Source organism: Oryx dammah, unplaced genomic scaffold (genome assembly GCF_014754425.2).
Source record: "Oryx dammah isolate SB20612 unplaced genomic scaffold, SCBI_Odam_1.1 HiC_scaffold_2, whole genome shotgun sequence".
NCBI classification, from domain to species: Eukaryota; Metazoa; Chordata; class Mammalia; order Artiodactyla; family Bovidae; genus Oryx; species Oryx dammah.
In genome coordinates this window covers 39,811,093-39,883,181 of record NW_024070186.1, presented here as the reverse complement: position 1 = coordinate 39,883,181, position 72,089 = coordinate 39,811,093, and the positions used below count along the sequence as shown (strand labels likewise).

Sequence of the window (72,089 nt, the reverse complement as noted above, 5' to 3'; positions counted from 1 at the left end):
TATTTCTTTTTATTGCTACATAATATTTCATTGCTTAGATACGCCACATTTTAATCATCCATTTAGTTTATGAACACAGGTTGTTTCCACTCTTTGACTGTTATGAATAACGCTGATATGAATATTCATGTACAAGTTGTTATGTGAACATACGTTTTCATTTCTCGAGCGTACACCTAGGAGCGGAATTTCTGGGTTATATGGTGACTCCACTTCTATCATACGACAACTGCCAGACTGTTTTCCAGCGCAACTGCACCATTCTGCACTCCTGTAAGTGCATATGAGAGTTCAATTTCTCCATATTCTTCCCAGCAAGTCTTTTTTTCTACCTCCATCTTAGTGAATGTAAAGAAGTGTCTCGTTGTGGTTTTGTTTTGCGTTGCCTCGGAAGGCTAGTGTTTCACTTTTCTGATACTCGTAATACAGAAGCCACATAGGCCCAATTAATATAATCTGGTTTTACTTTTATTAACAGTCTAAATGCCTCAGATAAAATACGAGCAAAAAATAATCAGAGGGGATGGAGCTGAAAATTCTGAAAATGGCAAGTCATTCATTTATTCTTTTATTTGAGCCCCTGTTAGGAGAAGGCAATGGCACCCCACTCCAGCGCTCTTGCCTGGAAAATCCCACGGATGGAGGAGCCTGGTGGGCTGCAGGCCATGGGGTCGCTAAGAGTCAGACACGACTGAGAGACTTCACTTTCACTTTTCACTTTCATGCATTGGAGAAGGAAATGGCAACCCACTCCAGTGTTCTTGCCTGGAGAATCCCAGGGATGGGGGAGCCTGGTGGGCTGCCGTCCATGGGGTCGCACAGAGTCGAACACGACTGAAGCGACTTAGCAGCAGCAGCAGCAGCAGTAGAGGGATGAGGCTATGTGAGGTGCTGGGAATGGGGTGGACAGCCATATGGGGGCAGTTTCTATCAGAGGAGACAACTAAGCAACTCTTTACACAATGAAATCATTACAGTCACAAAAGCTCTATGAAAGAGAGGTAACAGAGGCTATGAGACACGTATCAGAGGGTCCTGACTTAGTCTGACGGCTCAGGGACGACGTCTCAGAGGAAGGGAAGTTTGAGTGGAGATCTGCAGGGCGGGTTCACTGTTGTAGGAGGCAGGGGCTGTGTCATAGGAAGGGTGGAAAGGGAGGGGCTGAGCGGGAATGACAACTGAAAGTTCCAAGGTGAGTGGAGGCTGGGGAAGCAAACCATTACAATGTTCAGTCATGCAAGGCGTTACAACTAGTGTTCAGAGTTCTGACCTTATCCCCAAGAACAATAAGAAGTCACTGTTTAAAGGGTCTTAAGTGGGGGAGCAGGTATTAGGACTATATATAGGATTTCCAATGATCACTCTCACTGCAAGGACCACAAAGAAGGAATAAAAGCAGACCTTTCAGGAAGTGAATTAAACTATTCCAAGCCAGAGAGAAAGGTAACTTGAGTCTAGGGCTGGAAATGCTAGAGAGACTTGAAAATTGGGAGATATTTTAAAGAACTTGGTGAATGATTAAATTCAGGGGCTAGGAAGTGGAAGACGTCAAGGTTGACTCTGCAGTTGGACAGCCTCTGGGGCCGTGGACTAGATCAGAGAAACTCCAGGGAAGAAGCAGGTTGGGGGTGGGAAGATCATGAGTTTATTCCCAAGAAGCTACAAGCGCCCAGGAAACACCAGGTGGAAAGGTGGAGTAGGCAGTCTGATATGACAGTTTAGAACTCACAGGAAAGATCAAGCTAAAGGTACACACGTGGGATGCTCAGCATGTTCGTGGTAAATGTAGCCTTGGGTATGAGAACAGATTATTAAGGAAAAAAAGTATGGAGTTAGAAGGGAACCCAGATGAGGCAGGTGTCACTGCAATATTTAAAGGACATACAGATGAGGACTGGTTTGCAGAAGAGGCAGGCTGAGGAGACAGCCAACTGGTAGGATGAGAGATGGGAACATTATTGAAGTCAAGAGATGAGAGACCTTCGCAGGGAGAGTGACAACACTGGAAACCACCGGCAGGTACTGTGTGACACACACTGGGCTTAGCTGCAAAGATCACTGGAGACCTTAGCAAGATCTAACATGGCTGGCTGGGTGGTAGGAGCTGAAGCCAGGCTGGGATGAAGTGAGGGGGGGTGTGGGAGGTGAGGAAACAGACAATGCAAGTAGCCAACTCCTTCAAGAACTATGGAAATAAAGGGCAGAAGACGGAGGCAGCTGAAAAGAGCAGTGAGTCAAGGAAGAGTTGACTTTAAGGTGACACGAGGAGGCATATTTACATGTGAATGAGAAGAATCCACCCTACTAGTAGAGATGGGAGGATGAAGGTACAGAAAAGCAAGAAAGTCTGGCATCTAGAGCTTGGGTTCAATTCTGGTTTTTCCACCTGCTGCCCATGTGGCTTGGGGCAGGATATTTGGCCTTTATGCCTCCGTTTCCTTATCTGTAAAATGAAGAGAAAATGGAACTTCCATTGGGAGGATTAAATAAAACAATATATGGGAAGGGCTGAGGTTTAGATAGAGTCCCTTTGCCAATGCAGGATTCCAAAGTCGCATTAACTGTCTTTACTCCTCACCCGAGCTTTGCCATTAGACACACCGAATTGCTCCCTTTTAATTCTTCACAGCATCTACCATACAATTCCTGACTCAAAGAAGATGTTGGCAATGGTAAACTATTTTTAAATAAACTGGGAGACTGGGGTTGACATATACAGGCTACTATATATAAAATCAATAACTAAGAAATCTACTATATAGCACAGAGAACTCAATACTCTGCAATGACCTATTTGGGAACAAAATCTAAAAAAGAGTAGATATAGTAACATGTCTATGTATAACTGGTTAACTTTACAACAGAAACTGTAATACCATAACACTGTAAATCAACTATACTCCAATAAAAATTAAATAAAAAGAGAAGTACCAAAAGAATGTGAACATGTGCTCACCAGAAGTCATAAACTAGAAAATTCACAGCAGCATGACTCATAATGGCCCTAAATTGGAAAGTTATCCCAAAATCCATCAACAGAATAATCAATAAATAGACTGGTACATTCAGGCAATGAATACTATACAGCAATGAGAATATATAATCCACAACTATACAACAGTGATAAAAACGAAAAAAGCCAGATACAAAAGAGTATATGTTCCACTTATATAAAGGGTAAAAACTGATAAAACTACTCAATACTGTTAGATACCAAGTCAGGGATTTCCCTTGGGGTGAGTCACTCACCACTCAAGAAGCAGAAGAAGGCTGGACAAAAGGGAAGTTTCCTGCAGAGGTCAGAATGTCTACTTTAATAATAATTTTAAAAGAACATTCAATAAAAGATATATTTCCTTTAGGACTGACTGACTTGATCTCAGTGCAGTCCAAGGGACTCTCAAGAGTATTCTCCAACACCACAGTTAAAAAGCTTCAATTCTTTGGTGCTCAGCTTTCTTTATAGTCCAACTCTCACATCCATACATGACTACTGGAAAAACCATAGGTTTGACTAGACGGATTTTTGTCAGCAAAGTAATGTCTCTATTTTTTTTTCAGCATCAGCCATACTTCAGGATTAAAAGTCACCCCTCTCTCTTTTCCCTACCTGTCGGCTAAATACTGAAATGCAAAGCAACAACAGGTTTTTGCATTCATCCTATTGGAACCATAACCCCAGACTCAGAAAGGTGTTTAAGAGACACCACTTCTCAGAGGAGAAGACTCTTGAGTCTTAGGATTTGAGATCTTCCATTTATTTAAGACATTTTGAACAAGTAGCTTTAAAGAAAGCACCTTCCAGATTCAGCTGTGGTATCCAAAAACCTCAGCCCCAGGTAGAATCACTTGGTCTGCTCAGGCCGTGTCTGAAACAGCATCTAACTGTCACGAAACTGCTCTGACACTCTCTACATGCTTGCCCAGAAAACTAGTGGAGCTTGGACTGACAGTTACTTCTCCACATAAAATCTAAATACCTGAATGTTTCAGAGAGGCCGTTGGGTGATGGCCATAGTCCTGCCTGACATTGTTCTACATGGGTAACCCAGGTCTGAACCTGATATAAGGATCTTTACCAAATTTTCTTTCAAACTGTACCTCCAACTTGTTTCTGCCATATTAGGTTTCCATCATATTAGATTTGAGAAAGTGAGAACTGCCCTGGATGAGCCACATGCTACTTGGGAGTTAACCTGAATAGCAGCTCTTTCCTCAGCATTACTTCCCACATTTCTTATTTTCTTCATACCTGGGCTCCTTCTCATTTTTCCAGTTGTGTCCCCTAACGTCCTGCTCAGGGTCAACTGCCATACTGTAGGGTTAAAGGTCATTCCTCTCTCTTTTCCCCACCTACCTGCTGAATGCCACTTGGAATTTGAAATAAAACAACCCAAAGTTTAGCTAAGTGGTGGATATCCATAATCAAAAATGAAGCCTATAAATGAATTTCATCCATTCCATCCCTTTGGTAATTTCCTCGGGAAACGTAATTATTTTCAAATTGATCTGTCCTTGTTTTTAGTTCCTTTCCCCGCACCACCCCCCCCCCCCAACAACACAAGGTTTGTGGACTGAACCTGGGTCTGGCAATGAAAGCACTGAGTCCTAACATCTGGACTGCCAGGGAATTCCCTTAATTCTATTCTATAAATAGTAAATGGAAATCTAGGTCCCTCGCTTAGTAAATACAACCTTTCCTAATTTTTTTAAAAGGGGAGACAGCAACTAAATAAATTGTATTTCATTTTATCCTGAAGAACCAAGACCTGTAATACATAAAATTTTCACTAAAAAATAAAAGCTTTAAAATTTTTATTTAAATTAAATAATTAAATTAAAATATGCTGCACATATCTTAGTGAACACAGTGAAATCTGATTATCATAGAATCTCCAAGTGAAGAGCTTTAAGGGACTTTCCAGGATATTCTATCAAAAGGGAGAGAGAAAGTATCAGGAAATCAAGAGTAAAGCAGTTCTGCTCACCTATGTTAAGAAGTTTACCTAGTCTAGACTGAATAATCCCCTCAGGAATACCATGGTGAAGAATTTCAGAACTTTAAAACTAAAAATATATTGCTCAATTATATTATTTTTGTTATAGGCACTCTATTTTATCAACTTTCAGAAACAAAGCGGATCCCAGCTAGTTCAGCACAAAATATAATGTTCTCAAAGTTTGTTCTATGGACCAGTAACATCAGCATCATCCAGATAATTGTTAGAAATGAAAATTCTCAGATCGACCCTAGACCCACACAACCAAAATTCTCAAAAATGAAGCATATAAATGAAATACAGGCAACCTGTATTTTAACAAGCCTTTTAGACAATTCTGATGCCTTCTCGAATCTAACAACCACCACTCAAACTCATCTCCCCTTAAAACAGAAACATCAGGTACCCCTATTTTTGTGTGAGGTCATACTTGTGTCTCTGTTTGTCCCATCAGCCCATCCTGAGTGTGAGATGTTATTCTCTACCTCTCTTAACTAGGGCCCATGACGGAGACTATTAACTGTTCAGGATCCATTCCACCCTTCTCTCGTCTTCTAATACAAGTGGGAAACTACATAGTCAATCTTCTCTTGCTTCTAGATATGGTTCTGCAGATAATTCGTTTAGACCAAGAGTATATGAATGCAAGTGATGTATGCAACCTCCAGATTATGGCTTTAAAAAACAAACGAATCTGGTTGTCTTCCTCTTCCTTTTCCCCTCCTCTCCAACTGGAATGCTAATATCCAGTTAGCATGGATATTACCAGGAATGCTAATATCTGGCTACCAGGATGAGGACCACATTGCTCTGTGGTGGGGCAACAGGACATTCCTTGATCAGAGCTGCCTCAAGAACCTAACCTACCTTCTTCTGGACTATTATGTGACAGAGAAATAGACACACTGTGACTTTGTTTGAACTATACTTCTTTTTGTCATAACCAAGGCAATGGCACCCCCCTCCAGCACTCTTGCCTGGAAAATCCCATGGGTGGAGGAGCCTGGTGGGCTGCAGGCCATGGGGTCGCTAAGAGTCAGACACGACTGAGCAACTTCACTTTCACTTTCATGCATTGGAGAAGGAAATGGCAACCCACTCCAGTATTCTTGTCTGGAGAATCCCAGGGACGGGGGAACCTGGTGGGCTGCCATCTATGGGGTTGCACAGAGTCAGACACGACTGAAGTGACTTAGCAGCAGCAGCAGCAGCCTGTATCTTCTTTAGAGGGCAGAGCTTCCTTTCTAAAGCTATAATCCTTTTTCCTTTCCTAAGGCTGAGATTTCATGCCTTTGTTTCCATACATCCACCTTTTATATATATTCCCATTCAAAACAGTTACCACTTTACATAAGGACTTCTACTTTAACTAATGATAGGCTAATGAAACTTGGACCAACTTTCCCACTGAGGATCTCTATGAAAGCCAGATGCAATTAATTTCTAAAAATCTACTTAAAGGCACTGAAGAGATAAGGCAGTTAAAATAACTAAGCTAAGAAAGTGGAGAATGGGTAAATCCAAAGAGATGAATTTGGATTTGCTATTTTCCTGGGCACTTGCCAACTTTAGAAGAGGCAACTGAGAGGCAGAGAAAGATTTCTGAGCCTTGAATTGGCTAAGGAAAAAAAAAAGAGTCCAAGCCAACCAAGTCTGGGAGAGAGGTGCTGGGAATGCCCACACTTGAGGCTGAGACCCTGAAGGCTGCATTCAAACCACAAGGTGAAGTGGAAATAGAATAATCCTTGTAGAGATGCAATCTAGATTAAAACACAGTGTGTGCTTAGTCGCTCAGTCGTGTCTGACTCTTTGTGTCCCATGAACTGTAGCCCACCAGGCTTCTCTGTCCATGGAGATTCTCCAGGCAAGGATACTGGACTGGGTCGCCATGCCCTCCTCCAGGGGATTTTCCCAACCCAGGGATTGAACCCAGGTCTCCCACACTGCAGGAGAATTCTTTACCATCTGAGCCACCAGGGAAGCATTAAATCACAGTAATCACTGAAACTGGATTAACGTGATCCTGGATTACGAGCTTTCCTAGGTTCCTTCCTACAGCAAATGGAATTCCTCTCCAGAAACAGATGACATAATCCTAAACCTCCAAATTAACTCCTACAGTACTTTCAAATAAATGCATGCGTGCTAAGTCTCTTCAGTCAAGTCCAACTCTTTGCAACCCTATGGACTATAGCCCGCCCGCCAGGTTCCTCCGTCCATGGGAGTCTCCAGGCAAGAATACTGGAGTGGACAGCCATTCCCTTCTCCAAGGGATCTTCCTGACCCAGGGATCAAACCAGCTTCTCCCACATTATAGGAAGATTCTTTACCAACTGAGCCACCAGGGAAGTCTGGTACTCAAAAAAAAAAAAAAAAAACCAAGTGACAAGATTATAGGAATAGCAACAAATGGGCAGAAAAAGAGATGACAGAAGCAGACCTAAGGGATTCTAGATATTGGAGCTATCAGACATAGGCTTAAAAATAACTATGCTTACATGTTAAAGGAGACAAAAGACTGAAAGTTTCCATTCAAAAATATTAAAATATTAAGGACAGAGAAGATTTTGTAATATAATATTCTATATTCCATATAATTTCCCAATCAAAATTCTAGAATTAGGAAACCATGTGCTGTGCCAAACCCTGATTATGGCAAGAAGCTGTGAAAGATCATCCCCGAGAAACTCGCATGAAATGGGTGCTTCACAAGGAAGCAGAACAAAGACATCTCAATGATCACTAGCCACCATTACTCATGAAATTAAACCTGGGGAAATGTGACCTTTCATCAAGTTTCCATATCAAACTCATCCGTAGTACAGAAACTCAGCTATCACATTTTCCTCTCTGCTCAGCCATGTTCATTTCCTAAACAAACCCCTTTTTCTTTTGTCTTGGGAAGCCCAGACCCCATCTGTTTGCAAATTTTCTGGTCTGTATTCAAAATCTAAGCTCCCACAACTTTTCCACTGAGCCATCCAGTGAAGTTTGGAAGGAGTTTCTGGGTCAGCAGATGGGATGCTGGGACAGACCAGAAGGCCCTCAGCACTGCCCCCAAAGACCTGAGGTTACTTCCTTGCATCTGGAAATAGCAGAACACATTTCTACTTCCTCCTCCTCCATGCCTTTCCCCCTGCCTTTTCTCTGCCACCCATACCTGCCTCTCACCCTACTCCTACCAGTGGAAATGGGGGTGGGGATGGTGAAAGGGGAGTAGGCAGCTTTCCAGCTGCTCTGAGGCCTCCCATACTGAGCCATGTTTAGGCACACTTCCCCTCACCTCCTGAGGGAAGGGATATTCCACAGGAGTATGGCTGGGAGGGAAGGGGAATTAGTCCTCCAGGCCACAACTCAGGGACATCATGAAAGTTCCTCAGCATTATATGGGTATTTATTCACTTTTCAAAATAACTCAGGTAATATTGTCAATACATATTTGTTGCAAACTATCTACATACAGCTATACACACAGCTAAAGTCAAAGGACTTCTTCACTCCTTCCATCCCTCCTTCATTCCCGCTCCCTAGAAGAATTTGTTTTTAACGTTAAGAAACAAAAAGTCTTTTCCTGCCTGTATGTGTGCGTGCCTGATAAGTCGCTTCAGTCCTGTCCGACTCTGCATGATCCTATAGACTGTAACCTGCCAGGCTCCTCCTTCCATGTGATTCTCCAGGCAAGAATACTGGAGTGGACTGGCATTTCCTGCTCCAGGAGGACTTTCCTGACCCAAGGATTGACCTGGCGTCTCTTGAGTCTCTTGCACTGGCAGGTGGGTTCTTTACCACTAGCGCCACCCAGGAAGCCCCATGTATGTGTGTACGTGTCTTTATCTCCATCTGTATCTGGAGAGCTGCCTGCCATACCTAAGAGGTGTCAAATGCGTGTCTGTTCATTTCCTTAGATAAGTCTCAGCTACTGCATTCTGTAGGCTAGAACAAAAAATTGCTTTAAACTCAGTCACCTGTGCCAAATAACAAACCACTCACAAGGTAGTGACTTTAAAAACAAAACAGAACACCATTTTACTTCACTTGCAGTTCTGGAGTCCAGCTGTGAGGTTCTGACCTGGGCCCGCTGGTTCATCCGTTCGGTCAGCCGGTGGGTGGGCTGGGGTGTTCATTCACAGTAGCTGGCTGGCTGACTAGTGGGTGCAGGACCCTCTGCTGCAACTGCTCCGCCTGCCTCGAAGGGGGCTAGCATCCGCCAGCAGCTTAACCCAGGCTTCAGCACCTGAGGGCTTCCACGTTCCCAGCAGCAAAAACAGGTAAGCCCCCAAAGCGGAAGTGCATACGTATTTCTGCTTATGTCATGTTTGCAAACACTCCATTGGCCACAGCCGATCACATGACCAGAAACAACCTCAAGGGGTGGGAAAATGGACTCAAACCTCTTGAAAGGAAAAGCTGCAAAGTTGCCGTAACAGTGAAGGCAAGGAGGGGAGGAATTTGCAGCCATTTTAGTGTTCAATGGACCAGATTCCCTAAAGACCTGTGTAAGACACGTGGGAATTCCTAGGAGTGTCTGACCTGGCCAGAAGAACAAGCTAGAATGTCTATCGGAAAGGCACATCCTGATTTCAGATTCTTCGTGCTCAGCATGTTTAAGAGGAAAACTCCTCTCTCAAAGGCAGAGCCTAAGAGGGAAGGCAGTCAGTGGTTCCGGTCTAAGAGGTGGTGGGTAGTGGAGTCCAGTCCGGAGCAGCTATGATAGGAACAGAATGGGATAAGAGCTGTAAGTTTGTGAACCCAAGCAAGGGGCACTTAGCAAGCAGGATGTGAATTATCCTGTTTGGAAAACTCAGGGCAGCGGCCTTTGTGGTTGAGATTGTGCCAGCCAGGCAGGTAAGGGCTTAAGTGATTAACTTGGGAAAGGCAATGAGTGTGACCACTTTCACACCATTTATGGAGAAGTTTATATTAATTATACATATTTTAGTTAATGTTTGGTCATTAAAACTTGTCCTAATGTGTTTACTTCATTAAATTTGCTTCTGCTTCTTGGTCACCACCCCGCTACAATGGCTCACTGGAAACCTTGGCTCTTTTGTTTTCCGCAAGGTGGGTATTATGGACTGAATGTTTTCATCCGCTCAAAATTCATATGTTGAAGCCGTGACGCCAAGGGTGACTTTATAAGGAGATGGGTCCAGCTAAGAACTTAGGGTTAAATGAGGTCTTGGGGGGAGGGGTTCTGATCTGATAGGATTACTGTTCTTCCAAGAAGAGACACCAGAGAACTCACTCCACACACCCCCACCCCCAGCCCCACCCCCAAGTGATCATGCACCAAAGCAAGGACTAAGAGGACACAGCAAGAAGGCAGCCAGAAAGAAAATTTGCTGGTCCCTTGGTCATGAATTTCTAGCCTCTAAAACTGCGAGAAAATAAATTGATGTTGTTTAAGCCGCCCTTAAACAGGCTGTGGTGTTAGCAGCCATAGCCAATTAAGACAGTGAATTTAACCTGGTCCTCCAACTGCTTCTCCTCCTTTGCCAGTTCTTCAGTATTCTCTCATGGTCAGAAGTCTGAAATGAGTCTTATGGGACTGAAGTCACCGTGTTAGCAGGCCTTTGTTATTGTTTATTCACTAAGTCACGTCCCACACTTTTGGAACCCCATGGACTGTAGCATGCCAGGCTCCTGTGTTTGTGGGATTTCCCTGGCAAGAATACTACAGTGAGTTGCCATTTCCTTCTCCAGAGAATCTTCCTGACCCAGAAATCCAACCAGAGTCTCCTGCTTGGCAGGCAGATTCTTTACCACTGAGCCACCAGGGAAGCCCATTGGCAGGGCTAGTTCCTTTCAAAAAAATAAAAGAGGAGAATGTAATGGAGGCCTGAGTGGTAGTTCTCTGTGAGGAGGTAACATGTGCCTTAAGACCTCAATGAGAATTCCCTGGCGGTCCAGTGATTAGGAGTCCGCACTTTCACTGCAGGGGGCGTGGGTTTGATCCCTGGTCAGGGAACTAAGATCCTGCATGTTGCAGAGTGCAGGAGTGTGGCCAAAAAGAGAACTGAGTGAGGAGGAACCAGCCTTGCAAAGGACTGAAGGAAGATCCAGAGCTAGAGCCCTAAGGTGGACCTTAGTGTCTTGGTACCTATTACTGCTATAACAAATTACTACAAAGTTGGTAACTTAAAACAACATAAATGTATTATCTTACAGATATCACTCTTTTGTTAGTTTCCTTCTCTAACTCCTTCCAGAATACTAACTTTATGAAGGCAAGGCCAGGCTTCCCAAGGCAGCTCCAACCAGAGTCTCCTGCTTGGCAGGCAGATTCTTTACTACTGAGCCACCAGGGAAGCCCATTGGCAGGGCTAGTTCCTTTCAAAAAAATAAAAGAGGAGAATGTAATGGAGGCCTGAGTGGTAGTTCTCTGTGAGGAAGTAACCAATGGTCTTACCCCCATGTGTATCCTCAGAGCCTAAAGCACTAAAATAAAGTATTTAATGGATAATTCTCTAACTGAATATAAAAATAATTGAATAAACTGGGGTATATTTACTTGATGTGATGCAAAAATTAACAAAACAATTGTGACATCATGTCAGATGAAGAAAGCAAGGTATAAAATTGTATGTAATCACAAGATGTAAAACAAATGAATATACAGAGAAAGATGAGTAAAGGAAATGCCTCAAATGTTAATAGTGTTTTCTTCAGGCTGTTGGAAATGGGAGTAGGTTTTTCCCCTTCCTTTCTTTTATTTTTATTTTTTGAATTTTCAGATTTGTTACAATGAGCATGTGTCACTATCCCCTCACCCCAGCTTTACTGAAGTACAATTGGAATACATATTATTAATACTTTTTTCAGTGTCTAGGGCTCTGAGTTAGAAATGATCTGCCAGGTCATACCTGAGTGCTTTCCAGTAGTAATGTCATCAAACTCTAAGACACCCCCTTATGCCTGTGTGGTGGCATAAGTCACATTTTATTTTCTGTTAGAATTATTTGGAAGCTAGTCATAGCTCCTCCCCATCTGCTGGCCAGGGGCAGAGACTTTCCTTACTCACTTGTGCCCCCAGTGGTATTTCTTTTGCCCTTGGGGCTGCACTTCAAACACACTGCCCAACATATTACCCATTACAATAATTTTCAGTTGAGTCTCCCTACTAATTAAGCCTCTGTGCTCCCATTATCTAGTGAGTCTAGTCGAATAATCTAGTTGAGTCTAGTAGAGCCTAGTTTTAAATGTAAATCAGGCCTTGCTCAAAGCCCTGAAGTGGCTCCCTATCTCACTCAGAGTAAAAGCCAAGGCCCACACTATTGACCCCTTGCTTCCTCTACTCCAGCCACACTGGCCCTTGTGTGTCTACAATACTCCTCCCCAGGACCCCTAAACCCAGCTCCCTGGCTTTCTTCAGGCTTCCGCTGAAATATTACCCTATCTATAATAAGGATGACAGAGGATGAGATGGTTGGATGGCATCACTGACTCAATGGACATGAGTCTGAGTAAACTCCAGGAGTTGGCGATGGACCAGGGAGGGCTGGCATGCTGCAGTCCATGGGGTCACAAAGAGTTGGACATGACTGAGCAACTGAACTGAACTGAGTAGAACAGAGGTCTTCTGGGCCCACTCTTCAAAGCAACTATTCCTACCCACAACTCTGTCCCTCCCACACATACTTTCTCCATAGCACTATGACCTGGAGACATACTATTTATTAAGTGGTCCTCCCCTAGTGTAAGCACCATGAGTAAGAACAGAAGCCTTTTGTACTGCTGCTCCCCTAGGGTGGGGAACAGTCCCTGGTATATAGTACACACTCAGCATTTTTTGAATGAATGACTCCTGAGTCCCCTAAATGAATGAATGAAGTGGCGGATGGTGAGTCCTCTGGGAGGCAGAAAAGGGAAGGATGACCCTGGAGTGGTTAAGTTTCAGCAAAGATAAAGATCATTTATTTCTCTGAACTTCAGGGGCAGTCTAGAGACAAGAAACAAGAAATAGAGTTAAGCTTAAGGACTGAAAGTGATGGAAGCAAAAGAGTTGAAGCTGGGTTTGACTGAAAAAAAAAAAAAAAAAGACATAAGGGGATTTGAAGTCAGGGAGGGGAAAGCAGCAAAAGGATTTAAGGACTTTGGTAAAGAGGAACGTTTGCTACATCTCGCTTTCCCAAGACTGTCTCTGCTGGTTGCATGGCAATCAAGAGAGAGCACTCATATAAAACATTGAAAGGAAAGAAAGTGGGCATTGCTGCTAATTAAGAGGCATTAAACATGCTCTCAGAAAAATCTTCTGAAAGGAGCTTGTGGGAAAGGAGAGGGTTCTGACATTTAGAAAGATGCTCCTCATAGCTAATTACTATGATCTAAATGTTTCTGTCATCCACCTCCCCAAAGGTTATATATTGAAATTTTAAAACCCAGTGTGATGGTATTAGGAATTAGGACCTTTGGGAGGTGCTTAGGTCATGATGGTGAAGCCCTCATGAATGAGATTAGTGCACTAATAAAAGGGATCCTCCAAAAGCTCCCTGGCCCCCTTCCACTCTTCCTCTCTGAGGACAGAGTGAAAAGAGAGAGGTTTATAAACCAGCCAGTGGGGCTTCACCAGGCACCAAATCTATCACCACCTGGATCTTGTACTTCCCAGTCTCTAGAACTGTGAGAAATAAATCTCTGAGAAATAAACACCCAGACTATGGTGTTTTGTTACAGCAGTCTAAATGGACCAAGACACTGACGATGCCAGGCACATCCTTCATCAGTCCTCATTAAGGCTGCAGTTTTTTGCTATTGTTCTTCCACTGTGAAAAACAAAAGCATCCAGAGACCCTAAACTTTCTTCCTGACCAGAGAACTGTCTTATAGCACATTTGAAATATTCTGTATACAAATAAGTTTGCACTGGGCAAAAATTCACTCACTTGACTTTCTCAAAGTGGCTGTATTCATGGCAGTCTTCAGAGAGAAAATTGCAAATAGAAAGGGAAACAAAATTCCAAATGATGACAACAGAGAACGTTCCACAAGAAAAAATATTTTTTAAAAATCTACTTACACTGGAACTGTAAAACATTCTTTTACAGATACTAGAAGTAATATTTTTTCCTAAACAAAACTACATGGTCTTACGTGGAAGCAACCTAAATGTCCATCAACAGATGAATGGATAAATAAAACGTGGTACATATATATATAATGGAATATTACTCAGCCATAAAAATGAATAAAATAATGCCATTTGCAGCAACACGGAAAGATCTAGAGATTGTCATACTGAGGGACTTAAGTGAGACACAGGAAGACAATTATCATATGATATTGCTTATATGTTTGAAATCTGAAAAAAAAAAAAAAGTACAAATGAACTTACTTACAAAATAGTAACAGACGCATAGGGCTTCCCTGATGGCTCAGTGGTAAAGAACCTATGTGCCAATGCAGGAGACATCAGTTCAATTCCTGGCTTAGTAAGAGCCCCTGGAGAAGGAAATGGCAACCCACTCCAGTATTCTTGCCTGGGAAATCCTATGGGCAAAGAACCCTGGAGGTCTACAGTCCCTGGAGTTGCAAAAGAGTCAGACATGACTTAGCAACTAAACAGCAACAACAACAGACTCATAGACACAGAAAACAAACTTATGGTTACCAACGGGGAAAGCTGAGGGGAAGGATAAATTAGGAAGTTGGGGGATTAATATGTACAAACTACTATATATAAAACAGATAAACATACTAGAGCTAATCAATGACTATAGTAAAGTTGCAGGATATAAAATTAATGCACAGAAATCCCTTGCATTCCTATATACTGACAATGAGAAAACAAAGAGAAATTAAGGAAACAATTCCATTCACCATTGCAATGAAAAGAATAAAATACTTAGGAATAAATTAGCCAAAGAAACAAAAGGCCTATATATAGAAAACTACAAAACTCTGATGAAAGAAATCAAAGATGACACAAATAGATGGAAAATATACCATGTTCATGGATCGGAAGAACCAATATAGTTAAAATGAGTATACTACCCAAAGCAATCTATAGATTCAATGCAATCCCTATCAAGCTACCAATGGTATTTTTCAGAGAACTAGAGCAAATAATTTTGCAATTTGTATGGAAATACAAAAAACCTCGAATAGCCAAAGCAATCTTGAGAAAGAAGAATGGAACTGGAGAAATCAACTTGCCTAACTTCAGGCTCTACTACAAAGCCACAGTCATCAAGACAGTATGGTATTGGCACAAAGACAGAAATATAGATCAATGGAACAAAATAGAAAGCCCAGAGATAAATCCATGCGTCTATGGACACCTTATCTTTGACAAAGGAGGCAAGAATATACAATGGAGGAAAGACAATCTCTTTAACAAGTGGTGCTGGGAAAACTGGTCAACTACTGCAAAAGAATGAAACTAGAACACTTGCCAATGCCATACACAAAAATAAACTCAAAATGGATTAAAGATCTAAATGTAAGACCAGAAACTATAAAACTCCTAGAGGAAAACATAGGCAAAACACTCTCTGACATAAATCACAGCAGGATCCTCTAGGACCCACCTCCCAGACTAATGGAAATAAAAGCAAAAATATACAAATGGGACCTAATTAAACTTAAAAGCTTTTGCACAACAAAGGAAACTATAAGCAAGGTAAAAAGACAGCCTTCAGAATGGGAGAAAATAATGCAAATGAAGCAAATGACAAAGAATTAATCTCAAAAATATACAAGCAGCTCACGCAACTCAATACCAGAAAAATAAACGACCCAATAAAAAAATGGGCCAAAGAACTAAACAGACATTTCTCCAAAGAAGACATACAAATGGCTAACAAACACATGAAAAGATGCTCAACATCACTCATTATCAGAGAAATGCAAATCAAAACCACAATGAGGTACCATCTCACGCTGGTCAGAACGGCTGCTATCAAAAAGTCTACAAACAATAAATGCTGGAGAGGGTGCAGAGAAAAGGGAACCCTCTTACACTGTTGGTGAGAATGCAAATTAGTACAGCCACTATGGAGAACAGTGTGGAGATTCCTTAAAAAACTGGAAACAGAACTGCCATACAACCCAGCAAATCCCACTGCTGGGCATACAAACCGAGGAAACCAGAATTGAAAGAGACACGTGTACCCCAATGTTCATTGCAGTGCTGTTTACAACAGCTAGGACATAGAAGCAACCTAGATGTCCACCAGCGGATGAATGGATAAGAAAGCTGTGGTACATATACACAATGGAGTATTACTCAGCTATTAAAAAGAATGCATTTGAATCAGGTCTAATGAGGTGGATGAAACTGGAGCCTATTATACAGAGTGAAGGAAACAAGAGTGATGTAATAAAGAAAAACACCAATACAGTATATTAACACATATATATGGAATTTAGAAAGATGGTAATGATGACCCTATATGTGAGATAGCAAAAGAGACACAGATGTAAAGAACAGACTTTTGGACTCTGTGGGAGAAGGTGAGGGTGAGCTGATTTGACAGAATAGCATTGAAACATGTATATTACCATATGTTAAACAGATCAACTTTATTTTGGGGGGCTCCAAAATCACTGCAGATGGTAACTGCAGCCATTAAATTAAAAGATGCTTACTCCTTGGAAGAAAAGTTATGACCAACCTAGATAGCATATTCAAAAGCAGAGACATTACTTTGCCAACAAAGGTCCGTCTAGTCAAGGCTATGGTTTTTCCAGTGGTCATATATGGATGTGAGAGTTGGACTGTGAATAAAGCTGAGCACCGAAGAATTGATGCTCTTGAACTGTGGTGTTGGAGAAGACTCTTGAGAGTCCCTTGGACTGCAAGGAGATCCAACCAGTCCATTCTGAAGGAGATCAGCCCTGGGTGTTCTTTGGAAGGAATGATGCTAAAGCTGAAACTCCAGGACTTTGGCCACCTCATGCGAAGAGTTGACTCATTGGAAAAGACTCTGATGTTGGGAGGGATTGGGGGCAGGAGGAGAAGGGGACGACCGAGGATGAGATGGCTGGAGGGCATCACTGACTTGATGGACGTGAGTCTGGGTGAACTCCGGGAGTTGGTGATGGACAGGGAGGCCTGGCGTGCTGCAATTCATGGGGTTGCAAAGAGTCGGACACGACTGAGCGACTGAACTAACTAACTAACTAACTAAACAGATTGCCAGTCCAGGTTCCATGCATGAGACAGAGTGCTCAGGGCCACTGCACTGGGACGACCCTGAGGGATGGGATGTGGAGGGAGATGGGAGGAGGGTTCAGGATGGGGAACACATGTACACCCATGGCTGATTCATGTCAATGTATGGCAAAAACCACTGCAATATTGTATAGTAATTAGCCTCTAATTAAAATAAATAAATTATAAAAGAAAAATATATATCTTAATCCCTTTGTTTTACACCTGAAATTTACACAATATTGTAATCAACTATACTTCAATTTTTAAAAAACTATTTGGTCTTAAAAAATGAAACATTCAATACAAGATCAGTTCTCAATAATAAAATTATAATATATATTTATAACATAACAAAAACAAAAATAAACTTTATCTCAAAATAGCATGTCAAGTATACCGATTGGGAATCTCAGATAAGGGAGCTGAAGCCCGTTAAGCTCCAAATCACAAAGTAGGTAGGGCCGTGCCTGGTTCTCGAATCCCAAGTCCCCCAGCTCCAGTGAGGCACAGGGAATAGAGGAAGGGAGAACCCCACATCCCTGGTAGCTCAGACAGTAAAGAATCTGCCTTCAGTGCAGGAGACGTAGGTTCCATCCCTGGTTTGGGAAAATCCTCTGGAGAAGGGAATGGCAACCCATTCCAGTATGCTGAAAAGACCCAGAATCATCTGGCCTCTGAATGGCCAAAACAAAAAAGTGATTCCATCGTGAGGAAGTAAGAAATCGTTCTTTGTGCAGTGAGTAGGTCTGAGAAGGTTTTGAAGATTTTCAAAAAGGCCTTAATGAAGATTATAAATAAGGGATGCTTTAAAAAAAATTACTTTTCCATGCAATTAAGAAAATGCTATACCAGCCACAGAACCTTGCTAGAGGCAGGCAGCTCAGAAGAAGCACTTTTACCCTTGGTTCGGGCTTTCTTCCAGCCCCAACTTTAACCCACATCCTAATTCCCATTCTGCTCTCTGAGGACCCTGGAAACCAACTTGCCTCTCCTCAGACAGGTCACGTCCCTAAGGAGAAATGGTCAGCTGAATTTCATGACTTCTAGGTTCCCTTCCGGCATCAAAATACCCAGAAAAGTGTTGGGCTGTTTTCTTAATCCATTTATCTTGATTGTACCTTGAATCTCCACCCACACTTCCCATTGCTAGCCCCCTTCCCTACCCTAGGTACCCTGAGATGCTTTTGAATGCTTTTCACTCTCCTCTCCAAACACCCACATTTCCCCCTTCCTTCCAGAGCCTTAGAAACGTCCTCTCATCTGTGTTGACTGCTTCGATAGCCTATAAGAGCACTTCTTCCAACAATAGTCTGTGTATCAGCTCTCTGACTCCCTGAAGTGCATGTTAGTTTTGTGCCTCTCTCCTGCCTTGTTCTGCTCCTGTGCCTGCGAGCTCACTGAACTCTTGCCCCATGCTCAGGTACTGCTGGCAGGTAGGGAGGGCAGGGACCACAGGTTTCCTACTCATTGCCTGGCCAAGGCAATAGAGAGCTGGCTCACAGTCCTTAGTAAATATCAGTTTGATCTGACAATCATAAAATACTGCTTAGGGATTTCCCTGGTGGTCCAGTGGTTAGGACTCTGAGCCTCCACTGCAGGGAGCATGGGTTTGATCCCTGATTAGGAAACTAAGATGTCACATGCTGTATGGAGTGGCCAAAAAATTAAGAAATTGTACCAAATTATATATTTTTAAAGTAAATAAATAAATTACATATGGCTTAGTGATTCTAGACATTTAACTTCTCACTTTCTACTCCCTTGAAAGCCCTGTTGTTACAAGTGCCCTGGGATGGAATACTCAAGGCTGAAAGTCCCTGTTGGGAACTGACCAGATATTCACAGCTAGACCTCCATATTATTGCAAGCTAGGCTAGGCTGGTGCTCACTGCCAGGCCATGTAGTCCTCCTGTTGGATAGAAAGATTCTCGAAGAATAACAACCTCAAACAAGGGGCTACAAACTAGAATGTTGGTGTCCCCTTAAAATTCATCTGTTGAAACCTAATTTCCAATGTGATGGTACTTGGAGGTGGGGCCTTAGGGTAATGATTAGGTCATAACGACAGAGCCCTCCTGAATGGGATTAATGCCCTTAAAAAAGAGGCCTAGAGAGTTCCCTCTCTCCTTCTGGCATGTGAGTTCAGTTCAGTTCAGTCACTCAGTCGTGTCCGACTCTTTGTGACCCCATGAACCACAGGATGCCAGGCCTCCCTGTCCATCACCAACTCCTGGAGTCCACCCAAACCCATGTCCATTGAGTCGGTGATGCCATTCAACTAGCTCATCCTCTGTCGTCCCCTTCTCCTCCTGCCCTCAATCTTTTCCAGCATCAGGGTCTTTTCAAGTGAGTCAGCTCTTCACATCAGGTGGCCAAAGGATTGGAGTTTCAGCTTCAGCATCAGTCCTTCCAATGAACACCCAGGACTGATCTCCTTTAGGATGGACTGGTTGGATCTCCTTGCTGTCCAAGGGACTCTCAAGAGTCTTCTCCAACACCACAGTTCAAAAGCATCAATTCTTCAGCACTCAGCTTTCTTTATAGTCCAACTCTCACATCCATACATGACCACAGGAAAAACCATAGCCTTGACTAGATGGACCTTTGTTGACAAAGTAATGTGTGTTAGTTTCAAGTGTACAGTTATATATATTCTTTTTCATAGTCTTTTCCTTTATAGGTTATTGCAAAATATTGAGTATAGTTCCCTGTGCTATACAATAGGGCTTTGGTGCAGAATACTTCACTTTCTGACAATATCCACTTCAGAGTAAAAGCTCATTTCCTTAGACCTCTCGCAAATCATCTAACCAAACATGAAATCCTGTATTAGATTCTTTCTGACATTCTCTTACTAAAACATCTTGCTGTAACAGTAATAAACCCAACTTATTTAACTATATATGTATTCCTGGTGGTCTTTGGCTGAAATGTCCTTACAGCTATAGGCAGTCATTTCACAGTTATTGTCTCCACATACATCTTTCTTAGTCACTCAGTGGTGTCTGACTCTTTGTGACCCCATGGACTGTATGGGACTTCCCAGGCAAGAATACTGAAGCAGGTAGCCATTCTCTTCTCCAGGGTATCTTCCTGACCCAGGGACTGAATCCAGGTCTCCTGCATTGCAGGCAGATTCTTTACCATTTGAGCCACCAGGGAAGCTACATACACCTTAGGGGTAAATGTTATTATTCCCAATATACTCCCAGGGAAACTGAGGCTGAAAGATGTAAGGTTATTTAGCAGAGAACACAGAAGAGGACTCTAAGCCTAACCCTGGTTACTTAACATAAGGGTCAGTCCAGACCCTTCTCACAACACCTAAATGTCCTCAGCCACATAGAGTCTCAGCTGGCTTCCTTTATTAGAGGTAAAGTTAAACAGCAAGAACACAATCCTTCCCACCAGGAACCCTTGTCAGTCTTAACAGGCTTTTAAAAGGAAGTTGAACTGTACCGGTGAAGTTATAACTTGCAGTCTGAGCAGCAGGTAAACAGATGCCCATTATATTATTCTGTACACTTTATGTGTAGAAAAATATTTTACACAAATTTTAGTAAGTATGAAACTATTGCAGGAAGGGGCCCCCTTCCAGTGCCCAGAAGTGGGCTCTTGTCTGTTGGGACCTAACAAATGCCATGATAGGCTTCAGGGACTAAGGTATGACTCACAGGAAAAGCTGAGTCATTGCCCAGTGAGGTCATCCTCAAAGATGCCAGGACTTGTCTAATCAGCATACTCCCCATAACCTGGTTTGAGTTTATCAGGACGTAAAAGACATCCCCCTGCAGCCAATAGCCAATTAGTAAATACCAGGAAACTCCTGCAGCCAATCAGCCCTTGCCAATTCTCTGTCTTTGCTCTAAACCTATAAATACCGCTGTAAATCTGGGCTCGGGGCTCTTGCTCCACTCCACTGCGTTGGATGTGGCGGGAGCCCTAGCTCAAGCTAGAAATAAAACCCCTTCATGCTTTTGCATTGCTGTGGACGTCTTATTCTCTCAGTTTTGGGGACTCGGACTTCGGGCATAACAGTCTAACACTTGGAAATGAATTGTCCAAGGAGACACATGTGCTGACAAAGCAAGAGATTTTGTTGGGAAAGGGCAGCTGCACAGAGAGCAGCAGGGTAAGGGAACCCAGGAGAAATGCTCTGCCAGTCTTGGGTTTTATGATGATGGAATTAGTTTCTGGGTTGTCTTTAGCCAATCATTCTGACTCAGAATCCTTCCTGGTGGTGCATGCCTTGTTCAGCCAAGATGGATGCCAATGAGAAGGATTCTGGGAGGTGGCTGGACACGTGGTGTCACTTTTTGACCTTTTCTGAACTCTCCTGGTTAGTGGTGGCTTATTAGTTCCATGTTCCTTACCAGGACCTCCTGTCATAAAACAACTCATGCAAATAGTTACTATGGTGCCCGGCCAGGGTGGGCAGTTTCGGTCAGTGCTTCCCCTAACAAAACCAAGCAGGATCCTACAGGATTCTCCCAGGTACAAAAGCCCTTCCATGTGCCCTATTTGTATGTAGAAAAAGGCTTTAGTCCCCTAGGCGCCTCCCCTGAGTCACAAAAGCCTGGCTCAAGAATTAATGATTGAAAGGATGTAGACATATAGTGACAAAAACAATTAGGCCTATGGGGAAGTTGCTCAGTCGTGTCAGACTCTTTGCGACCCCGTGGACTGTAACCTACTAGGCTTCTCCGTCCATGGGATTCTCCAGGCAAGAATACTGGAGTGGATTGCTATTTCCTTCTCCAGGGGATCTTCCCAACCCAGGGATCGAACCCAGGTCTCCTGCATTGGAGGCAGACGCTTTAACCTCTGAGCCACCAGGGAAGCCCCTAGAGAACTGGTAACAATTTAAGCAGGAAATCACCCATAAGGCAGTCACAGAATCTTTAGTTCTGCCCTGAAGGACATAGATAACGGTATCTGAGACACATTCCTGAGTTATTTTGCAGACACTATAACCACCACCAAAGGGAAAAAGCTAAACAGTATAATGACCAGACTGTAACCATGATATAAACTGCCGCACCCTGAGCAGTACTGCTTCTATGGCTAGCACAATTCCAGGAGCTGGCTTCAAGAAAATGGCAACAAACCACCCTGAAACTGAGAATTATTATGCTTAAAAAAATCAAGACCAAACCACAGCATGACCAGTTTCAAGATGGTGATCAAGAGCTGACTGTGCTGCTCTGCACAGCCCCTATCTGCACATCCTTAAAGCTTTCCTCTAAAGCTCTTGCCCCCTGATCTGCTCATTGGGAGATGGTTTGGGGGACATTAGTTCACCACCTCCCCAGATTGCCAGCTTCCCAAGCAAAGCACCTTTCTTTTTCCACCAACTCTTGCTTGTTGAGCACTAAGTTTGGAGCAATGAGCAACCAAACCTGAGTTGATTTCCAGCCCGGTGGTAAAAAGTACAATGAGCTGAAAACAAGGCCACAGGTGATGCCTTGGTGGCCAAATGCCTCAGGCCTTGTCCACCCCCTGTATGGATGGATAGAACAAGCATTAATCAGGCCCCAGACTACAGCAAGGCACTCACCTCAGTGGCAAAATATAACTGGCATCAAAAAATCTCACTAATCAAGATAATATTTAAGGTGTGCATGCTAAGTCGTTTCAGTCGTGTCCAACTCTTTGTGACCCTATATACTATAGCCTGCCAGGTTCCTCTGTCCATGGGATTCTCCAGACAAGAATACTGGAGAGGGTTGCCATGACCTCCTTCAGGGGATCTTCCCCACCCAGGGATGGAAACTCTCTTATGTCCCTTGCATTGGCAGGAGGTTCTTTACCACTAGCATCATCTGGGAAGCCCACATTTAAAGCAGTGTTTTAAAAAAATCAAACCAGCAAATTACCACGGTGGACCTGTGCCAGCTTTTGTAAATAAAGTATTATCATAAGCTCCGACAAGCACCTGTCCACTCCAAAACCAAACCCTGGCATCAGCAATACCAAGTGGCTTTATGGGTGTCCATCGCTAGTAGCCACTCTCCTTCCCTGGCTCCAAAAACTAGCTTCCCAATATTTTGTAATAAATTAAAATGGAGTAAGTTCTACAAAAATATCGAATCGTGTTGTACACTAGAAATTAATACAATATTTTAAGTCAACCATACCTCCTTTTTTTTTTTTTTCTAATTAAAAAAAATTTTAAAGACTGGCTCCAAATAAGCTGAGAAATTAGAAAGGAGGATCAGTTCGCAGCAGGCCGCTAGAATTTCCTGCTGGAGTCCAGAACGCAGATGCCAAAGGAACCTGCGGGAGTCCTGGCTACCCTCCCCGTCGGCCCCTCTCCTCCCAGCGCCAGTCCTCCCGGCTGAGGGGTCCTGCGACTTTAATCTCCAGGCTCGCGGGCCGAACTGCGGGCGGTTGCCCAGGGAGACGGACGCAAAGAGGGCGGCGCGCCCACCGGGCCTGGACCCGCCAGTGTCCTTTGTGCTAGCGGGGATCCTGCTTCCCGCCCGCCACGGCCAACATGCCCTCGCAGCGCAGCTTCGGAAAGCCTGAGAAAGAGCAAGGCCAGGAGGAGGAGGAAAAGGAGGAGGAGCAGCAGGAGGTGAACGTGGAGGAAGAAGAGGTGGTGGAGGAGGAAGAGGAGGAGGAAGAGCTGCTGGCGGCGGCGGACCTGGAGAAGGAGCTGGAGGCATTTGGGAGGTTCAGCGAGGAGTACTTCTGGAAGTCTGGGGACTTCGGAGATGTCAATGAGGAAGGCTGGCCTCGCCCCCGCTTAGCCAGCGTCATCAGCCCCAGCCTGAGCCCAACGCTGACGCTCGGGACGCCGAGCCTGTCGTGGTGGAGCCAGACGTCTGTGCCCAGCGACAGCGCCCCCTCCAGGATCTCCTCCCAAAAAAGTACCGCTCCCCCGACCTCGGCCCCCACGCCGAGCCCTTTCTTCTAAGGCTTCCCGATCCCTAGGGGAGAGCTGGTCCGACTACTCTAGAACCTTCGTCTACGGGGTGTCAGTTTCCAAATACACTCACCACTTCCCATACACCCCTATCTCAGTCCCTTCTATCAGAGACACTGAAATCTTGGCTGAGCGGCTGTGATGGTTCACAGTTTAGAATGAAGGGGAAGCATCCTCCTAAAACAGGAAACAGGCAGTACTGTACCGAGTGCTCGCTTTGTAACACGTACGAGTGCATTCAGTGATCGTGTCCTCTCTCTCATATTCATCCTGTCCTCCTGCCTCTCTCTCTCTCTCTCATACCACGAGGAAGAGGAAGGAGTAGTGCTTTAAGGGTGCGCTGCTACTGAAACAGCTCTGCCTCCCTTCCTCCCCGCCCCCCAAATAGTTCACATTTGTGCCTAACTTCCTGTACTGAAACCACTCCAGCCACTTGGAGGCAGAGCAGTTACTTAGAGTAGATTTCGCCCATCCCCCAGAATTCATTTTGGTCTGGATCACTCTTTCCTGGGGCTGAGTGTGTTGAGGGCAGGAGGAGGGACTGTACTTGGCATTATGGTATGTTTAACAGCATCCCTGTCTACATCTGACTCTGCCAGTTAGCCCCTACCAGGCTTTGTGACAATCAAAAATTGTCAAAATGTCTTTAGATATTGCTAAATGTCTCCTAGGGGGCAAAATTGATCTTTTAAGAACCATTGATTCAAATAGAATGGCTAAATTGTTTTGTGTTTTATTCAACAGGTTTTCCTAAAATATTTCAAACATTTAGGAAAGACATGTCTGAAATGAATTTTGATAGGTAAGAAATTGTTTTCAGTTTTCATCTTATTATTTTTTGAAAATGATGTTTACTTTGGGGATGAACATGTCAGGAAGGTAGAGTATGATCATCCAGGGCATTTGCAACTAATATATATATATTTGAATTTTCAATCTACACTGTTAGACACTTTGGAGCAGATAGAGACAGGGTCCTTGCCCATCTCTGGCCTATTATCTACCTGTAGATTTCTGTACCCCTCTCTGTTCCCTCTTCCACTCACCAGAGTTAACATACTATTAACAGTTTGTTTTGTTTCCAGTAAAATTTAAATAGCAGATTTTCATCACTTGATTTATTAATTTTTAACATAGCTACTGACCTCCCATCATGAAAGCTGAGGAATGTAACTCACACCACTTCCCTCCTCTCCATTTTCAGTAGTTATATTATTTTTAATTTTTCTAACCTTTAGGACTTTAAAGTATTTAAATCTCTACTTCTTGATTTATCAGTTTTAGTGACTATTAACTCTTTTAAAAAATTAACACCTTAATGAACTGCCACTTCCTTCTCTCTTCTTACCCTTTCCTTTCCCAATAAACAATAAATTATTTAACAGATTTTATTAAAATATATAATATAGTCATATAGAGCCATATTACTTTACTAAGTTTTATTGTGATTGTGTGTTTTGTAATTATTATTAGTTCTTAGTGCTTTGGGTACAAATTGATTCTAAAAGTTGAAAACCAATAACCAATACTCATAATTTCTTGCTAAGAAACCAATACTGTGACTGTATGCATGTACAAGAAAATGAAATCCTATGTCCATAAAACCTGGCTCCTAAAAGGAGAACTTCTGAACCCTTTGTTGTTTTTAGTTGTCTTCAATTTTTCTGAATTGGGCTAATGGCCATACTTTCTTGATTTCCATTTTGCTTTTTTTCTTTTTATTCCTCTCCTTTTTGCTGGACAAAATTCCTCAGGTAATTATTTTGTATTGATCTCATGGGTAGTCAAATTTCTGAGTTCTTGCCTGTCTTAAAATTTCTTCAGTGTTCCTTTACTCCTGGTCTCATAACTTGTTTCCCTGGGAAGTTAGACAAACAGGACTCCCCCAGATGGAGTGGCTTCAGCAGAGCAGTTCTCCAGACAGCACAGTCATTTCAGAATTAAAACACACAATGTACCAGAAACAAAGCTTCAAAAAAGGAAGGTGGAGACATAAGAGAACTGAGAAAGGTGAAAAAGTAACAGTCCTAAAGTTGACTGAACTCTTTGGGAACATTTTGTCTGATATTTTTAGAAGAGCCAGCAAATTACAGCAAAACAAACAAACAAAAAACTCTGAAACTCAAAGAGGCAAAGGAACTTGAAAAGCAATATTTACTATTTACTTGTTACCCGTAACAGTCATTTTAGCTAGTCAGTAAATTCCTGCTTCCAGTTATGTCAGTGTTAACTGACTGATTAAGCTCCACAATACTTGTGGGATGAATACAGAATGCTTAATTACAATGCATTTAACTTCAGCTCTTTAAAAAGACTGGATTATTTTACAGCTACTTTAAAACGAACAGTATGTTCTAATTTAAATTCAAATCAATGTTTAAACACACACAACATCATTGCCAACGCCAACAATAATGACACACATGCACAGAGAGAGGGGTAGTAATTTACTCTCTGAGAGAAATAATATGGTATTGGGAGCCTCTAAGATTTAGAAAGGAGTACTTTGCAAAGAACAGATACGGCACTAACACAGACTTTACTGAAGACATAAGAATGGAAGAAAGTATTTCCAAGAAAAAAGAAATCAGGGTCTTCTAGGGACATTTGTTATTTGATTGTTAAATGTACCAGATTTCAAAGGACTGCTAACAACTCTCTAGGTATACTGAAAGCAAGCATTTTGTCTAAATTTCAGGGCTATCTATCACAGTCTGCATCCAAAAGTTCCAGTATCAATACAAACAGAAGAAAGTTGGCTTCAAGAATTGGCTGACATGGAGAAGCCCAGTGAGTGGTTTGGTTCTGAAGCTTTTGCTGGGAGGTGGGACTGCATGCTGGAAAGAGCTTGGGGGTAGGCGACCAGAAGAGGTAGAATTAAACCCCAGCACCAACATAAACCAACACTGTGACAATGAGGCAAGTCAGTTAACCTCACTGACTCTCCTTCTTCCTCTACTGGCCATAATAATCCTTGTCTCATAGGACCATTATGAAGATCAAAATGAGATTCAACATTGAAAATCCTTGGCACTGAGTCTCTAGTAAATGGTAGCACCTGTGTTCACATCAAGAGATAGTCTGCCATCATATTTTGATACATATCTCTATTTTTTATTATAGAAGTAACATATGCATGCTGTTTTTTAAACATCAAACCATTAAGAAAAATATAATGGGAACATTAAATTTTTAACTTACCCAGTATATTCCTCAGAAGTCATCATTATGAATAGCCTTTCCTTTAAACGTTATTATTTGTTGTATGTTGGATCATATGTTCATCAGATGTTTACAGAGCACATACCTGTGATAGGTCAAGTACCTGTCACAGGTCAGTTTCCTATTCTAGTGTCACAGCAATGAATAAAGCAGACAAACCCCTGTCTCAGTGGTCTTCTATTAAAGTGTGAGAGATGGAGGTGATGGTGATAGTGACATAAATAATACACAAAGCAAGTAAATGCACAATGGCTTAGATGATGTAAGTGCTAAGGAGAAAAATAGAGCAGGCATCTGTCCAGGGAAATGCTGGACAGATGGGTGAAAGTTTACACAGGGTGCTCAGGGAAATCTTCACTGAGAAACTGAAGTATTTGAGTACAGACCTCGAAGTGTGAGAGTGATGATGGTCTCTGGGTAAAGAGTGTTCCAGGCATAGGGAAGAGCAAGCACTTCCCTCCAAAACAATGGAGGCAGCCAGAGTGGCTGCAGTGGAGTGAGGAAGGAAGTGAATTCTAGGTCAGAGAGATGGTGAGGACCAGATCTTATTCAATGAGAATGAAGTCCGAAGTCACTGGAGGGCCTGCCCAGAGGAGTGACACAATCTAACATAAAAATCAGGTGTAGAATTAATATCATATGTTAATATAATATTAAACTTACTGTTAGAAAACTTGTTGGAGAAGGCAATGGCAACCCACTCCAGTACTCTTGCCTGGAAAATCCCATGGACGGAGGGACCTGGTAGGCTGCAGTCCATGGGGTCGTGAAGAGTCGGACATGACTGAGCGACTTCCCTTTCACTTTTCACTTTCATGCTTTGGAGAAGGAAATGGCAACCCGCTCCAATGTTCTTGCCTGGAGAATCCCAGGGACAGGGGAGCTTGGTGGGCTGCCGTTATGGGGTCGCACAGAGTCTGACACAACTGAAGTGACTAAGCAGCAGCAGCAGCAGCAGGAGAAAAATTGTTAATTATTCCCAAATTAATCTATATAGTCCAAGTAATTGCGATGAGGTTTTTCAGTGGAATTTGACAAGTTGACTCTTTGATCTTGCTTTGCAGCATTAAAAGATAAACTGAGACATTTTCCATTTTTTTAGAGTTTATTTAAGAGTTTATTTGAGCAGATATGGATTGGAATTGGCCAGCACCAAACCAGATATGGTTAGGAGCATTCCACAGAGGAGAGCTCTGGAGAGGTTTTTATAGAGAAGTTGAAAGAGCAAACCAAGGAAGTTATTTGATTGGCTATTGCTTAAGGTTGCATTATTTGGGAAAGCCCAGTTGGCTGTTTGCAGTTAGCTGTTCTTAACCTTGAGGCATTAACCTTGGCTCTGGCTTAGGTTTCCCTTTTGCTAACAGTTGGCTACCAAGGCATTATTAGAGCCACCTTATCGAATAGTTTCCTTGTTTGATTACTTTAACAACAGGAGCCTAATGTACATTTTCGACTTTTTTCATATCTTCTTTTATAGTTCCTTTTAATAGAGAACTTATTTGCAGCTCTAATTAATTTATTCTGAGGTGTTTTGCAGTTTTTTATTGATATAACAATTGGAATTTTTTTTCTATTATATTTTCTGATTGGTTATTGTCCATGTATAGACTCGTTTGAAAAGACCCTGATGCTGGGAAAGATTGAAGGCGGGAGGAGAAGGGGACGACAGAGGATGAGATGGTCGGATGGCGTCACTGGCTCAATGTGCATGAGTTTGAGTAAACTCCAGGAGTTGGTGATGGACAGGGAGGCCTGGTGTGCTGCAGTCCATGGGGTCACAAAGAGTTGAACACGACTGAGCAACTGAACTGAACTGAGGAAAATTATTGATTGTATTAATCTTGTATCTGATTCTCTTGCTGAACTTTCTAATTCTAATAGTTTATCAGTTAAAAGTCTACCAGACAATTATATTTCCTGTGATTAGCAGCAGTTTTATCTTTTTTTAATTAAAAAAATTTTTTTACCTTCCTATATCAGGAACAACTGATCTACTTTCTTGAAATGACTGTATAGCATTCCTTTGTATACCTACAGTTACTGTGACTTATGTAATACATCTGATTGTTAGATGTTTCAAGGTCATTTGATTTGGTTTGGTTTGGTGTTTTGACCTCTTCACTATAACAAAATATACCTTAATGAAAACCTTTGTTCACTCTTTTTAAAAAAAAATATCTGTGCTGGCATTTCTGTTGGGCAAAATGCCTAAAACTTATTTTTAAATTGTTCAGGGGCTTCCCTGAAAGTCCAGGGGCTAAAACTTCACCTTCCAATGCAGGGAATATGGGTTTGATCCCTAGTCAGGGAGTTAAGATCCCACATGTCTCACTACCAAAAAACCAGAACATAAACAACAGAAGTAATACTGTGACAAATTCAATGAAGACTTTAAAAAATGATCCACTTGAAAAAATAAAATTATTCAGATCTTCCACATAGGAAGTTGGAGAAGGAAATGGCAACCCACTCCAGTATTCTTGCTTGGAGAATACCATGGACAGAGGAGCCTGGCTGGCTACTGTCCATGTTGTTGCAAGAGTCGGACACGACTTAGCGACTAAACCACCACCACCACAGAGGAAGGGTCTCATCCTCTGACACCCATCTCTTTCTCCAGCACCAGCTCTGGCTGTACTGGGAAAATGGGCCCACCCTCCCCCTTTACCTCTGTCCCATTGTGGATTGTTCTGATTGGTTTTTCATCATGCCAATCTCATTTGCTTAGCCTTCTAGACATTTACTCCAAGTGGCTTGTGTGTTGATGGCTGTCTTTCCCATTCCCAGTATTGCCCGGGAATCTGCAGAGGGAATTATCATGGTGGTTTAATTCACTGTTTTGAATGGGGTACTCCTCCTCGACCCCAGCCCAGCACTCCTCTCTCTGAATACTCTTTTGCAGAATGATGGTCATAAATTAGACAGAATGGTATGCTTAAAAGGCAGAACACAAAAGGGTCTGCGAACCATGATTATAATCAAGTAAATACGCATTCATGTAGTATTCTGAGACTCAAAAGCAGCAAAGAAACATCTTTTATGTCTCCTGCATTGGCAGGCGGGTTCTTTGCCACTAGTGCCACCTGGGAAGCTCCAGGAAACATTTTTTAATGTGTTTCATTAGTGGTGCACCTCCTCTGTTTGTTACTTACTGTTGATAAAATGTTATTTGGGCAAAGGAAAAACATTAAAAGATAAACACAATAAAGGAACTTATTTTCCTAAGAGGCATATTTTCTTTTCTATGAGACGTCTTTCCTCCTTTGTCAGGACTGATTGACGAATGTACACTCTTTTTTCAGGGAAGGAAGTGGCCTCTGTAAAGAAGGAAGATGAACCTGAAAATCTAGCATCTAAGTTAAGAGGTAACTGGATGTTTGGCATCAACCCCTCCTTCCGACAAAGACAAACTGCCCTTAGGGAGCCTGCCTTAACTTGGATGGCGTCCAACCCTTTTAGAAAAGAGCTCCCCTAAGAATACAGCAGAAACTAACACAACATTGTAAAGCAATTATATTCCAGTAAAAAAAGAATATATGCAAGAAGATGGTGAAGGTAGGGTTTCAGGGCATTTAGACTCTGTGTGTGTGTGTGTGTGTGTGTGTGTGATGGGCTAGGACTTTACAGAAAATGGTTTTCAAACTACACTGCATAAAAGTTTTAAACTTTCCTTCTAAATCTATCCCTTTTTTTCTTCAGCAAAATGGATAATTGACCCAGAAGAACCAAAACTAAGTATTTTATGTGAACTGGAGGTAAGAGATGTTTATCAACCCAACTAGTACACCATACTCATGGTAAAAATCACTTATTCAATCTTCCATTTTTTTCTTTCTCTCTTTTTTAAAATTTAGTTTAAGGAAGACTTCATAACACTCTTTGAGCCCTCTCTGAGAACATTACCCAGCATTGGGCCACCATCTATTCTGACATTCAAACAAGAGAGTTCCAATTTAGGCATTAAGTTCAAGGTAATTTTCATTTACATTTTTTTTAATTTCTGTCATAAATGATATAAAAAGGCACATGATGATTTACACAAAAGATATTGAGCATACTTTTTTTAAGATTTTTTTTTTTGATGTGGACCATTTTTAAAGTTGTTATTGAATTTGTTACAGAATTGTTTCTGTTTTATATTTTTGTTTTTTGGCCAAGAAGCATGTGGGATCTTAGTTTCCTAACCAGGGCTGAAATCCACACTCTCCACGTTAGAAGGCTAAGTCTTAACAACTGGACTGCCAGGGAATTCCAAACAGTGAACTTACTTCAAAAAAAAAAAAACAAAAAACGCACGCTAAGAGCTCACTTACTTGGAATAGCACTTAGGGTGGCTGTGTTTATTTCCTAGGGCTTCTGTAACAAAATACCAGAAACTAGGTGGCTTATGGCAACAGAAAAGTATTGTCTCACAGTTCTGAAGGCTAAAAAGTCCAAAATCAAGGTGTCAACAAGTCCAGCCTGGGAGAGTCCCTTCTTGCCTCTTCCGAGCTTCTGGTGATGGCATCAGCCATCGGCACTCCTTGGCTTGTGGCCGCAGCACTGTAGTCTCTGCCGTGGCTGTCACAGCGTGTATCTGTGTCCAAACGTCCCACTTCTCCAAGGATACCATATCGCTTTATTGCCCACCCTGATGACTTCATTACATCTTCAGAGACCCCGTTCTAAGTCAGGCCACATTCACAGATACCAGGGGTTAGGATTAACATAGCCTTTGGGGGAACACAGTTCAATCTATAACAATGGCCATAAGCCTGGAAGCACAGTGAGCGTTACCTGTATTTAATAGTGTTAAGTGACCAATTAATGTCTGCTTTCAATAGGCAAGGGAGAGGTCACCGTAGTTATTCCGACAGGATGCACCCCACCTTGCTTGGCCAAAGAGGTATGGGACTGACTGGCAGTATGATTATTTCCAAATTTGGACTTGTGCTGAGAGCTGCACACTCCCCAGACTGGAACCTCCTTGATTACTTCTTCTGGGGCACACTAAAGTTACAGCCTTATTTGCTGAAAATAAGATTCACCAACAAGTGAGGCAAGGCAGCACAGGTATGTGTGCAGGAGTTGACAGGAATGCCCTGTGGATGCAACTACATGGTTGGTGTTCACTGTTACTTTGTGCAGCACATTGAACTAAGCAATTCTAATGCATCGTGACACATTAAATACGTCATGTAATGGAAATTCTTTCTTGAAGAAAGAAATTCTTTCTTCAAACATAAGTGTTAATCACACAGTCATATCCACCTCTTTGCGACCCCATGGACTATAGCCCACCAGGTTCCTTTGTCCATGGAATTCTCCAGGCAAGAATACTGGAGTGGGTGGCCATTCCTTTCTACAGGGGATATTGCTGACCCAGGGATCGAACCAGGTCTCTTGCATTGCAAACACAGCACCTTCCTTTTTCTGAAGCACAAGAGCTTGTATTGAGCTTTCTTCCCCTGACACCCAGAGATGGGCCTGAGCTTGAGGAAGGCCTTGGGGGCTGCCTTCCACAGAGCTGTCCCTGCACTGGTCTCTGGGCAGGGCTGGTTGCACCTGAATCCCAGGCAGACCTTTCAGGTCTTCTGAGACAGGCCTTGACACTAGTTAGGTTCGGGGTGGCAGCAGCTGACTGGCCAGATCTCTTTTCCAGCCACACTCTTTGAAGTGTAGATTCGCTGGCCCTGCCCAGGGCTCTGGCTTCTCCTGCTCTGAGAGGCTCTGGGCCTCCATGTGGGCATATCTTCATTTTTTTCTCTCCTCTCTGAAGGAAGAAGAGGAGGAGGAATCACCCAAGTGTGAATTCTGTGGGAGCGACCTAAGAACATTTCTCTCCAATGTGGATGTTTCCTCTGATTACAGCAGCTCTGAACTGCCAGAACATGTAAGTTCTAGAGCAGGTCTACCGAGGAAATAGTGTTATTTTTAGACATTATTTTAAACATAAGCAGCATGTTCTTCTGCATCTTCCCACTACATCGCCCCCCACCTTTTTTTTTTTTTTTTTTGCCACACTGCATGGCTTGAAGGACCCTAGTTCCCTGAACAGGGATTGAACCTGGGCCCCCAGCAGTGAAAACACTGGAATTCTAACCACGAGATTGCCAGGGAATTCCATGAATTGCCATTCTTAAAAGGGTTCTGTGTTAGCTCTTGGGGCAATGCAAATCATAACCACAGTGGGATACCATTTCACCCCCCTTGAATGGCTATAACCCAAAAGACAGATAATAACAACTGTTGGCAAGGGTGTAGGGAAACTGGAATTCTCAAACATTGCTGAAGGGAAATATAAAATGATGCCACCACCTTGGACAAGTTCCTCAAAAAGTTAAACATACAGATACCATATAACCCAACAAATAATTCCATTCCTAGGTATATACCCATTAAAACTAACAACATATGTCTACCCAGAAACACATATAAATGTTCACAGCAGCATAATTCATAACAGCTAGAACGTGAAAACAACCCAGATGCTCATCAAGATAGTGTAAAGAAACATGGAGCATCCAGACTATGAAATCTTTTTTTCCCCAGATCATTAATTTTATTTTATTTTTAAAATTTGTTTATTTTTTAATTGAAGGATCTTTGCTTTACAGAATTTTGTTGTTTTCTGTCAAACCTCAACATGAATAAGCCATAGGTGTACATATATCCCCTCCCTTTTGAACCTCCCTTCCATCTCCCTCCCCATCCCATCCCTCTAGATTGATATAGAGCCCCTGTTTGAGTGTCCTGAGCCATATAGCAAATTCCCATTGGCTATCTATTTTACATATAGTAATATAAGTTTCCATGTTACTCTTTCCATACATCTCACCCTCTAGTCTCCTCTCCTCTCCCCATGTCCATAAGTCTATTCTCTATGTCTGTTTCTCCATTGCTGCCTTGTAAATAAATTCTTCAGTACCATTTTTCTAGATCTAAATTGCATATGTATATGTTAGAATATAATATTTATCTTTCTCTTTTTGACTTATCTCTGTATAATAGGCTCTAGGTTCATCCACCTCATTAGAACTGACTCAAAGTTGTTCCTTCTTATGGCTGAATAATATTCTATTGTGTATATGTACCAAAACTTCTTTATCCATTCTCTATCGATGGACATCTAGGTTGCTTCCATGTTCTAGCTATTGTAAATAGTGCTGTAATGAACAATGGGATACATGTGTCTCTTTCAATTTTGTTTTCCTCAGGGTATATGCCTAGGAGTGGAATTGCTGGGTCATATGGTGGTTTTATTTCTAGTTTTTAAGGAATCTCCATACCGCCTTCCATAGTGGCTGTATCAGTTTACATTCCCACCAACAGTGCAAGAGCGTTTGCTTTTCTCCACACCCTCTCCAGCATTTATTGTTTGCAGACTTTTTGATGAGGGTCATTCTGACCAGTGTGAGTTGATATCTCATTGTAGTTTTGATTTGCATTTCTTTAATAATGAGCAATGTTGAGCATCTTTTCATGTGTTTGTTAGCCATCTGTGTGTCTTCTTTGGAGAAATGTCTGTTTAGGTTTTTTCCCCAGTTTTTGATTGAGTTGTTTTTCTGTTATTGAGTCGTATGAGCTGCTTGTATATTTTGGAAATTAATCCTTTGTCAGTTATATCATTTGCTATCATTTTCTCCCATTCTGAGGGTTGTCTTTTCACCTTGCTTATAGTTTCCTTTGCTGTGCAAAAGCTTTTAAGTTTAATCAGGTTCCACTTGTTTGTTTTTGTTTTCATTTCCATTACTCTAGGAGGTGGGTCATAGAGGATCTTGCTTTGATATATGTCACTGAGTGTTCTGCCTATGTTTTCCTCTAAGGGTTTTATAGTTTCTGGTCTTATGTTTAGGTCTTTAATCCATTTTGAGTTTATCTTTGCATATGGTGTTAGGAAGTGTTCTAATTTCATTCTTTTACATGTAGCTGTCCAGTTTTCCCAGCACCATTTATTGAAGAGGCTGTCTTTGCCCCATTGTATATTCTTGACTCCTTTGTTAAAAATAAAGTACCCATAGGTTCATGGTTTTTTTCTGGGCTTTCTATCTTGTTCCATTGGTCTATATTTCTGTTTTTGTGCTAGTATGGTACTGTATTGATGACTGTAGCTTTGTAGTATAATCTGAAGTCAGGAAGGTTGATTCCTCTGGCTCCACGCTTCTTTCTCAAGACTGCTTTGGCTATTCAGGGTCTTTTGTGTTTCCATATGAATTGTGAAAATTTTTGCTCTAGTTCTGTGAAAAATGCCATTGGTAATTTGATAGGGATGGCATTGAATCTGTAGATTGTGTTTGGTAGTATAGTTATTTTCACAATATTGATTCTTCCTACCCAGGAATATGGAATATCTCTCCATCTGTTTTTGTCATCTTTGATTTCTTTCATCAGTATCTTATAATTTTCTGTGTATAGTTCTTTTGTCTCCTTAGGTAAGTTTATTCCTAGATATTTAATTCTTTTTGTTGCAATGGTGAATGGGATTGATTCCTTAATTTCTCTCTGATTTTTCATTGTTAGTATATAGAAATGCAAGTGACTTCTGTGTATTGATTTTGTATCCTGAAACTTTGCTAAATTCACTGATTAGCTGTAGTAATTTCCTTATACTATCTTTAGGGTTTTCTATGTACAGCATCATGTCATCTGCAAATAGACTTCTTCTTTTCCAATCTGGATTCCTTTTACTTCTTTTTCTTTTCTGATTGCTGTAGCTAGGACTTCTAGAACTATGTTGAATAATAATGGTGAAAATGGATACCCTTGTCTTGTTCCTGATCTTAGGGGGAATGCTTTCTGTTTTTTACCATTGAGAATAATGTTTGCTGTAGGCTTATCATATATGGCCTTTACTATGTTGAAGTAGGTTCCTTTGATGCCCATTTTTTGAAGAGTTTTCATTATAAATGGGTGCTGAATTTTGTCAAAGGCTTTTTCTGCATCTACTGAGATTATCATATGGTTTTTATCTTTTGATTTGTTAATATCATGTATCACATTGATTGATTTGCTTGTATTGAAGAATCCTTGCATCCATGGAAGAAACACAACTTGATCATGGTGTATGAGCTTTTTGATGTGTTGCTGAATTCTGTTTGCTAAAATTTTGTTAGGATTTTTGCATCTATGTTCCCCAGGGATATTGGCCTGTGGTTTTCTTTTTGTGTGTTGTCTTTGTCTGGTTTTGGTATGAGGGTGATGGTGGCCCCATAGAATGAGTTTGGAAGTGTTCCTTTCTCTGCAATTTTTGAAAGAGTTTTAGAAGGATAGCACTAGCTCTTTAAATGTTTGATAGAATTCTCCTGTGAAGCCATCTGGTCCTGGGCTTTTGTTTTTTGAGAGATTTTTTAATCACAGCATCAATTTCAGTGCTTGTGATTTGGTTTTTCATAATTTCTGTTTCTTCCTTATTCAGTCTTGGAAGATTGAACTTTACTAGGCATCTGTCCATTTCTTCCAGGTTATCCATTTTATTGCCATATAGTTGTTCATAGTAGTCTCTTATAATCCTTTGTATTTCTGCATTTGTATTTCTGTCTGTTGTAACCTCTCCTTTCTCATTTCTAATTTTGTTGATTTGATTCTTCTTTTTTTCTTTATGAGTTTGGCTAAAGGTTTGTCAATTTTGTTTATCTTCTCAAAGAACCACCTTTTAGTTTTATTAATCTTTACTATTGTTTCTTTCATTTCTTTTCCACTTATTTCTGCTCTGATATTTATGATTTCTTTCCTTCAACTAATTTTGAGATTTTTTGTTCTTCTTTTTCCAGTTGTTTTAGATGTAAAGTTAGGTTTTGTCTATTCGATGTTTTTCTTGTTTCTTAAGGTAGGATTGTATTGCTACAAACTTCCCTCTTAGAACTGCTTTTGCTGCATCCCATAGGTTTTGAGTTGTTAAGTTTTCATTGTCATTTGTTTCTAGAAATTTTTTGATTTCCCTTTTGATTTCTTCAGTAACATGTTGTTTATTTAGAAATGTGTTGTTTAATCTCCATGTGTTTGTGTTTTTTACAGTTCTTTTCTTGTAATTGATATCTAGTCTAATAGCACTGTGGTCAGAGAAGATGCATGATACAATTTCAGTTTTCTTAAATTTACTGAGGTTTGATTTGTAACCCAAGATGTTGTCTATCCTAGAGAATGTTCCATGTACACTTGTGAAGAAGGTGTATTCTTCTGCATTTGGATGGAATGTCCTGAAGATATCAATGAGATCCATTTCATCTAATGTATTATTTAAGATTTGTTTCCTTATTAATTTTCTGTGTTGATGATCTGTCCATTGGTGTGAGTGGGTTGTTAAAGTCTCCTACTATTATTGTGTTACTGTCAATTTCTCCTTTTATGTCTTTTAGTGTTTGTCTTATGTATTGAGGTGCTCCTATGTTGGGTGCATAGATATTTACAATTGTTATGTCTTCCTCTTGGATTGATACCTTGATCATTATGTAATGACCTTCCTTATCTCTTGTAATCTTCTTTATTTTAACGTCTATTTTGTCTGATATGAGGATTGCTGCTCCAGCTTTCTTTTGCTTCCCATTTGCATGGAATATATTTTTCCATCCTCTCACTTTCAGTCTATATGAGTCTTGAGGTCTGAAGTGGGTTTCTTTAGACAGCATAAATATGGGTCTTGTTTTATTATCCATTCAACCAGTCTGTCCATTTACATTTAAAGTAATTGTTGATGTGTATGTTCCTATTGCCATTTTCTTAATTGTTTGGGGTTGATTTTGTAGATATTTTTTCTTCTCTTGTATTTCTTGACTATATAAGTCCCTTTAACACTGTTGTAAAGCTGGTTTGGTGGTACTGAATTCTCTTAACTTTTGCTTGTCTGAAAAGCTTTTGATTTCTCCATCAATTTTGAATGAGATCCTTGCCAGGTAAAGTAATCTTGGTTGTAGATTTTTCCCTTTCAGTACTTTAAATATATCCTGCCATTCCCTTCTGGCCTGCAGAGTTTCTGCTGAAAGATCAGCTGTTAAGCATATGGGGTTTCCCTTGTATGTTACTTGTTGCTTCTCCCTTGATGCTTTTAACATTCTTTCTTTGTGTTTAGTCTTTGTTAGTTTGATTAGTATGTGTCTTGGTATGTTTCTCCTTGGGTTTATCCTATATGGGACTCTTTGTGCCTCTTGGACTTGATTGACTATTTCCTTTTCCAGTTGGGGAAATTTTCAACTATAATCTCTTCAAAATTTTTCTTTTTCTCTTTCATTTTCTCTTATTCTTCTGGAACCCCTATAATTTGAATGTTGGGGCATTTGATATGGTCCCAGAGGTCTCTGAGACTGTCCTGAGCTATTTTCATTCTTTTTACTTTATTCGGCTCTTCAGAAGTTATTTTCACCATTTTATCTTCCAGCTCTCTGATTTGTTCTTCTGCTTCAGATATTCTCCTATTGATTCCTTCTAGAGTATTTTTAACTTCAGTAATTGTGTTGTTTGTCTCTGTATGTTTATTCTTTCATTCTTCTAGATCGTTAATTGATTCTTACATTTTCTCCATTTTGTTTTCAAGGTTTTTGATCATCTTTACTACTGTTATTCTGAATTATTTTTCAGGTAGTTTGCCTATTTCCTCTTCATTTATTTGGACTTCTGTGTTTTCTAGTTTGTTCCGTCATCTGTGTAGTATTTCTCTGCCTTTTCATTATTTTTTTTTTAACTTATTGTGTTTGAGGTCTCCTTTTCCCAGGCTTCAAGCCTGAATTCTTTCTTTCTTTTGGTTTCTGCCCTCCTAAGGTTGGTCCAGTGGCCTGTGTAAGCTTTGTATAGGGTGAGATTTGTGCTGAGTTTTTTGTTTGCTTCTTTGTTTTTCCCTTTGCTGGGTAAGGCTGAGTGAGGTGCTAATCCTGTCTGCTGATGAATTTTTGTTTTGTTTGTTGCTTAGATGAGGTGTCCTGCACAGGGTGCTATTGGTGGTTGGGTGATGCCAGGTCTTGTATTCAAGTGGTTTCCTTTGTGTGAGTTCTCACTATTTGATATTCCTTAGGGTTAGTTCTCTGGTAGTCTAGGGTCTTGGAGTCAGTGCTCCCTCTCCAAAGGCTCAGGACTTGATCTCTGGTCAGGAACAAAGATTTCACAAGTGGTTTGTTGTGGCATTAAGTGGGATGAAAACAAATACCCCAAAACGAGAAACCAAAGATGAACCCCAGACAAATGGCAGTTACAAAATCAGGCAAATAATAATTAAAATAATGGAATATACACCCATAAGCAAAATCAAAACAGTCCAACAAAAGTAAAGTACAATAGATTGATCTGGTGAACAAAGGAAACCAAGATTTATATCTACCAGTTAACAGCAAAACTAAAGCACAAACTGCAAAACATAACTAAATCAAGGTGCCAAGTTAGGAATAAAGCAATGAAAACAAAACTAACAAATATGTTGAGAGTAAGGAAAGAAAAAAATAATAGATATGCAAAGATAAATAGAGGTAAGTAAAGAAGATTTATATACATTAAAGATTAACTGCAAGGGGAAAAGAACAGTAGGAAAAGCAAACAAAGGAATAAATGTAGAAAAAAATAATAACAGGTTTAAGAAAATTAAAATTAAAAAAGAAAAAAAGGGAAGAAGAAGAAAAAAAAGGAAAACTCCCCAGAACAGCAAAAACCCACAAAAACACAGAGGTTTATAACAACAGTAAAAAATGTGATGAGAAAACTAAAAGCTTAATTAGATTTCATAGTGCCAATAAAATTGACAACTACAACAGAAGTGGGGTGGGGAGAAAAAAAAAGAATCCAAAAGAATCTGTAAAACAAGTCAAAACATAAGAATAATAAATGTTTTTCTTGAGTCACTGCTGTCAGAGTCCTTTCCTTTGCTGGGAGTCACAGTCTACTTTACTTCACCTCCTTAGCATGCCCTCCAACACTGTGCTGGTCATTGGACCTGCTGTGGGGGCAGCTCAGATTCTAATCTGCTCCTACTCTTGTGTGTTCTTGCCTCCAATGTCCACAGCTATCAGAACTAGTGTGTTTTCTTTTGGGGGAGCTCTCAATGTCCTTTTATATATTCCATAGACAGAGAGTCTGCCTAGTTGGTCACGTGGATTTAATCTGCAGCTTGTACAGTTGGTGGGAAGGTTTTGGGTCTTCTTCCTTAGCCACACTGCCTCTGGGTTCCAGTTGTGCTTTTATTTTCAAATGTGTGGGTCATCCCCTGGGGTTTGCACCTGAGACTGCCCTGGAGGATTTGGGTCTGCCCCATTGAGGGCCAGGTGTGGAGGTGGTGCTGCTTGGGTCCCAGGGCTTCTGGCAGCACCAGGTACTCAGAGGAGTTGGTGATTAGGGCAGCAGGAAATATAGGGCTCTAGAAGGGTATGGCAACCAGTATTGGCCAATACACTCCAGTATTCTCGCCTGGAGAACCCCCCTGACAGAGAAGCCTGGCAGGCCACAGTCCACAGGGTTGAAAGAATTGGACATGACCAATGTGACCCTGCATGCATAGATGCAAGACCTTTTTGGCCTGTGGCAGCTCTGCCGCAGTGAGGGTTGAGCACGAAAGTGGTGCATCTTTTTGGCTTGCAGGGGCCCTGGCAGCACCAAGTGTGCAGGGACACGGACTGCCTCCACTGCAGGAGTTATGGCCCTTACAGTCTTTTTTCAAGCCTCTTATAGCTGGCAATCAGAAGGCCTCTTTGGGCAGTCTTTCTCTGTAGCTCTGCCTGTTCAGGCACTTAGAGGGTTCCCTTGCCTGGGGTCCTTCTCTATTGTTAGGCATGTCAGGCACATAGGGGGCCCCCCCGGCTGGGGTCCTACTCTGTAGTTCAGTGGTGAGGCGTTTGATGGGCCAGCCTCTCTATGTTCAGCTGCCGATGCTGGCATGTCGGGAGAGAGAGGCTATGGTGATGGCTACACCCCCACACATGACTCAGCAGTATCGCCTTGCTTCCATGACTGCCCGGCTTTCCTCCACAGGCATTTCCCATCACAATCTCCTCCCTCACATCCCCTCAATCTGTCTCTCCACAGTCAACAGCAGCCCTTGCCCTGGGATTGCTCCACAATCCCTAAACTCCAGCTCCCAGCTGTTGCGCCTTCTAGGGGACCTGTGGCCTTGTCCGGGGTACGTATGGCTGCAGCAAGAACTGTCTGATTCTCATTCCATTTAGGCTGCCACAGATCAGCTGTTTCACTCTCGGCCTTTATATTTCTCCTTTGACTCAGACAATTGCCCCGCTGTGGGGATTGGACCCCTCCTTCCGTTCCCCCACCCGCCAAGGGCAGGTCCATCCTACTAACATTCCTGTTTTTCCCCCTAGTTTCTTCGTCCTACTGAGTTTTGCATGGCTCTATATATTCTTTTCCGCTGGTCAGGTACTCCTGTCAGCTCTCAGCTGGTGTTCTGCATGCACTTCTGTGTCTAAAGGTGTATCCGTGGAGAGAGATGTATTCCATGTCCACCTACTCCTCTGCCATCTTGTTCCTCCTCCCATACCATGGAATCTTATGCAGCCATAAAAAGACATGAAGCATTTAAACATGCTTCAACATAAATGAAAATATTGCACTAGGTAAAAAAAGCCAGTTACAAAGCACCACATTCCATTTATATTAACATACAGAACAGGCAAATCTACAGAGACAGCAGATAGATTAGTGGCAGCCATGTGGGGAGGAGGAGAAGGAGTAACTGTTACTGAGTACAGGTTTCATGTTCGAAAATTGATTGTTGTGATCGCTGCACACTTCTGTGAATATACTAAAAATTATTGAATTGTACACTTGAAATGGGTGAATTGTATGATATGGGAATTATACCTCAATAAAGCTGTTAGCCCCCCTCCCTAAAAAAATATGATAGATTGTTATCCAAAACCCCATTAGCCATTTTGGGTTTTATTTTTTTCCCCTCCTGTAATTACCTCCATCTAGGGCTGAGCAGAAGAAAATAACGTTTTTGTTTTTCAGACGTCCTGTTGTGGTTATTTCCAAAATCTGGTCGACTACATCCGTGAAGAAAACCAAAAAATCCAGAGCTCTAAAGCTGAATTAATCAGTATTAATCCTCATGCCGCCCACGGCAGTGAAGTTGACAGACTCAAAGCAAAAGAAAAAGCTTTGCGGAGGTAACAGTGAGCCTTTGATATTGGAACTCAGATAGGCCCACTTAATTAGAAAGCCTTTTTTTTTTAAGATTTATTTACTTATTTATTTTTGCCTGTACTGGGTCTTTGTTGCTACACGCAGGCTTTCTCTAGTTGTAGCAAGCGGACGCTGCTGTCCCGCTGTGGTGCATAGGCTTCTGTTTGTGGCGGCTTCTCTTGCTGCACAGTGCGGGCTCGATGGTGCAAGCACTTCAGTTACTATGTCCTGTGGGCTCCGTAGTTGTGGTCTGAGGCTTAGTGGCATGTGGGATCTTCCCAGACCAGGGATCGAACTCATGTCCCCTGCATTGGCAGGTGGATTGTCAACCACTGGACCACCAGGGAAGCCCTAGAAAGCCTTTTGTAAAAACAAACCTCATTTTTTTCAAAGCAGATAGTTTTGTAGATGCATTCCCAGTGAAGAAACAAAAGTTGGTTAAAGCAAACCTCATGCAGTTCCTGGTGGACGTTATGAGTGTCAGAAGGTGTCAGAAACTCAGTGAGCTCACTGACTTTTAGAGCAGAAAATTTACCCATCCCAAATTCTCGGGGAAATTGGGAATTCCTATTAATATATTAGAGAAATTTGATCACTAAGTACAGCAGAAACACGCATGCACTGATTAAATGACTTGGTTCACAAGTAATAACAGATACAAAGAATAAGGAATGGCATGTAAACAGTAAAAAATTATAGTATACTTCTTTTGTTGAAAGAAATAGAATGGTGGCTTTTATTCTCAGCTGGCAGAGAGGGGAACACCTTATGCTCCTGCCTCACGAACTGTGCGCCTAAGGCAAGTGCTCGCAGTCAGGAGTTGGTGATGAGGAAACAAACGCGATGAGATCTAGATTTCTTCCTTTTGCTTTGTTTCAAAGACAGTCATAAACTGGTCTCAGTAACCCAGTAACTGCATCTGGCAGTTTGGAGGCTCTGAGGCCTTCTTTCTGACATGTAACTACAAGGGAAAGGCTGTTGTAAAGGTAGACACTGGATAGGGGATGCATCTAGCATAGAGTCAAGTGAAGTGTAGCTCCTGCAGAGTTAGGGGGCAGAAAAGCAAACTTACAGATGTGCAGAATTAGGAGCAGTTAAAGTAAAATAAACTAGGAGTGTACAGGCCTGCTCACTGCTCTCTTTATCTTCTTTGTTCTCAGAGAAGTGAAAAAGAAAAACTCATTCCTCTTTTTTCCTTTTCACTGCTACAAATTCCCCCATTAGTTTATTCCCTCCATATCAATGGAGGAAGGGAAATACGTGTCATTCTTGTCTGGCTGAGGACAAACTTCAGTTTTGCTCTGTTTGAAAATCACCAGCTGTTCAGTCCAGAGAACCATCTATCTCCTACTTCAAATTTTCCTTGAGACATGAACCCCAAGAAATCTATACTGGACTGATGAGGGACAGATGGTCAGTCTTCTGTAACTTCTATAATGCTTACACGGGACTCGTAGACCCAACTTCGGTGGGGTCATGGAGTTCTCGCCCTGTTCTATAAGGGGCTCTGGGGTGACTTTTGTGGTTATTCCTGCTGGATCTGTTTGGAGGAGTGGCTGTAATCTCTTTGGGGGCATGGGTTTTTCTCTGCACATCATCTTTATCTTGATGTAAATCTGTGTCATCCGATAAGGGTCCTTCTGTCCAGGTTGGAGATAGTCCTTTGAATAATGTCTTTTTCAGAATGTATAATCCTCTGGTTGCAGGTCACAGGGCATCTTGCAGTTAGAGAAGGCTTTATCCAATTAAATACATGTGAGGTTGTCGGGGTAGGGGCGGGAAAAGGCAAGTGGCTGGCTTGCATTTCGTATAGCCCTTAGCTAACTGGGGCCTGTAATCCTTCATTCTCAGAGTTTCCTCTAGGTTCACCAGAGGCAGTGGTTGGAGTGGCTGCAGTCGAATGAAGGCCTGGTGGCAGGTGTTCCGCTTTCTCAGGGCCTGCTGACTCACACTGAAAGGCTACAACCCCTGATTCCATGTCTCAGGTCTTTCCTTCTGGGTCATGAATGACCATTATCCCCCTGGAATTTAGGCGCTGGGTCCTGCTTTGGAGTCATCTATAAGTGATTCACCACCACCTCCTCCTCTCCCACCACACTATAGTATACTGTTTTAAACTTGGAACACATTTCAGACTTGTGCATCATGTTTTTAATTTTGTAGAAAACAAGAGCGACAAATGGCCAAACACTATGAAATATTAACAAAAGAACAGCCTGCTTTCTCTGAAGAAGGTAAGTTCCTCAAAGCTGATGTTATAGATCAGTTATACATCAGAGAGCTCATGTGTTTGACCAAGGGCAAAAACTGATGTATTTTAAAAATAATATTAAAAATTTTCATTTTGGTCAATGCCTCAGTCAAAATGGCTAAAAGTCAGAAAACCCCACTTTTCTATCACCTAGCTTTTGAAGTTTTGAGTCTTCAGTTCACTGCTGTTATTGACTGAAATAATTTAGCAGCATCTATAGAGCACTGCAGAGAAGGTGACGGCATCCCACTCCAGTACTCTTGCCTGGAGAATCCCATGGACGGAGGAGCCTGGTGGGCTGCAGTCCATGGGGTCACGAAGAGTCAGACATGAATGAGCAACTCCACTTTCACTTTTCTCTTTTATGTATTGGAGAAGGAAATGGCAACCCACTCCAGTGTTCTTGCCTGGAGAATCCCAGGGATGGGGGAGCCTGGTAGGCTGCCGCACAGAGTCTGGGTCTATGGGTTCGCACAGAGTCAGACATGACTGAAGCGACTTAGCAGCAGCAACAGCATAGAGCACTGACTTCGACTGGCTTCCCTCGTAGCTCAGTCGGTAAAGAATCTGCCTGCAATTCAGGAGACCCAGGTTCAATTCCTTGGTCGGGAAGATCACCTGAAGAAGGAAATGGCAACCCACTCTAGTATTCTTGCCTAGAGAATCCCATGGACTGAGGAGACTGGCAGGCTACTGTCCATGGGGTCGCAAGAGTCGTACAGGACTTAGTGAGTAAATCACCACCACCAGAGAGCGCTTGGGAGCTTCCCAGGTAGCACTAATGGTAAATAACCCGCCGGCCAATGCGGGAGACATAAGAGATGTAGGTTCAACCCTTGCATTCAGAAGATCCCCTGGAGGATGAAATGGAAACCCACTCCAGTATTCTTGCCTGGAGAATACCCATGGACAGAGGAGCCTGGTGGGCTACAGTCCATAGGGTTGCAAAGAGTCGGACATGACTGAAGTGACTTAGCACATAGAGCATTTTACAGAGAGCTAGAAGGAGCTTTTGAGTTCATTGTCTCTCTTTTAGTAAAACATACATTCCATTTTGTTTCAAGCTAGGATATGGAAAGTCTGTCAAAAATAAATCAAATTCCTTTCTTATGGATGGGCCCCACTGGTCAGCTGGCCAGTATAGCTGCAGTACTAATACAACTGAAGGGGCATCAATTTTAGAATCAGAAGTTCTAGAGTTATATTTTTGCTTTTCTCCTTATAGGCTGCACATTGGAGTTAAATTTTATTTTTAATATTTCTGAGCATCAGTCTCCTCTGAAACTCAGAGCTATTGAAAAGATACTTTGAGAACATTTTTTTTCCAACTCAACCCCTAGTATAAAGTTCCTTAAGATTCAGCTCTTTCATACTAAACCTATGGCCAAAAAATTCCACATAATGAAAATCATCATTTTTGTTCTTCCAACAAAATGAGAATGCTCTCATTTTTTTAACAAAACAGGGCCCCTCAATTTAATTTAATGAAACTCCTCATTCTTCTTTCATTAAAAAAAAATGTCCAATGGAAAAAAGTGTCCAGTGAATCAGTGCATTTGTAATAGAGTTTGAAATTTCATTTTAGAAGAGAGATTTTGGAAAGTTTTAAACATATATGTATTTGTATGTGATTCTTGTCCCATTAGATGCAAAACACTATAAAACAATTTCTTATCAATTTTCCGTGGATATTCCAGAAGGAGAGTCAGTTAAGGAAGAACTAACTGATTATCAACTGAACAAAAGAAATATATCCATTGTTTGCTGTGATTCTAGGATAGCATGTGGAAAGGTAATTAGCTTGTAATTTTTTTATTTGCTACTCTTTAAAAACCAGTTTTACCTAAAATTATAAAAGCTGTCTCGATGAAGGTGGTGGCTTGGTTACAGGACATGTTTAACTATCTAACTACAGACTTGGCCTTTTAACTTCTGCTTTAGAATAATGGGCTTCCTTGGTGGCTCAGTGGTAAAAAAAATAATCCATCTGCAATGTAGGAACTGTGGGAGATACAGGTTCGATCCTTGGGTTGGGAAGTTCCCTGAAGTAGTACGTGGCCACCCATTCCAGTATTCTTGCCTAGAGAATCCCATGGACAAAGGAGCCTGGTGGCTACAGTCCATAGGGTCACAAAGAGTCAGACAAGACTAATGTGATTTAGCACGCACGCACACAGACTTTATAACAATACCTTACATGTGTCTTATGAGGGGCTATTTTGGTTAAAGCCTTTTTACTTTAAAATGTGAACACTGTATAGTGAGGAACATTTGAAACCCTTTAGAAACCCAAAATCAATGGTAGAAAACCACCAGAAGTCTCAGCTTCATTCCCAAAGTCATGATTAATATTTCAATATTATCTAGATCTGCACCACCCAGTGTGGTAACAAATATTTCACACGGCTATCCAAGTTTAAAGGAATTAAAATAAAATAAAATTTAATTTTAATTTTTCAGTCACACTAGCTAAATTTCAAGTTTTAAATAACTGTGGTGACTAATGGCAACCATATTTCAAGGCAGTTATAGAAAACTTTTATGGTCAATAAAAGTTTTATTAGACAGCACTGTTCCAGAGTTTTTAAGCATAGGTTTTTGTCAACAGACCTGTAATTATATTACATATGTAATTTTTTCTACTTTTAACTTTGTGTTATTGTGTTACTCGCTCAGTCGTGTCTGACTCTTTGCGACCCCATGGACTGTAACCCACCAGCCTCCTCTGTCCATGGGATTCTCCAGGCAACAATGCTGGAATGGGTTGCCCTAATTTTCAACAATTTTCCTATGATATTATATAGCTTACATTGCTGTTGTTTAGTCACTAAGTTGTGTCCTATTCTTTTACAACCCCATGGCTCCTCTGTCCATGGGATTTCCCAGGCAAGAATACTGGAGTGGGTTGCCTTTTCCTTTTCCAAAGGATCTTCCCAACTCAGGGATCAAACCTGCATTTCCCACATTGGCAGGGGGATTCTTTATCACTGAGCCACCAGGAAAGCCCATAGGTTACATTAACATCATTTTAATATTTATGAGCCTTTTCATATAGCATCTAACCATTCTTCTGGTATTGGAAATAAAACTTATTAAAAGTTTTTTTGTTTTACTAAATAATGTTGCTTTGAATATCTTTTTATATAAATTTATTTTTATATAAGTATAGAATCCTCCTGCAATGCAATTTGATTCCTGGGTCAGGAAGATCTGCTGGAGAAGGGATAGGCTGCCCACTCCAGTATTTTTGGGCTTCCCTGGTGGCTCAGCTGGTAAAGAATCCATCTGCAGTGTGGAAGACCTGGGTTTGATCCCTGGGTTGGGAAGATCCCCTTGAGAAAGAAACAGCTACCCACTCTAGTATTCTGAGCTGGAGAATTCTGTGGACTGTAGCATGCCAGGCTCCTCTGTCCATGGGATTCTCCAGATAAGAATACTGGAGTGGGTTGCCATTCCCTTCTTCAATATGCAGAGTATATTATGCAAAATGCTGGGCTGGATGACTCACAAGCTGGAATCAAGAAGGCTGGGAGAAATATCAACAACCTCAGATAATGACAGAGAGAGTTGGTGATAGACAGGGAAGTCTGGCATGCTGCAGTCCATGGGGTCACAAAGAGTCAGACACAACTGAGCAACTGAGCAACAACAACATTACAAAGTATAGTAATTAAGATGGTGTAGCTTGAGGGCAGAATAAACAAAAAATCCATGATACAGAATCAAACTTATGCACACACAGACATCTGATATGTGCCAGCAGTGACACTACAAGGTAATGGAGAAAGGAAAATGTTGTCAACACCTGGTGCTGGGACAGTTAGATATCCATATTTTTTAATGAAGTTGAAATAATATTTCATTTCCAGTGGATTAAAGACTTAAATGTGAAATGTAAAACTATAATGATTTTTTTAAAAAATAGATGAATAGCTTTATTATTTCATGTTAGGGAAAGATTTACTAATTCTAAAAAGTAGTATCCATAAAGGAATTAATAAATTAAAATGTAAAAGAAAAGCCAAGAAGGGAGATATTTTATAGCACATATGATATACAAAGGGCTTTTGTCCTAAATGTATAAAGAATTTTTATAAATCAACGTGAAAAAAAGTCTCTCTAGTAGAAAAAAATGAACTAAAAAAAATTTGACCACTTCTCCAAGGAAAAAATCCAAATGGTCAATAAACGTATGAAAAGATGCTCAACCTCCTTAGTAACCTAGGAGAAGAAAACTGAAACCACAATTAGAGATCAGTGTACACTGGCAGAGGAACCTGGTGGGCTACAGTTCATGGGGTCGCAGAGTTGGGCAAGACAGGACAGAGCGACTAAGCACACACACACACATGTATGTACATACCTATCATATTGGCTAAATAAATCAATTGTAAAGTTTGATGCTACTGAATGTTAGAAAGAATGTAGAATAACAGTCACTACAATTTAGCCTGTAGTGGGAATGCAAATTGGTACAACAGCTTGAAAATCATTTTGGCAGTTTTTTTGTAAAGTGAAAGACACATATTCTTTTGTAAAGTGGAATTCAACAATTCTTCCTCTGGATATAAGTTCTGAGAGGAACTGGGTACCAGCATACATGCAAAAGAGTGTTCAGAGTATCATTATTTATAAGCCAAAAACTGGGAACAACCCAGATATCCATTAAAAATACAATGGATAAATAAATGATGAAGTCATACAATTGAATACTATACACAAATGGAAGCTATTGGACTATGGCTACACACTGGAACACATATGAATCTTACAAATGTAATGTTGATTAAAAGAAACAAAATATAAAAAATTCCCATTATATGATTCCATTTACATAAAATTCAAAATGGGAAAGAAACTGTATTGTTTAGATATTATAGAACACTGACTTTGGATTAGCACACAGGGGACTTCTAGAGTTTTAGCACTGTTCTATTTCTTGACCCAGATGGTGATAACATGGATGTTCATGTTATAACTATCCATTAACAAAATAGCATATTTTAGTGCTTCTCTGAATGTATTTTATATTTCATAAAAATGAGAAACATATTATCTTTCAAAATAAATGGCAACATTTACATGAAAATTTAGATTAGCCCTAGGAATTCTTATATCTATTTTATTATAATTCAAGATTAGGAAGAAAGAGAATTAAACTGAATTTTTAGTTCATTATAAAACCCTGTTGGGTACAAATTCATTTTCCTATTGAGTATTACCTAGATAATAAAATAGTTAGGCTTAGAGCTATAATACAGAATATCTCTCAGTATTTCTTTCTTCATCTTCCCATATTTCACTAGTATTTTGCTCAAATCAATTTTAAGAACAACCTTGAAGAGACACCAGATGCTACAGCTTATACTAGAGTGTAAAGTCATTCTATTGAAGTATAATTTATAGTGAAACTCACCTTTTTTATATGTACAGCTCCATTAATTTTGACAGTTATATAATCACCTCTACAGTCAGGATATAGGATATCTCCATTGTGCTAGAGCTGGTTGGTTGTTTTTTAATCTTCTGTTTTCACAGCAATATGTGTATAAAGTAAAAGTAGATAAATAAAAAATAAACTTGGTTGAAAAGTTTAGACCCAAATAGACATTTTTTTTAAAGAAGACATAAAGGTGGCCAACGGCACATTAAAAGATGCTCAACGTCACTAATCATCAAGGAAATGCAAATTAAAACCACAATAAGATATCACCTCACAGCTGTCAAGAATGGTGTCATCCAAAAGAACACAAATAAGAAATATTGGCAAGGATGTGGAGAAACAGGAATCTTTATACACTGTTAGAGGGATGTACATTGGTGCAATCACTACAGAAAACAGTATGGTGTTTCCCCAAAAACCTAAAAATAGAATTACCATATGATTCGTCGCTTCCACTCTTGAGCGTATACATGAACAAATGAAAATGCTAATTTGCAAAGAGACATGCACCACAATGTTCATAGCAGCATTATTTGTTGTACAATAGCCAAGACATAGAAACAACCTAAGTGTCCATCAACAGATGAATGGATAAAGAAGACGCGACATACACACACACACACACACACACACACACACACACACAGATATGAATGGCCTTACCCTGGTGGCTCCGGTGGTAAAGAATCTGCTTGAAAGACAGGAGACACAGGTTCAGTCCCTGGGTTGGGAAGATCCTCTGGGGAAGAGAATGGCAACCCACTCCTGTATTCTTGCCTGGAGAATTCCAAGGACAGAGGAGCCTGGTGGGCTACAGTCCACAGGGTTGCAAAGAGTTGGACACAACTGAACGACTAACACACATAGATATGAATAGTACTCAGCCATAAACGGAGAAGGCAATGGCACCCCACTCCAGTACTCTTGCCTGGAAAATCCCACGGATGGAGGAGCCTGGTAGGCTACAGTCCATGGGGTCGCACAGAGTCGGGCACGACTGAGCAACTTCACTTTCCCTTTTCACTTTCATGCAATGAAGAAGGAAATGGCAACCCACTCCAGTGTTCTTGCCTGGAGAATCCCAGGGACGGGGGAGCCTGGTGGGCTGCCGTCTATGGGGTCGCACAGAGTCGGACACGACTGAAGTGACTTGGCAGCAGCAGCAGCTGTAAAAAAAGAATGAAGTTTTGCCATTTGTTGCAACATGGATGGAGGGTATTTGACTAAGTGAAATAAGTCCAAGAAGACAAATACTGCATTGTATCACTAATATGTAGAGTCTAAAAGAAAATAAACTAGTGAATATAATGAAAAGCAGACTCATAGACGTAGAGAACAAACCAGTGTTTTTCAGTGGGGAGAGGGAAGTGGGGAAGAGCAAGACAGGGATAGGAGGTTAAGAGGTACAAACAACTATGTATAAAATAAATAAGCTACAAGGATAGTACCATACAGCACAGAGAATACAGCCCATATTTTATAATAAGTATAAATGAAATATAACCTTTAAAATTGTGAACCACTCTGTTGAAGCTTATATAATATTGTACATCAACTATACTTCAATTAAAAAAAAATACCTTACCATGTGATAAGCTCTTTTTAAGTGTTTGCTGTTTTGATGAGAACAGTTGCTTAAAATATAATCCTGACTAAAGCCTAAGCACTCTCTTCTATCTTGTCCTACTGAATAAATTTTTTTAAACTTTTAAATAAATTAAAAAAGACAAAAAAACACAGACCCTTTAAACAGATAAGTAATGTCAGATTCCTGCCAGAAAGATTTTATTAAGTTATCTGCACGGCTTAGGGACAATCTTTAATGATTCCTAAGGATTGTCCCCTGTTGCTGATGCCAGACTAAAAATTTAAATTAAGAAATGGTTTGTATCACTATCTAGCAAGCAAAGGATGTCTGTTGTCATCATATAACCATCCTTTTGTTTCCTGTGGTGTGTAGATCGTGACGAATGAGCTCTTTGAAAAGCACTACAAGCATGGGAGCAAGTTTCTGACTTCATTTCCAGACGGGACAACGCAAATATTGTATCCTTTCCTTCAGCAACTTATTTTCATTAGCTTATTTCTTCACAAAAAGAAAGCTAAAGAAAAAAGAGATTTAAAAAATATGAAGAAAAAGATAGATATGACCAAATCCTATCACACAGAGCAAAGCTATTAACATCTGTTTATAAATTTTTCCTAAAAAAAAAAAAATAAATAAAATTTTCCTTATTTTTTCCTAGGAGCAATTATACAATTCTTTAAAAATTAATTCTAAACAAGTTCTTCATTATTTTATAACTTGCTCCCTTTACATAATAATATTAGACAATAAATACTCATAAACATTATGAGTATATAATATGAAATAAATACAGCGATACTACACCATCTTTATATGCATATGGTATTCCATCATAGGGAGGAACTATAATTCCTTTAACCTATCCACTAGTACTGATCAAAGCTGGTTTCACAATTTGGGGCTGTTTTATACAATGGCTAAATGAACAGCTTTGTGCATACTTTACTGCGTACTTATCACTTACTTCCTCGAATTAAATACCTAGAGATAGAAATTCTGGGTAAGAAAAAAGCTTTACTAGATTTTGTCCCCCAGAAAATGTGTACCAGTCTACACATCCATGAGCAGTATGTTGTTTTTTAATACAAAAATTCAATATCCATTTTATGGAACACTAAGTTATTGATCACTTGAACTTCTGCCTGATGGCCAGGCCATTTGCTATTTTGACACAAAGGCCATTCAATATCTCTGGGAAAGTAAAACAAAGCTATGAAATTAGGAGGAGTTTTTGGTGAACCAAGGGCCTCACTTTGTAGGAGAAAGTCATTTTTAGCCATAGTTGCCTAAATGTTTAGTCAAACCCCATCAAGAACCCAGAAAAATGACTTTATGGCATAAGAAGTGTAAAGAAGTTTTAGTTCCCCAAGCCCTATGAGAAAGAGAGGAGGTTTTTCTTTCATTATATCAAAAATTTTTTAAATAACTTTCCAACTTGTAGCATTACTTATCACTTCCTGCCCTGGCTTTAATTCCTTTTCACTCCTTTGAAGACTAAGGCTGATTTTCAAAATGATTCAGAATCAATTTTCTGTTTACTTCACTGCTGGACTTCCAATCAGTTTACATTGGACTGAATATTAACAGTCCATGAATTATCCTCAGTATATTTCATTCTTTGATGCTATTGTAAATGGAATTATTTTCTTAATTTCATCTTCAAAATGGTCACTGCTTAGAAATACAATTTTTTTCGTATATATTGACCTTTTAGTTTACAATCCTACTGAACTCTTTTGTTAGTTCTATGACATTGTTTTGTAGATTCCTTAGGATTTTCTTTTATACAAGAGCGTGTTATCTGCAATTAGAGATAGGAGTTTACTTCTTGTTTCCAATGTAGATGCCTTCATTTCTTTTTCCTCCATAATATTTTTCCTGATTGGAACCTCCAGCATGAGGTTGAATGGAAGTGGGGAGAGTGGACGTTTTTGTCTGCTTCCTGATCTTAGGGGGAAAACACCTAGTGTGCCATCAGTAAGTGTGACGTTAACTGTGGGGTTTTGTTAGACATGCCTTATTTGGTTGAAGAGGTTCCTTCCTATTCCTAGTTCTTTGAGTCATTTATCACGATAAGGTATTGGATTTTGTCAGATGCGTTTTCTGTGTCTATTGCAATGATCATCTCTATTTTTGCTCTTTTCTCTATCAATGTAGTATGTTTCCGTTAATTTATTTTTAGATGGTAATCCAACCTTACATTCCTGGAATAGACTCCGGTTTGTCATTGTACATATAATCCTTTTTATATTTTACTAGATTCCATTTGCTGGTATTTTTGGTGAGGATTTTCGTGTCTCATAAATATATTTTGATGCACACAGAAAGCATAAAATTTTTTAGTAATTAACGGTGCTTCCCATTCATTTTCAGAATGCTTTATAGCTTCAAAGGGCTCTCTCATAAATTAAATTTATTCTCAGGCTAGTCAAAGACCATTAGAATAACTCAGATGACCTTAACTGATCTCAGTTACCCATCTGGAAACCTAGCCATCATCCGAGTGCCCAACAAGATAAATGGTTTCACGTGTATAGTCCAAGAAGACATGCCCACTAACCCTGCAATCCTGGCATTGCTAGATTCTTCTGGTAGAAGTTCCTGCTATCATCCCAATGGAAATGTCTGGTAGGCTTCTAGATTCCTCCTGCAGTCATTTTGTTTCTCAAGTTTCATGAAATTTTATTTTTCCTTTTATTTTTTCAACTTTTTTGAAATATAACTGACATATACTGGGTAAGTTACAAGTGTACAGTGGTTATTGATTTGATACACTTATGTGGTGCAAAATGATTACCTCTGTAGCATTAGCTAACAACTGCATCATGTCACATAATAACCATTTCTTTCTAAGACATTTAAGATCCACTATCTTAGCAACTTTCAACTACATAACTGCAGTGTTAATGAAAATCACTGTGCTATACATTAGATCGCCAGATTTTATTCATCTTATAACTAGAAAGACAAAAATGAATTTAAGATTTATTTAAATTAGTGGTCATAGGATAGGAATGTTCAGTTCAGAGTTTTTTATTTATGGCATCCCATACACAGTGGAAAAATCCCAGGCAGTTACATAAAACAAAGCTCATCATATTTTTTCTATAAGCAGCAAGAAAATATAGCTGTACAATTTTAATATTAGGAAAAAACCCTCTAGATAAATTATATGACCACTCTAGGGATGTGAGATATAAACCCAGCAGTCTCTCTTTAGCCTAAATGCTGGCCTCATCAATGGAAATAATTTGCAATGGATAGCTGTCATACTCTGTTGTTGAGATATAGTCCTAACAAGTAGGTATCCTATTGGAGAAGGAAATGGCAACCCACTCCAGTATTCTTGTCTGGGAAATCCCAAGAACAGAGGGGCCTGGTGGATTACAGTCCATGGGGTCACAAAAATAGTCAGATACAACTTAGTGACTAAACAACAAGGCACCCCATAGCCACAATGAATAGCACTTTTCCTATGAGCAACTATATAATTCTTTAAAAATTAATTCTTAACAACAATATATAAAGTCTCTAGGGATTAAGGTCCTAATGCCTTTGATCTACTATTTATATGCTCTGTGACCTTGCATTATTTCATTTAGCCAGAGAAAGTGACTTCACTTTCTAACTTCAAATACAATTTCAACTTTTTAAGTTTTTCAGAAAGAGATATTCTCTGCCTTTAAACTATTTACAAGTATAACAATCTCATCTTGAGAAACTCTGCCAATAAATTGACAAAAGTTTGAACACTCTGCCAGTACTTGAGAAAGTTAGGACACAGGGAGCTATTAATATTGTACTTTTAGTTCAAAGGAGTAGTCAAACCATTATCCCCAATTATATTGGAGGATTTCTACTTATCCTTCAGGGTTCAGTAGCAATTCTGTGGGGCTTCCCTGGTGGCTGAGTGGTAAAGAATCTGCCTGCCAATGCAGGAGACCTGGATTTGATCCCTAGGTCTGGAAGATCCCCTGGAGAAGGAAATGGCAACCCACTCCAGTATTCTTGCCTGGAAAACCTCATGGACAGAGGAGCCTGGCAGGCCTTAGTCTGTGGGATGGCAAAAGAGTCAGACACGAGTTGACAACTGAACAATAACAGCAGTAATTCTGTATTACATTTATTTGGTAAGGCACAATATTAATTGTCACCAAATATTCACTGGCTTCTAGGACTTTTCTGTACCAGTGAACCCTTCCTACCCACCAAATGAACTCTGGACCCCCTGACATGGCTCCTTAACACCCTCATAGCCTCTTGTGTAGCAAGCCCACCTCTCCTGTAGGATTGAAGTTCCTTGAAGGCACACCCTGAATCTTTGCCACTATACACTATGTAAATGGCACACAATTTATCTAGATAATGTTAACCAAATGTTTTCTTCGCCCACATAGCATGATAAAACAAAATCTCCTTCCCAGAAACAATAACCACCTCAATTTCTCATTTGTATTTTTGCTATTAGATTGCTGCTGCTGCTCAAAATTGGGAAAATAAGACGTGAGTTATCCTACTCTAGGGGGCCCTCATGGCTGATTCATCTGATTTTTAAAAAATAATTTATTATCAAATTAAGCCTACTTTCTAAGTACCTAGAACCCTACCTATCCTTTCTCCCTGAGAAATACATGGTGAGCCGAGATGGAAGAATGTGATAGAGTGTGCAGAGGAGATCATGGAATAGAAGGGCAGTCACTAGTGACACTAGATCTCAGATGGTACAGGGCTGCTTCTGTTGGTAATGTAGTAAAATGTGGCATTAGCGACTCTAAGAGATTGGGGTGCCTGGCTGGTGTCAGTTCCCCCTTCTACTCCATTACTGGGCTCTTCTCAACCACAGTGATCTCAGAAATGTTCCCTGAGCCCTTTCTACCCACACCTGCCTTGATATCCTAGAAGTCCTGGCCCCCCAGTTGCTATTAGAAAACAAGTCTCAGTACTGAGGCCAGTACAGCCTTTCCTGGAACTTACACTCACTGATATCCATACTGGCACAGGAAAAGTCTAAGCACCAGCCCTCGCCCGTCTTCCAGGTAGAGCCTGCCGTCTTGTGTTTTCTCATGTCCAGACTAAATCTTCCCTGCTCCCTCTTAATCCTCCCCAACACATCATTTTCCAGATCCCTTTATCATCCTGGTTCCGCCTCTGGATGCATTGTGGTTTATCACTAGGTCTTAAACTACACCCAGTACTTCAAATTAGTACAGAATTCTGTCACAGTATTATGGCTCCTATGATTATATGAGGTTTTCCACTATTCATATGGTATTGTGCACATCGTGTGTGTGTGCAGTTGTACCCAACTCTTTGTGACCCCATGGACTGTAACCCAGCCGGCTCCTCTATCTATGGGATTTTCCAGGCAAGAATAGTGGAGTAGGTTGCCATTTCCTACTTCAGGGAATCTTCCTGAACCAGGGATTGAACTCCTGTCTCCTGTGTCCCCTGCATCGCAGATGGATTCTTTACTGCTGAGCCATCAGGGAAGTCGTAGACTATTGGCTAGTATAAACTGCTACTCTCTTTGGTTAGCAAGTGGCAGAGCTAATTTCAAGGTTGAATTATAATGTTCCTGATTATGATTTTTACTTTCCTTTCTCCTCAGGGTATACATCAATATCTTGGGTGGTCAATATTCAGATCAAGCTGGCAACAGAGTAAGGGCTTGGAATTGGTCAAGTTCCGTCACTTCCTCACCCTTTGTTTCATTTAAACCTGTGTTTCTGGCTTTGAACCATTATGTTGGAATCCGTATCTTAGAACAAGACAAGATTTCAATCACTTTTCTAGCAATGGGCCAACAGGCAAGAATCAGTGTCGGAACCAAAGTGAAGGTAGGTCCATTTTTATAAACATTTTAAAGCATTTAGAATAATAAGAGTAAAATAATGTTAGTTAGTGTTATTACTGACAGATTATACTCCTGTGTAATCTACGGTGCACCACTGTGAACTTTGAAATTCAAGGAAAAAAACAGTGAAAGTTTTATATGGAATTGAATTCAGATGGAATTGAGACAGCCTTATTGTTTCTTCTTCCTCAAATTCTTTTTTAGTTCAAACTTGATTCCAAATAACATTTACTGAGTGTCTACTCTATGAGTGAAGTGAAGTGAAATCGCTCGGTCGTGTCCGACTCTTTGTGACCCCATAGACTGTAGCCTACCAGGCTCCTCTGTCCATGGGATTTTCCAGGCAATAGAACTGGAGTGGATTGCCATTTCCTTCTCCAGCGGATCTTCCTGACCCAGGGATCGAACCCGGGTCACCCGAATTGTAGACAGATGCTTTTACCATCTGAGCCACCAGGGTAGTGCAGCTTTGAGGTTTTGGTTTTAGTATTTTGTATTGTTTTTCTCTGTGTTCTAGCTGAAAGCCTTTGGCTGAGTCAGGAGACCTGGGTTCTGACCATGTTCAAGACCCAACACAAGCCCTGTTTCCTTAGAGACACTTCCCAGACCTCCTTGCCCTTTTTCCAAACAAGGTCAATCACGTCCTTCTCTAGGTCGTCCATGTACTCATCTCTGTCCATGGCTGTGCTTGCTGAACTATTGAACTATGCACCTTACTTGCCTTTGTGGCTGCCTTTCCTACTGGATGGTGAGCTCCTGCAGGATAGAATCTCTTTCTTACTGATTTCTCTACACCACCCAGGGCATGGCCCAAAGAACACTCTCATGACCAGCAATGCTGCACAATGGTTAAGAACACAGACTTCAGGTTATAAGACATAGTGTCAAACCTCAACACTTAGCTAAGCTGGTGAACTTGAACTTCAGTGCCCTCCTCTATAAAATGGGGATGATTCCTCCATTATATTATTGATTGCTGTGATGATTCAATGAGAATAGAAAGTGCTTAGCATGTTTCTTGGCACCAACTACTTAATAAATGATAGCTCAATAGAGATGTTTGTTGTTGTGGTTTAGTCGCTAAGTCCTGTCCAACTCTTTTGCAATCCTATGGATGTAGTCTACCAAGCTTCTCTGTCCATGGAATTTCCCAAGCAAGCCCCAATAGAGATGTAGAATTTCTCGATTATATCTCAGTAAAGCTGAAATATGTATATATGCATGTATATGTATAGATTCAAGGGATTAGATGTATAAAAATTACATGTATATAAATAGATTACATGTATATAAAAGGGATTACATGTATATACACAGATTCAAGGGATTAGATCTGATAGACAGAGTGCCTGAAGAATTATGGATGGAGGTTCGTGACATTGGACAGGAGGAAGTGATCAAGACCATCCCCAAGAAAAAGAAATGCGAAAAGGCAAAATGGTTGTCTCAGGAGACCTTACAAATAGCTGAGAAAAGAAGAGAAGTGAAAGGCAAAGGAAAAAAGGAAAGATATACCCATTTGAATGCAGAGTTTCTAAGAACAGCAAGGAGAGATAAGAAGGCCTTCCTCAGTAATCAATGCAAAGAAATAGAGGAAAACAATAGAATGGAAAGACTAGAGATCTCTTCAAGAAAATTAGAGATACCAAGGGAACATTTCATGCAAAGATGGGCTCAATAAAGGACAGAAATGGTAGGGACCTAACAGAAGCAGAAGATATTAAGAAGAGGTGGCAAGAATGCACAGAACTATACAAAAAAGATCTTCATAGCCCAGATAACCACGATGGTGTGATCACGCACCTCAAGCCAGACATCCTGGAATGCAAAGTCAAGTGGGCCTTAGGAAGCGTCACTACGAACAAAGCTAGTGGAGGTGTGATGGAATTCCAGTGGAGCCATTTCAAATCTTAAAAGATGATGCTGTGAAAGTGCTGTACTCAGTATGCCAGCAAATTTGGAAAACTCAGCAGTGGCCACAGAACTGGAAAAAGGTCAGTTTTCATTCCGATCCCAAAGAAGGGCAATGCCAAAGAATGTTCAAACTACTGCACAATTGCACTCATCTCACATGCTAGCAAAGTGTGAAGTTGCTTAGTCATGTCTGACTCTGCGACACCATGGATGTAGCCTACTGGGTTCCTCCGTCCATGGGATTTTCCAGGCAAGAGTACTGGAGTGGGTTGCCATTTCCTTCTCCAGGGGTTCTTCCTGATCCAGGGATTGAACCCAGGGTCAATCAGGTCATTGCAGGCAGATGCTTTACCATCTGAGCCATACGAGTCAACACACGCTAGCAAAGTAATGCTCAAAATTCTCCAAGCCAGGCTTCAATAGAACGTGAACCGTGACTTCCAGATAGTCAAGCTGGATTTTAGACAATGCAGAGGAACCAGAGATCAAATTGCCAACATCATCGAAAAAGTAAGAGAGTTCCAGAAAAACATTTACTTCTGCTTTATTGACTGTGGCCAAAGCCTTTGACTGTGTGGATCACAACAAACTGTGGAAAATTCTTAATGAGATGGGAATACCAGACCATCTTACCTGCCTCCTGAGAAATCTGTATGCAGGTCAAGAAGTAACAGTTAGAATTGGACATGGAACAACAGACTGGTTCCGAATCAGGAAAGAAGTACATCAAGGCTGTATATTGTCACCCTGCTTATTTAACTTATGCAGAGTACATCATGTGAAATGCTGGGCTGGATGAAGTACAAGCTGGAATTAAGATTTCCAGGAGAAATATCAATAACCTCAGATACGCAGATAACACCGCCCTTATGGCAGAAAGTGAAGAAGAACTAAAGAGTGTCTTGATGAAAGTGAAAGAGGAGAGTGAAAAACGGCTTAAAACTCAACATTCAGAAAACTAAGATGGCATCCAGTCCCATCACTTCATGACAAATAGATGGGGAAACAGTGGAAACAGTGAAAGACTTTATTTTTGGGAGCTCCAAAATCACTGAAGATGGTGACTGCAGTCATGAAATTAAAAGACATTTGCTCCTTGGAAGAAAAGCTATGACCAACTTAGCGTATTAAAAAGCAGAGACATTACTTTGCTGACAAAGGTCCATCTTGCCAAAGCTATGGTTTTTCCAATTGTCATGTATGGATGTGAGAACTGGACCATAAAGAAGGGTGAGCACTGAAGAACTGATGCTTTCAAACTGGGCTGCTGGAGAAGACTCTTGAGAGTCCCTTGGAGTGCAATGAGATCAAACCAGTCAATCCTAAAGGAAGTCAACCCTTAATATTCATTGGAAGGATTGATGTTGAAGCTGAAACTCCAATACTTTGGCCACCTGATGGGAAGAACTGACTCATTTGAAAAGACCCTGATGCTGGGAAAGATTGAAGGCAGGAGGAGAAGGGGACAACAGAGGATAAGATAGTTAGATGGCATCACTCACTCGATGGACATGAGTTTGAGCAAGCTCTAGGAGTTGGTGAAGGACAGGGAAGCCTGGTGTGCTACCGTCCATGGGGTCACAAAGTGTCAGACATGACTGAGTGACTATATATATAACATACATAATATGTGACTTCGAATAAGTATCCTAAGCTCTGAGGACCTTGTTTCATCAATTATTCAAGGAAGAGATGGCTCCAAACTTCAAAGACATCTTCAGTTTCTAAAACGTCTATACATTTAAGTAAGTGGAAATATGACTTCAGGATTCCACATAGGCAGGGATATTTCATAAACACCAAACAAAAGGGAGACTTCAGATTCAGTCAACAGAGAGCAAGGGTCCACGCTGTGCGAAGCAATATTCAAGCTGCTTCCAGTCGATCTAGCTACTGCAGTCAGCTGGCAAGTCCAAACAACTTTCTTCCTTGGTTAGAAATCTACAATATAGCCTCTTTTTGGTTCAATACATTCATGGTAAATGCATCCTTACCAAAAATGTAAAAAATGCTTTGTCTCTTTCTCCTCGCCTCTCTCCTTCGAAATGAGTTTTAATCAGAAGAAGAGTTGGTGCAAAAGAAAGAATCTGATGTTAAAAATGTTTGCTTTTGTCATCATCCTCATAATTACCCTTTCAGTTTTTTAAAATTGCAAAAGTGACATGTAAATACACTGTTATATTTGAAGATTCAAATAATATAGACATAAAAGAGTTAAAAATGATATTCCTCCCTTCCATCCTTTCTTCTATTCTAATCCTCTTCCCAAAGGTAATCACATTGAAAATTTGGTGTGTATTTCTCTCTTCTATATATTTATAAATTATTCATATACATCTTTTTAAAAATAAAAATTGCATCTGACAACACTGATTGGACTATTAGACTTGTTCTATTTGTTTTTGTTTTCCACAAGTTAAATGGAATATCTTTCATGTCTAGATATCCAAGTAAATTTGTCTATTTGGTTGTTGCATAGTATTACACGTTTACTGCGGTTACTATGTGCTAAATCTAATGCCCTCTCCGTGACAATGGGCACACATAGTTTCTCACCCCTCTCCCCCTGGAAGCATTTCCTCTCTTGCTTCCAGGAGTTACTCTGCCTTGATTTTACTTCCACCTCAGGGACTACTCCTCATTTTTCCTTTCCTATTTTCTTCACCTCCCCTCTTATAAATACTGAAAGGCTCCAGGGCCTGTCATTGGGCTCACCTCCTCTCTCTCTGTACTAACTCCCTTATTAGTTTTCTGTCCTGAAATACCATCTGCTTGCTGATAACCCCTCCTTTGATCTCCAGGTGGATCTCCCAGGAACTTTAAACTTGAATATCTCTGATTCCAACCCTGCATCTCCATCTGGCATCTAAAGGGTATTAGGAACGTCACGGAGCAAACTGCCATTGGAAGGCATGTTCTACCTTCGGTCTTCTCCATCTCAGGAAGTGGCAACACCTTTCTTTCATTTGCTCAGACCCAAAACTTTGGGGCTGGTCCTCTCTTCTCTGTCCACGTCTTTCATCTGCAAGTCCTCTGAATGCTACCACCAAGATGTCACCAGATTCCAGCACTCCTTGCATCCTTCATCACTGTTACCCCATCCGCCTCATGTATCTACTTAATCCATCTTGTTTAAATTATTACAATAGCCTCCTCCTGAGTGTCCCAGCTTCCACTCTTCCCAAAGTCAATTCTATCCTGATAGTAAGGGTGATATTTTGAAAACATAATTGATATTTATAGGGCATTCCATCCAAAAGCAGCAGAATACACATTCTTCACAAGTACACATGGAATATTCTCCAGGATTGCTGGCCCACAAAGTCAGCCTCAGTAAATTTAAGAAAATTGAAATCATATCAAACATCTTTTCCAATCACAAAGCTATAAGATTAGAAATAAACCACAAGAAAAAAAAAACTGTAAAAAACACAAACACATGAAAGCTAAACAATATGCTACTAAACAACCATTGGATCACTGAAGAAATCAAATAGGAAATCAAAAAATACCTAGCGACTAATGAAAATGGTCTATCTAGTGACTTCTAACATTACTCAGAGTAATGTTAGAAGATCCTATAAAACACCTACAATACTATACATGATCTGGACTTCCTTTTTAAATATTTCTCTGTAGTCCTCTTTTCCTACCCACTTTGCTCTAGCCACCATGGCCTTTTTGCTGTTGTGGACAATGCCGTGCACATCACTGCCACAGGGCTTTTGCACTTGCTGTTGCCTCAACCTAAAATGCCCCATACCCCACTTAGCACTTCCCTCAGGTTCTGCTCTCAGAGTGCTTTCCTGACCACCCTGTGTAAACTCCCAGCACCCCACCCCACCCCTACCGTGGCACTCGTATAGTGCTCTTGTTTTCTTTCACTTCTATATAGTCTATGAGTTCTATTTTGATTTCTTCAACTCAGTAGTTACTGAACTTTCCAATAAAGTTTTTTAAATTTGCTACCTTTTCTCGTTAACTTCTAAATGGTCAAGGAATATGGCTTGCATTTTTTCTTGCTATTTAGAACGCAGGGATATTTTCTTTGTAGTTGATGACATAATTTATGACTGTTCCATGTATATTTGACCCCCCAGATGGTTGAATGTTTATTGGCACAAATTGTATAATGTATGTTTAATTGTTCTATTCATACTTCTCTCTATATCCTTTTCTTCTTATATTGTTGGTTTATTTCTGAGAGATATATGAAAATATCCCAGTACAACTGTGAATTTGTCCATTTTTTCTATAATTTCTATCAGGTTTTGCTTTGTCTTGTCTTGAAGTTCTGTGGCTAGGAAATTCAAGGTGTTGTCTTCATGGTGAGTTACACCTTTCACCCCTGGGCCAGCTCACCTATGGCCCTTCAGCTTTGTGTCCATTATGTGACTCAGAGTATCACTGAGGGGTTTTGTTTCTATTTTGACAAAAAAATTTAACATCATCAGTATGTTTCCCTCTTAATGCTCTTTGCCTGAAATGCCATCCTAATATTCACTTGACTCTGAGCTCAGAATATGTGTGTTCTGGACTAGTGGTTTCATTTTATCTCTCAGTGGATATGGTCCCAGCTGCCTCTCAATTTTCAGGAATTCCTTAAGATTATTCCTGCTGATAAAAATCTTTCCTATTTCCTATTGATTTACTCTCTGAAAATGTTTCCCGTTTTATGGGATTTGGGATTGAAGGAAAACTAAAAATGGTGATTCACCCTTCATTTCTCAGCTATCTCAACCTCCTTCCCGCATCCCTCTTTCCTTTCTTTCTCCCTTCCTTCCAACATGGGGAGGGGTGAAAATGCAGAAGAATACTGTGATCTCACATCTCTGGCAGGTGAATAAGTGGTCACTGTGCCTGCAGGAGGTAGCAGATGGGCTTGCTTTAGCCCACCCCACTGAGGCTACATGCCCCTCCTGGGCTGGTCCTAAAGCTCAGCCTTGGAAACATTCCAGGCAAGGCTTGGGACCCTTGACCTTCCTGCAGCTCAAGGAGACAGCATCAGCCTGAGTCACCCAAGGCTGAGAGGACATGGGCAGCACAGAGGGCAAGGAAGGGTCTTGGGAATGTTCATGTGCAGCAGCTCCTGGAGGTGGGGGCACATTCGGGAGAAGAAAAGGAGTGTTGGTCATCCCAGGGCTTTCTGGAAAGCCCAGCTCAGGTGCTCTCCACCGCCTTCCCAGCCTCCAGGCCAGCACTCACTCCACACTGGGTGTGTCCCAGGGACAGGATAACTATCGCATTTCTGTGCCCTCCTCCGTAGATGCTGGTGAAATAGTATATGCTGTTATAATGACTTGAATGCATTGTAAGCATTTGAAAGAAAGTATGCAAATTCTGTTTGGTCTGGTCTGCTCTAGTCTCTCAAATCTCCAGAGCTCATTCCTGTTCAGATCAGAATTAATACCACTGCCCCTATTTATAGATAACAATGGCACCCAACTCCAGTACTCTTGCCTGGAGAGTCCCATAGATGGAGGAGCCTGGTAGGCTGCAGTCCATAGGATCGAGGAGAGCCGGACACACGACTGAGCGACTTCACTTTCCCTTTTCACTTTCATGCATTGGAGAAGGAAATGGCAACCCACTCCAGTGTTCTTGCCTGGAGAATCCCAGGGACGGGGGAGCCTGGTGGGCTGCTGTCTATGGGGTCACACAGAGTTGGACATGACTGAAGCGACTTAGCAGCAGCAGCAGACTCACAGGGGACTCCAGCCCCTAACTAGTGTTGCCTCCCGCCTCCTCCCACCTCCTGCTTCTGCAGTCACTATTTCTACACGGAACCCTGAGCTTCCTTTCTCTTTCTCTTTGCTGAAAAGCTGCTAAATGCCAAGGAGATTCCAGCGCTCCGATACCTGAACGGGGATGACCTTCTTCTGCTGGCCAGTTTAATAAAGATCCGACGCCTGTTTCATAAACTGGAAGGATGTGTGAATTTCCCCTCCAGCCAGGTTTGGGAAAAATTAAAGCAACCTTCCTACCTTTCTTCACTTTCTCTAAAACTAATTGCCCTTTGTCACAATTCTGGTATGAAGCAAGATATAATAACAACGATAGCAGCTATGATAAATGAAAACATTTAACGAATGATAATGGTGCTTTCATTTGTTCTGTTGTGTTTTTCTGGGAGGCAGTGTGGGAGATCTCAAGAAAAGTGTATACGATGACTAGGAAATACCAAGAAATGGGCTTTATTACAAATTTGGAGCACATCCTGAGTCATCCCTGGTTTGCACTCTTGGTCGGAAAACTAAACCACTGACTTTGGGTACAACAGAGAATGAGTAAGTCAGCCAAAGGCCTTATTTTTCAGTCAGAGTTCCATCAGGAAAACAGAAAGCAGGGAGGGAGCAGATGCTTTCACAACCTCCTGAAAGGCTGGGAAAGTGAAGGTCAAGGAACAGCCCTGCTGTTTGGGAAAGTGAGGGAATCTCAGGAAGCCACAAAGCCAACAGCACCAAGGGAGAGAGTGGCAGGAGTTACTCATACTCCAATGCAGGAATGGCAAGCAACTGCCATCCTCCAAAGGCAACCCTCCTGCCAGAAGTGAGCGACGGCCACTGCTCCTCTCCCACCTCCCACACCTCAGGCAGGGGCCTCTCCCTGGGGAAACATAATGGGATCCCACTGGCAAAGGACTATGGGACCACGTGTCTTTCCCCTTCTGAGGGGAGGGAGGAGGGATGTTGCTGGATCCGCAGGGATAGCACAGCGCAGCACAGCAGCCTCTGCTCGGTGATAAAATTACTTAAGAGCAGAAAGCAGAGGTGAGAGTCTTTAGGTGGAGAACCCTAAAGACGAATGCCCAGCCTGCCCTCTCCTGAACTGCCCTGACTTTCAGTTATCTGTTCTTGGGAGAGGGAGGAATCTCATTGGAGGGTGCCATTCCTTACAGTAAATAACAGATTTGGTGTTAAGTGTGTGTAGCGAGAGGAAGTAAATCTAGCCACTAGTTATTCATCAGTTAGTGTGAGGACTAAATCATATTGTTTTCCTACTAAGAGGCTGCTGAGGAAGCATGGGGAAGGGCTGAAGGGCACAGGAGGAGTGGAAGGATGAGGTGTCCCAGGGAGGGCTGAGTGCTGGGCCGCAGGAAGGGGGTGAGCTACTGGAGACTGAGGGTTGGCCTTGGTATTAATCCATTCACCACCTTTTTTTTTTTTTTAAAGCTGCCTTTAACAAACACATTACCAAAGGGTGAAGGGGGTGCGGGAGGGATGAATTAGGAGTTTGAGATTAGCAGATACAAAGTATTATATATAAAATAGATGAACAAGAAGGTCTCACTGTATAGTATAGAAAACTATTCAATATCCTGTAATAAACCATAATGGAAAAGAATATGAAAAAGAAAACATATGTGTATAACCAAGTCACTTTACTATACACCATTAACTAACACAACATTGTAAATTAACTTCTATAAAAATTTTTTTTTAAGGCAGTTGTTATTTAAGGGTTTCAGTTGTTAAAACAACAGTGATAATTTTTACTTTGGATATTGGCATCCCAAAGTATATTGGGATATGCCATAGATTTTATTTATCAATGCCTGTTTTTTCACATGGCTGTTTAAAGTAAGCTTGGTGTTTTGTTTTTTTTTTTTTAATAATCTACTCTGTTAATTCATAGGATATTTTTTTCTCATTTTTCACAAGAAAAACCATAAACAAAATGACAACCTACTATCTGGGAGAAAATATTTGCTAACAATGCAACTAACAAGAGCTTAATTTCCAAAATATACAAATAGTTCATACAACTCAATATCAAAAAACAAACAACCCACTCAAAAAAAAAAAATGGGCAGAAAACCTAAATAGACATTTCACCAAAGAAGATATACAGATGGCCAAGAAACACATGAAAAGATTCTCAACATCACTAATTATTAGAGAAATGCAAATTGAGACTACAATGAGGTGTCACCCCACTCCAGTCACAAACAATAAATGCTGGAGAGAGTGTGGAGAAAAGGGAACCATCTTATACTGTTGGTGGGAATGTAAATTGGTACAGCCACATCATGCTGGAGAACAGCATATAGATTCTTTAAAAAAATAAACACAAAACTAAAAATAGAGGTACCATATGATCTAGCAGTCCCACTCCTGGGCATATATCTGGAAAAGATGAAAACTCTAATTCAAAAAGTTCATACACCTCAGTGTTCACAGCAGCACTATTTGCAATAGCCAAGACAAGGAAGCAACCTAGAAGATACAGTACGTATATACAATGGAATATTACTCAGCCATAAAAAGGAATGAAATAAATGCCATTTGCAGCAAGCAACATGGATGGACCCAGAGATTATCATACTAAGTGAAGCAAATCAGAGAAAGACACATATCATATGATATCACTTACAAGAGGAATCTAAAAAAAAATAGTACAAATCAACTTATTTTCAAACCAGAAACAAACTCACAGACATAAACAAATTTATGATTACCAAAGGAGAAGGGGAAGGAGGGGAAAATCAGGAGTATGGGATTAACAGATACACATTGCCATATATAAAATAGCTAAACAACAAGGATTTATTGACTTCCTTGGTGGCTCAGATGGTAAAGCATCTGCCTACAATGCAGGAGACCCAGGTTTGATCCCTGGGTTGGGAAGATCCTCTGGAGAAGGAAATGGCACCCCACTCCAGTACTCTTACCTGGAAAATCCCATGGACAGAGGAGCATGGTAGGCTACAGTCCATGGGGTTGCAGAGAGTCGGACATGACTGAGTGACTTCACTTTCACTTTCTTTCACTTTCACAAAGAACTATAGTCAATATCTTGTAATAACCTATAATGGAAAATAATTTTTTAAAAGAATATACATAAATGTATAGATTATATATAACAAAATCACTTTGCATCTGAAAATAATAAAATATTATAAATCAGTTACAGTTTGACATAAGAAAAAAATTAAACTCTTCTAGTACTCTTGCCTGGAAAATCCCATGGACAGAGGAGCCTGGTAGGCTGCAGTCCATGGGGTCGCGAAGAGTCGGACATGACTGAGCGACTTCACTTTCACTTCTCACTTTCACAAATTGGAGAAGGAAATGGCAACCCACTCTAGTGTTCTTGCCTGGAGAATCCCAGGGATGGGGGAGCCTGGTGGGCTGCCGTCTATGGGGTTGCACAGAGTCAGACACGACTGAAGCGACTTAGCAGCAGCAGCCATAAAGTTGTCATATAGTAATGCTGCATAAATTGAGGGAGAAGAAAACACTAAATGTGTGGGTCTGCCCATTTGTAAATTTCAAAGGAATTATTGATATACTTAAAGCTTACAGTAGTACTACAAATCCTTGTATTCTTTTATTTCTTATCTCAGGATTATCATTTTATTTTGCTTACGAATATTTTACATTTTATGTGTACAATTTTGAACAGATAAAATTATCACCTTTGAGAAGATACATATATGCACATCAGTGTAGCAGATGAGTAAAGAAATGAAAACTTTTGGACTTCCCTGGTGGTGCATCGGATAAGAATCTGTCTGCCAGTTCAGGGGACACGAGTTCTACCCCACATGCCCAGAAGTAACTAGACCCATGTGCCACAACTACTGAGTCTGTGCTCTAGAGCCGAAGAGCCACAACTACCGAAGCCCCAGCATGCTAGAAGCTGTGCTCTGCAACAGGGGAAGCCACCACAGTGAGAAGCGGATGCACCATGACTCCCGCTCACAGCAACTAGAGAAAGCCCGCCTGCAACAGCGAAGACCCAGCCCAGCCAAAAATAAAAATTATTAAAAAAAAAAAGAAGAAGAAATGAAAACTTTTCGCTTCAGGTAAAGCTGGCAGCAGCATCAGCAAAGCCCTAGGGGATTGAAACGTAAGAGACACGTCCAGCGTATTGGCCTCCATGCAGCTCTAATAGTGAGTGAGCAGTATATTCCAGAGTGCATTTCCTTGCTAGGTTTTCCTGCAACAAAAGTCATACCAGGGAATTCTGTAGCAGTCCAGTGGTTGGGAATCTGCACTTTCACTGTGGAGAGCGTGGATTCCGTACACGTTCAGAAAACTTGATTCCATAAGCCACAGTTCGGTTCAGTTCAGTTCAGTTGCTCTGTCATGTCTGACTCTTTGAGACCCCATGAATCGCAGCACGCCAGGCCTCCCTGTCCATCACCAACTCCCGGAGTTCACTCAAACTCACGTCCATCGAATCGGTGATGCCATCCAGCCATCTCATCCTCTGTCGTCCCCTTCTCCTTCTGCCCCCAATCCCTCCCAGCATCAGAGTCTTTTCCAATGAGTCAACTCTTCGCATGAGGTGGCCAAAGTATTAGAGTTACAGCTTTAGCATCATTCCTTCCAAAGAAATCCCAAGGCTGATCTCCTTCAGAATGGACTGGTTGGATCTCCCTGCAGTCCAAGGGACTCTCAAGAGTCTTCTCCAACACCACAGTTCAAAAGCATCAATTCTTCAGCGCTCAGCCTTTTTCACAGTCCAACTCTCACATCCATACATGACCACAGGAAAAACCATAGCCTTGACTAGATGGACCTTAGTCAGCAAAGTAATGTCTCTGCTTTTTAATATGCTATCTATGTTGGTCATAACTTTTCTTCCAAGGAGTAAGCGTCTTTTAATTTCATGGCTGCAGTCACAATCTGCAGTGATTTTGGAGCCCCCCAAAATAAAGTCTGACACTGTTTCCACCGTTTCCCCATCTACTTGCCATGAAGTGATGGGACCGGATGCCATGATCTTCGTTTTCTGAATGTTGAGCTTTAAGCCAACTTTTGAAATGGAGTAGCCATCATGGTCAACAAAAGAGTCCGAAATGCAGTACTTGGATGCAATCTCAAAAACGACAGAATGATCTCTGTTCGTTTCCAAGGCAAACCATTCAATATCACAGTAATCCAAGTCTGTGCTCCAACCAGTAACGCTGAAGTTGAACGGTTCTATGAAGACCTACAAGACCTTTTAGAACTAACACCCAAAAAAGATGTCCTTTTCATTATAGGAGACTGGAATGCAAAAGTAGGAAGTCAAGAAACACCTGGAATAACAGGCAAATTTGGCCTTGGAATGCAGAATGAAGCAGGGCAAAGACTAATAGAGTTTTGCCATAAGCCACAAGGGGCGGGCAAAAAACCAAAAAGTTATATTAATTCACTGTAGAAATGATGCAAGATTACAGAAAAATATAGCTGACCCCTGAACAGCTGGAGTAAAGGGCACTAACCCTCCACATACTGAAAAAAAAAAAAAAAAAAGGAGGGAGAGTATTATTTTTAGTCACCTCTCCCTACCTTCAGTTTCTCTGCATCCAGCATGCCTCAGGGAGCCGCAGTCTCTCTAGATCAGCAGTTCTGCATCTGTGGATTTTATTTTATTGACATATATTTGCCCTGCAATACTATGTTAGTTCCAGGCGCATGTGCCAATGTTTTATGTCAATAAAACACATAAAATCTTTATACGGTTGACCCTTGAACAACAGGTGTTCGAACTACTCAGGTCCACTTGTGTGGGGAATTTTTTCAGTAGTACCACCACAAACTCCTCTGTTACCAAGTGTGTTGAATCCACAGATGCAGAACTGCCAATCTAGAGGGTCTGTGGCTCCTGAGGCACGCTGGATGCAGAGAAACTGAAGGTAGGGAGAGGTGACTAAAAATAATACTCTCCCTCCTTTTTTTTTTTTTTTTCAGTATGTGGAGGGTTGGTGCCCCTTACTCCAGCTGTTCAGGGGTCAGCTATATTTTTCTGTAATCTTGCATCATTTCTACAGTGAATTGATATGACTTTTTGACTGCAGTCATGAAATTAAAAGACGCTTACTCCTTGGAATGAAAGTTATGATCAATCTAGATAGCATATTAAAAAGCAGAGACATTACTTTGCCAACAAAGGTCTGTCTAGTCAAGGCTATGGTTTTTCCAGTGGTCACGTATGGATGTAAGAGTTGGACTATAAAGAAAGCTGAGCACCAAAGAATTGATGTGTTTGAACTGTGGTATTGGAGAAGACTCTTGAGAGTCCCTTGGACTTTAAGGAGATCCAACCAGTCCATTCTGAAGGAGATCAGCCCTGGGTGTTCTTTGGAAGGAGTGATGCTAAAGCTGAAACTCTAACACTTTGGCCACCTCATGCAGAGTTGACTCATTGGAAAAGACTCTGATACTGGGAGGAATTGGGGGCATGAGGAAAAGGGGACGACAGAGGATGAGATGGCTGGATGGCATCACTGACTCGACGGACATGAGTTTGAGTGAACTCCAGGAGTTGGTGATGGACAGGGAGGCCTGGCATGCTGCAATTCATGGGGTCTCAAAGAGTCAGACACGACTGAGCAACTGAACTGACTGACTGATATGTTACAAAGTGATCACCACTAAAGCATAAAGATTTTGAAAGCAGTCTCACTAGATGGAGACATCCATCTCTAATGTTGTGCTTTCTTTCTAGTCTTTTTCCTGTATTTGTGTATGGGTGTGTTTTTGGAAAACGAAAACAGAAGCCTCTCAAACAAGGGAATTTAGTCATTGCCAATAAGAATTTTGAAAGAGGAAGAAAACTGGATTTCTACTCCCCAAGAAAAGCTGTAGAAACTTAAACTCTATTAAGTAGAAAGCCACAAAATAAGTCAAAAAATCAAATGCACACTATTTCTTA

General features: G+C 41.0%; 1 protein-coding gene and 1 non-coding gene across 2 annotated transcripts; one reads left to right on the top strand and one right to left on the bottom strand.

Moving 5' to 3' along the window:
* Positions 1-21,921: 21,921 nt before the first annotated feature.
* Positions 21,922-21,993, bottom strand: TRNAW-CCA. Its single transcript has one exon. It is a non-coding gene; the product is annotated as a tRNA-Trp (tRNA).
* A 1,657-nt stretch (positions 21,994-23,650) lies between these two features.
* ERICH6 (glutamate rich 6) lies at positions 23,651-65,527 on the top strand. The gene is made up of 14 exons (XM_040265185.1): positions 23,651-24,026; positions 24,827-24,884; positions 26,781-26,872; positions 30,607-30,669; positions 31,004-31,059; positions 31,159-31,275; positions 33,063-33,176; positions 42,218-42,375; positions 44,555-44,625; positions 46,289-46,434; positions 52,046-52,131; positions 54,146-54,301; positions 57,282-57,510; positions 65,264-65,527. Exons 1-14 carry the CDS (start codon positions 23,651-23,653, stop codon positions 65,525-65,527), a joined length of 1,986 nt encoding a protein of 661 aa, XP_040121119.1.
* The last annotated feature ends 6,562 nt before the right edge of the window (positions 65,528-72,089 follow it).

What these genes read in the sequence shown, in the direction of transcription:
- ERICH6 (XM_040265185.1), top strand. Translation starts at nt 23,651, where the DNA reads ATGCCCTCGCAGCGCAGCTTCGGAAAGCCTGAGAAAGAGCAAGGCCAG. An exon ending in TCTAGCATCTAAGTTAAGAG is followed by an intron (nt 30,670 to 31,003) that starts GTAACTGGATGT and finishes TTTTTTCTTCAG; the next exon opens with CAAAATGGATAATTGACCCA. An exon ending in GCCTGCTTTCTCTGAAGAAG is followed by an intron (nt 44,626 to 46,288) that starts GTAAGTTCCTCA and finishes TTGTCCCATTAG; the next exon opens with ATGCAAAACACTATAAAACA.